Source organism: Dendropsophus ebraccatus, chromosome 2 (assembly GCF_027789765.1).
Source record: "Dendropsophus ebraccatus isolate aDenEbr1 chromosome 2, aDenEbr1.pat, whole genome shotgun sequence".
Lineage (NCBI taxonomy): Eukaryota > Metazoa > Chordata > Amphibia > Anura > Hylidae > Dendropsophus > Dendropsophus ebraccatus.
Genome location: NC_091455.1, coordinates 38,517,757 through 38,589,845, shown reverse-complemented (window position 1 = coordinate 38,589,845; position 72,089 = coordinate 38,517,757). Strand labels below are relative to the sequence as shown.

At 44.6% G+C, this 72,089-nt stretch overlaps 3 protein-coding genes across 5 annotated transcripts; all 3 read right to left on the bottom strand.

The window, feature by feature from the left end:
- Nucleotides 1-20,653: 20,653 nt before the first annotated feature.
- On the bottom strand, nucleotides 20,654-29,148 carry LOC138783113 (RNA-binding protein 12B-B-like). Of its 2 annotated transcripts, XM_069957387.1 has the most exons (3): nucleotides 28,698-28,733; nucleotides 23,941-24,061; nucleotides 20,654-23,287 (listed from the first exon to the last, which is right to left on the bottom strand). In XM_069957387.1, exon 3 carries the CDS (start codon nucleotides 23,279-23,281, stop codon nucleotides 21,290-21,292), a length of 1,992 nt encoding a protein of 663 aa, XP_069813488.1. In that variant the 5' UTR covers nucleotides 23,282-23,287; nucleotides 23,941-24,061; nucleotides 28,698-28,733; the 3' UTR covers nucleotides 20,654-21,289. The 2 variants fall into 2 exon arrangements, with proteins under 2 accessions (XP_069813488.1, XP_069813487.1); XM_069957386.1 differs by lacking the exons at nucleotides 23,941-24,061; nucleotides 28,698-28,733 and adding an exon at nucleotides 29,057-29,148.
- Nucleotides 29,149-38,637: 9,489 nt separating this feature from the next.
- On the bottom strand, nucleotides 38,638-43,474 carry LOC138784367 (RNA-binding protein 12B-like). Of its 2 annotated transcripts, none has more exons than XM_069959901.1 (2): nucleotides 43,365-43,474; nucleotides 38,638-42,162 (listed from the first exon to the last, which is right to left on the bottom strand). In XM_069959901.1, the coding sequence occupies exon 2, from the start codon at nucleotides 42,136-42,138 to the stop codon at nucleotides 40,648-40,650; it is 1,491 nt and encodes a 496-aa protein (XP_069816002.1). In that variant the 5' UTR covers nucleotides 42,139-42,162; nucleotides 43,365-43,474; the 3' UTR covers nucleotides 38,638-40,647. The 2 variants fall into 2 exon arrangements, with proteins under 2 accessions (XP_069816002.1, XP_069816001.1); XM_069959900.1 differs by having other exon boundaries at nucleotides 43,375-43,474.
- A 5,126-nt stretch (nucleotides 43,475-48,600) lies between these two features.
- Nucleotides 48,601-65,713, bottom strand: CIBAR1 (CBY1 interacting BAR domain containing 1). The gene is made up of 9 exons (XM_069957385.1): nucleotides 65,553-65,713; nucleotides 62,651-62,885; nucleotides 59,716-59,784; nucleotides 59,309-59,410; nucleotides 57,106-57,111; nucleotides 55,542-55,646; nucleotides 54,648-54,761; nucleotides 52,205-52,309; nucleotides 48,601-51,010 (listed from the first exon to the last, which is right to left on the bottom strand). The coding sequence occupies exons 1-9, from the start codon at nucleotides 65,579-65,581 to the stop codon at nucleotides 50,909-50,911; spliced, it is 867 nt and encodes a 288-aa protein (XP_069813486.1). The 5' UTR covers nucleotides 65,582-65,713; the 3' UTR covers nucleotides 48,601-50,908.
- Between the last annotated feature and the right edge of the window lie 6,376 nt (nucleotides 65,714-72,089).

The following is a 72,089-nucleotide window of genomic DNA, read 5'->3' as shown; positions in this document are numbered from 1 at the left end:
TAGCAATTGCAACACTCCAAATTTTTTTTTTTTTTTTGTGGAAACAATATGGAACTACAGTAAAATATGCAACTGCAGGTTACAGCATTTATGGCTCGGCTGCAGTTACTATTTCACTTTGTTACAAAATGTAATTAAAGGTAAATTCATGACGTAAAACGGTCAAAATAGCCTGGTTGCGCAGAAAAGGTATGCAGCACACTTTGATGTGATGATGGCAGCAACTCTGCTCCCGGCTGGGAAGATGGCCAAACGACTGTGAAGCCTCGCCTAGGTGACACTGTCCACTGACAAAATGAAGTGGTCTTACAGCAGAAAGAAGACAAGTTTTATACATGCATATATTAAAAAGGCAGTATCTAAGCTTGTGGATGGAGAACTGCACATACACTAAGGGTGTGTGACTATATCACTTTAAATATCCAAGTTTACAAAGGGGTGGAATCACACTGTCCACTGGGACACCCACAGTGACTAGTGTTGAGAGGATCTGTCAAAAGTTTTGGCGGTTCCGCACAGCTGCAGAAGTTGGATGTAGCCCCAGGGCTGCCAGGAAAACATGGATACAGCCAGGAAAACTGCTATGTTCCCATACAGTATTTTTGCTCAGTGTTTTGCAACCAAAGCCAGGAGTGTATTGAAAACACAGGCTATGTTCACACAGTGTTGAAATTGGGTGAAAACCAATAGTTAGAAGTAATAGTTAATAGTCTCCGCTCTATGTTGTGCTTCAGTGTGAAGGAGGCATTGTCAAGCCACAGGATGCATGCATTCTCTTTTTCTCCGTGACAACGGTAATACTTTGATAGTATTGTGTAACCCTCTTGTGTCAACAAAGCAGCAATGACCTGTTCAGCCATAGTCTTCTCAAGACCCTCTACCCATAACAGGTCCTAGTGCCATCTCTTCTCCAGGTAAGTGGTGCACCTACCCAGTAGTCTACAGCAGTGCTTCTCAATTTCAGTCCTTGGGCCTCACCAACAGGTCATGTTTTGAGGATATTCCATACAAAGGACACCTGTGATAATACCTAATGCACTGAGTATAATTATATCACCTGTGAAATACTAAGGAAATCCTCAAAACATGACCTGTTGATGAGGCCTGAGGACTGGAATTGAGAAGTACTGGTCTAAAGGATGTGATTAATCCAAAGAAGCTACCTACTTTCATTAATCCACTTGCCAAATCACAATACTCATCTAGTTAAAGGAGTAGTCCACTCAGGTAAAATACCTGATGAATTATTCACCTTCCTGGAGACTAATAGTTCCATACTTGACTTTACCTTATCAGTCTCCTTTCCCCAGTTCTGTTTGGTGTTTTGTACTGAAGGCACAGAAAACCATGTAAGAGCTGATCTCTCCCTCTCCCATTTCCCTTTTTAGATAGCTCATGTAAACATTGTTCCTGGCCAGCTAATTATGCAGTCTGTAATGTGGGGCGAGTTAGAGCCCTATTATGGCCGGATGATATTCGTTTGCAATAGCACCTGTTAAAAGACCCAAGATGCACAATGTTGGTTGAAAGCTGTCTTTCAACAGGTTGAAAAGTCACGATAATGACGACGACTGTTTGCTGCATGTCACTCCATGTAATAGGAGTGGCAGCAGCAGACTGCTACCGACTACAATGGGCTAATTGGACAATCTGAGGACTGCCTGGACACCTCCTCGCTAACCCCCCCGCCCCCCCCCCCCCCCCCCCCCCCACACACACACACACACACACACACTCGTGGTCTGTGGTGGGTTTACACTACGGAATCCACGCTGATAAGTTCTGGCGGATTCCATTGCTCACGCTCACCGAAAGAACGGACGTCAATTCTTTCGGCGGAATTCGCTTACCCATAAAATTGAGCCTGGGACGGGCTTGAGTGGGTATGAATGCCGGAATCTGCCCAAACTTATCCGAGCGGATTCCGTAGTGTGAACCTACCCTTAGCGAGTAATAGCACAGACAGCGGGCAACGAGGAGGGAGCAAGTCCTGAGCTGAAAGGTTGGTGCTCGCTTCCTCTACAGTGATATACTCCTTTTAGGCTATGTTCCCACACAGTATTTTTGCTCAGTATTTTCCAACCCAAACCAAACACTGAAATTAAGTGGATTGCCCCCATTCAATGGCAAATAATTGCGGTTATTTTAAAATGGCCATTGTATTGAATTAACGGCTGTTATCTGCCATTTAAATGGTGTCCATCCTCTCAATTTCAGCAGTGTGTGAAAATAGCCTTTCTGTGTTTTCAATTCACTCCTGGTTTTGGTTGCCAAATACTGAGCAAAAATATTGTGTGGGAGCATATATTTTAAGGCTAACATTTAAATGTAAAATACGGACATGGAGAGAAAGGAGCTGCTGCACCTCACACCTATGGCTGACACTAATGCCTCTCGGCTACATTTAAAAACCAACTCCAGGATGTTGATTATATAATTTATTCAAACTATATTGCCTCATGTACCACGTGCAGGTCACTGGCTCACATGAGTCTTTACACTAAACCAACACTGTGTCGGTCAGTGACCGCCAACCTCCATTTAAATGTCACTTTTCAGAAATCTAAGTATCAATAGTACAAGAGATTTTAAGAAACTCTGTAAGGGTGCCTTCACACCTACCGGATCCACAGCGGATCTCACTCCTGCGGATTCGAAGCGAGAACCGCTGCGGTTCCGGTATCAATTCACCCCTATGATGGCACATATTCGCAGCGGGATTGACATTCCGCTGTGAATATGTGCTTTAACTCCCTGGTGCCCGCAGCCCTGCCATCGCAGTTCGTTCTTTGGTTCAAATCCCCAGGAGTGGATTGAAAACACAGCCTATGTTCACACACTGTTGAAATTTAGTAGATGACCATAATTTAATGGCAAATAACCATTATTTCAAAATAGCCATTGTTTTAAAATTAACAGTATTTGGCATTAAATGGTGGCCATCCACTCTATTTCAACAGGGATTTGAGCCAAAGAACGAACTGCTGGCAGGTCTCTAGACAGGTGAGTTATCCCCTAGACCACAGCTTCAACACATTTTGGTGCAGAGATTCAGCTATATCTGAGTGTTTCTTTTAGACATAAACTGCCTACAGAGGACTGATCTGCAATTAAAGACACTGGCTGATGAGTGAGCAGGAGGCCGGGCAACAGAGATTCATGAGGAAAAGGGAGGAGGAAGTAGTGGTGAGATGTGCCAGAGTGTTGCGCGCACACACAACTCCTCTTTGACATTTCATTACAGTAGGAGACCTGAGATTGGCTGTGCAGTGGATTATGCACAAATTACCAAAAGGTACCATGCCCACAAGGGGATTGCCAACTACAGCACACTACCTGTACCTTAGTTAGGGCTCAGGAGCTGACAGATTCCCTTTAAGCAAAATAGTTTTTCTGTACTCAAAAAGCTGCTTTCCTTCACCCTTCTAGCCCTCACTGAAACCTGGCTGCAACAATCACACTGCTTTCCCTGCTGATCTATCCTATGGTGGTCTCTATCTATCTTACACCCCCAGACCTGTGGGTAGGCATGGTGGAGGAGTTGGTGTCCTTCTCTCCCTGCAGTGCACCTTCTAGATAATTTCACCCGAGTTCTCACTCTCTCTCTTCCTTTGAGGTTCACACCCTCACTCTGCCACCCACTTCCCCTCTAGACTCTGTAGCTCCCCCTACTCTTTGCCACAGATGCCAGCAGCCCTGGCACACACCGAGAACTTGCTTTCTTCGCCGCTGCTCTAGGACTGCTGAACGTCATTCACTACAAATTCACTCTCGCATCTTATTACTCTGCCCTTTACCTCGCCAAACAAGCTTATTTCACACCTCTCATCTCTTCACTGTCAAACAATCCAAAACGCTTCTTCGACGTTTTTAACTCTCTTAAGCCCAAAATTCAGACACCCATCACTGACCTCTGCACTGAAGACCTGGCCTCCTACTTCAAAACCAAAATTGATACTCTTCACTCTGACATCACCTCCCAGCCCCAAAGTCCCATTGCTCCTTTTCCTTCTCCCACTCCCTCATCGCTCTCGGCTTTTGACCCAGTGACAGGAAGAAGTTGCCAAGCTCCTCTCCTCCTCTCGTCCCACTACCTGCCCTAGTGATCCTATTCCCTCACACCTCCTTCAGTCCCTCTCTCCTGCTGTCACTACTCACCTAATAAAATATTGAACCTCTCCACTGGTATCTTTCCCCTCTTTCAAACACTCTGTAATAACCCCACTGCTGAAAAAAACTTTAGATCAATTCTGTCCTTGCTGATTCTCCTGGATCTCTCAGCAGCATTTGATACTGCTGACCACCAGCTTCTCCTCTCCATGCTTCACTCTCTTGGCCTTAAGGACTTTGTTCTCTTCTGGTTTTCTTCCTACCTCTCTGACCGCTCTTTCAGCATATCCTTCTCTGGCTCTACTTCCTCTCCCCTACCCTCTTACTGTGGAGTTTCCTAGGAATTGGTCCTGGGTCCCCTCCTCTTCTCCCTCTATACAGCCCCTATCGGACAGACCATCAGCAGGTTTGGTCCTCAATACCATCTTTATTCTGATGAGACCCAGCTATATACTTCTTTCCGTGACATTACCCCTGCCTTCCAGCAAAATACTAGTTACTGTCTATCTGCTCTCTCTAACACTATGACCGCTCTATTTCTCAAACTCAACCTTTCTAAAACTAAACTTATCATATTCTCTCCCTCTAACCAAGCCATACCCGACATCTCACTCTGTGGTACTAGAATAACTCCTGTGCATCAAGCTCGACATCTGGAGTTATTCTAGACCAGTGATGACTAACCTTGACACTCCAGCTGTTGCAAAACTACAATTCCCATCATGCCTGAACAACCAAAGATATGGCTGCCTAGGTATGATGAGAATTGTAGTTTTGCAACAGCTGGAGTGTCAAGGTTAGCCATCACTGTTCTAGACTCTGATCTATCCTTCACTTCCTATGTCAAGCCCTTGCATGCTCCTGTCACCTACATCTGAAAAATATCACTAGAATCTGCCCATTTCTCACCATTAACACTGCCCTGTCGCCCTGATCCATTCCCGTCTTAACTATTGTAACTCCCTACTAATCTGTCTCCCTTTCTCTAAGCTCTCTCCTCTCCAGTCTATCCTTAACGCAGGAGCCAGGCTCCTCTTCCTCTCCAGCCGCTACACTGAAGTCTTTCCTCTGTGCCAGTCACTGCACGGGTTACCTATTAAGTCCAGAATTCACTTCAAAGTCTTCACCCATAAAGCTCTCCACAACCCTGCCCCTCCATACATCTCCTCCCTCATCTCCACCTATCATCCTACCCGTGCTCTATGCTCTGCTAATTATCTAACCCTAACATCTTCGATTATCAGAACCTCTCATTCCTGCCTCCAAGACTTCTCTCGTGCTGCACCAGTTCTCTGGAATGCCCTACCCAAAGACTTCAGACTCATACCCAATACGCACAGTTTCAGTTTCTCATCTCTTCAGGCTTGCTTATAACATTCCCTAAACTTGTTCCTCCTTCTGTTGTTCCCTCACTCTATTATCTCTGACTGTTCCTGCACTTTATACAGCTTACATGCAATCAGATATTGGTGGTGTTACTGGCTCATCCTGTTCTTTTCAACTTTGTACAACAGCTGGACCATGGACAAATAAAGTACTTGTGCCTGGTGTTGACCGAAGTTGTAGTTTGTAAGCTTCAACGAGCAGGTCTTGTTTACACTTTTTGTATTTCTATTTTATTTATTCTAATTGACTGTGTATTATGTAACCTCTGTACTGTATGTGTAAAAAAAAAAAAAGTGCTGTGGAATCTGTTCACGCTATTCAAATAAATATTATTCCTCCCCCCCCCCCCCCTCCAGAAGAGGTAGGATTTCTGTGTCTATTATGGTCTATGGAGGGGATGAGTGAGCATGGAGAAAAGGCAGCCAATGGCAGGTAATGTATTAATCCAGCAGTGGGAAGAAGCTTTTCATACTCGAAGCGGAATGAAAAATCTGCTGCGACTGTGTAAAGCCATAGAAAATGACAGCACCGGGAATCGCAGTGTGAAACTCACTGCTATCAGATATGTATGAAGTTACCCTCACACTTTAAATCCTTCTGTGCTCATTTAATGTAGCCTGATGACATTAAGTTATATTCACTGGTCACCGTATCTGCTCAAGAGAATCTAGGAGATTGCTATTTAGAAACTGACTATAGTCCCCTTCGACATGTTTCCTCGCTTATATCGATGTTCTCAGGAAGTATTGTTCTTAGGAAGTATTGTTAAACTATCAGCAATACTTCCTGAGAACGTTGCTATTTTATACAATTAACAGAAACCTCCCGTACTATCTGTGAAGTTACAGTAATAACAAAGCGATGGGTTTCATCTCTGAAATCTGCTTATCAGCCTGGTGCCTTTCAACTCATTGTTACTCACTGGATGCTGGGAAAAGCTAGATCCAGTCCAGGAACACTGGGACAAGCAGTAGTCTATACTTACCAGCCACACTGCTTGTGATCCAGCATCTGTCTCTGTTCCCTGTGGCTGCTGTATTTTCAGGCCACTGCCACCTCCGGAATAATTGACAGCCAGAGGAGGTAGGGCCTAAGATACAGCCGACCAGAGAGACTGCCGGATCACAAGCAGCATGGCTGGTAAGCATAGGCTGTTGCTTATGCTCAGAAAACTGACAGTATTGATATGTGCATATCCCAGAACTCAATATATACTAAAAAAAAAAAAAAATTAAAGTGTCACTGTTTTTAATTTTTTCTTTATTTTTTTTTTTTTTTTTTTGCAGAAATCAATAGTACAGGCAATTTTAAGAAACTTTGTAATTGGGTTTATTAGCCGAAAAATGCATTTTTATCATGAAAAAGCAGTTTGAAGCTTTCTCCCCGTCTTCATTGTTATCTATGGAGAGGGGAGGGGTGGAGGAAGATGAGGCACCAAAACAGGACAATTAAGAGTTAATTTACAGCTACATCACTGGGCTATCTCCTCTGATAGTCAGCACTGACCTCTGAATACCGGCTTCACACAGCTCCCACTGTGTAATCCTTTGTTCTCTGCTGCCAACTAATCTCCCTCCTTCCCTCTTCATAGAACAGACAGGAGCAGACTGATGTAAAAGAGTCGAGATTTTCTGATGAGCAGTGAATGGAGGAGTGGAGGGTGGGAGGGGCTCTGGAAAGTCTTTTTGATTGCAGATAATAGTATATGTGCCTAATAAACCCAATTACAACGTTTCTTAAAATGGCCTGGACTATTGATTTCTGCAAAAAAAAAAAAAAAAAAGAAATGACAGTGAACTTTAAAAAACATAAGATAACTCCAAGTAAATCAAACTTCTGTGAAATCAAATTGTCCACTTAGGAAGCAACACTGATTGACACTCAATTTTACATGCTGCAGAGCAAATGGAAGAGGTGAAAATTATTGGTAATTAGCAAGACACACTCAATAAAGGAGTGGTTCTGCAGGTGGGGACCACAGACCACGACTCAGTACCTATGCTTTTTGACTGATGTTTTGGTCACTTTTGAATAGTGGTGCTTTCATACTTGTGATAGCGTAAGACAGATTCTACAACCCACACAAGTGGCTCAGGTAGCCACATCAATGCGAACTATTGCAAGAAGGTTTGCTGTATCTGTCAGCGTAGTGGCCAGAGGCTGGAGGTGCTACCAGGATACAGGCCAGTATACCAGGAGACGTGGAGGCCATAAGAGGGCAACAACCCAGCAACAGGGTCGCTACCTCCGCCTTTGTGCAAGGAGGAGCACTGCCAGACTCCAGCAAAATGACCTCCAGCAGGCCCCAAATGTGCATGTGTCTGCACAAACTGTTAGAAACCAACTCCATGAGGATGGTATGAGGGCCTAACGTCCACAGATGGGGGGTTGAGCTCACAGCCGAACACCATGCAGGACACTTGGCATTTGCCAGAGAACACCAGGATTGGCAAGTTTGCCAATGGTGCCTTGTCCTCTTCACAGATGAAAGCTGGTTCTCCACGGCGTCTGGAGACGTCATGTAAAGTGATCTTGCCTGCAACAGCCTTCAGCATGACCAGTTTGGCAGTGGGTCAGTAATGGTGTGGAGTGGCATTTCTTTGGAGGGCCACACAGCCCTCCATGTGCTCACCAGAGGTAGCCTGACTGCTATTAGGGATCGAGATGAGATCCTCCGACCCCTTGTGAGACCATATGCTGGTGCTCTTGGCTCTGGGTTCCTCCTAATACAGGACAATGCTAGGCCTTATGTGGCTGCAGTGTGTCAGTAGTACCTGCAAGATGAAGTCATTGAAGCTATGGAATGGCCCACCCGTTCCCTAGACCTGAATATAATTGAGCAGATCTGGGACATCATGTCTCGCTTCATCCACCAACGTCACGTTGCACCACAGACTGTCCGGGAGTTGGCAGATACTTTAGCCCAGGTCTGGGAGGAGGTCCCTCAGGAGACCATCCGCCACCTCATCAGGAGCATGCCCAGGCGTTATAGGGAAGTCATACAGGCACGTGGAGGCCATACACAATACTCAGCCTCATTTTGACTAGTTTTAGGGTGCGTTCACACGTATAGGATCTGCAGCAGATTTGAAGTTGCAGACTCAAATCAAATCTGGGCCATGAAATCTGCAGAACCTGCAAGTGTGAATGCACCCTTAAGGACATTAAATCAGAGTTGGATTAGCCTGTTTTTCCACTTTAATTTTGTGTTTGACTCCAAATCCAGGCCTCCATTTGTTAATAAGTTTGATTTCCATTGATGATATTTGTGTGATTTTGTTGTCAGCACATTTAGCTTTGTACAGAACAAAGTATTCAATGAGAATATTTCATTCATTCGAGTGTTCCCCCTTTTTTTGAGCAGTGTATACATCTGTGCTGTCGGTTTTCTTTATCTGTCTCTGCCACACAAACCCCTGTTTACACACAGGGTGATGTACAGCCGATAAAGATGTTATCAGCCGATAATCGTCCTTCAGCTGATCAATTTCCCTTTTACATGGGAAAATTATCCGCTGCAGGAGCATCTTTAGTGCCATGTAAAAGGTCCTGTACATGTGGCTTTTGTTGCATATTCACTCATATCACTACACAGAAAGTGGTCAAATTGACCATAAATCTTCAACTCTGCACGAAATCTTCAGTTTAGATCCATGTGGATTCAACCAAAGGAAATACATTAAGGGTGCCTTTACACCTACCGGATCCACAGCGGATCTCACTTCTGCGGATTCAATACGAGAACCGCTGCGGATCCAGTACCATTCACTCCCTATGATAGCACATATTCGCAGCGTGATTAACATCCGATGCGGCCGAGGATGGGCTAATGCGGCGGTGGGGCTGCGGACAGCGAGGGGTTAAAGTACATAGAATATGTGCTATCATAGGGGTGAATGGTACCGGATCCACAGCGGTTCTCGCTTCGAATCCGCAGAAGTGAGATCCGCTGTGGATACGGTAGGTGTGAAGGCACCCTAAAAGTATGTCTTTTTTTTTTTTTTTAATTATTCACTGAGGTACTACTCCGCCCTAGGAACATAACCAAGAATACCTAATGGCAAAGCCCTACCAATAGTATCACAGAGCATAACAGAGCTCAGCCAATTGCGGCTGAGCAGCTGATGACGTGCTGGAGGAGGTCCGGCCTCCTGAAGATGAGGTGATTGTCCCAAGATGGTGGCCGGGGTCAAAAGTGATTCTGTAAGTATAGTGCATCACACTTCCGGGTCCGCGGTCGGGGAAATATGAGGAAGGGGGTCATTCACTTAAATAACACACATTACAATGTTGTATAACTTTGTAATGTGTTATTTAGTGAAAAATCCTTTAGACCGCACTACCCCTTTAAGCCAGGCTGTGTGCACATGGAGGTAGATGTAAGTGCCATTTTCTTAGCACATCTGCATCTGCTAATGCAGTGTTTTCAAATAAATTGCCATAGTTGCCCCATACAGTGTAAATGAAAACACATGTGATATGTAATGTTTATATTGGAGCAGGATAGATTTCCTGCCCTGGTCCTGGACATGGTACAATATCTTACCTGACAGGGTCCAGCTCGAAATGGAGAGGCTCCCACTCTACAGCAAGACTTTGGTAAATGTTTTTGCAGTTTCCTGGAAAATCTGAAGTGTTGTTTTTTTTTAGAGGTTTGTTCTCTGAATCCCAAAAGTAGAAGTAAGAAAACTCAACCGTATATAGTTCCAAAAGAGACTGAACATGATTGATAGCTTTACAGTATACCTACTAGTCATTTGTTTATTACTAATTTGTACTGTAAAACCAATTGTTCAATAAAAGTACCACAAACAAACGTACATGTGTTGTCTGTATATTAAACTCTATAGTACAGTAAGATTATAAGCTGGAAATAACATTTTATAAATCCAACCATAAGACAAGAGATGAGTGAATATACAGCAATAACGAAGCAAATCGCTGTTAGCTTGGCAGTCGGCTTATCAGCCAGCTGCGCCTTTAAAGGGGAACTCCAGGTAGAGGTTAAAAAAAAAAAGAAACTTCTGTAAAGCATAACACATTACTTACCTATCTATTCCATTTTTGAAAATACCAAAAAATCCATTTGTTTGGGGGGGGGGGGGGGGGGGGTTGTTCTGCTTTGTGTTTCTGCACTTCCTGGTTTATCAGTTGTACACAGTACTACAGGTTCCAGAATGCAATGCTTTCCCACAGCTGTTCATCACAGTCCCCCACCCTGCCCATTCCCCGCCCAAATCTGTTGCAGAACATCTAGGCTGTGTTCACACATTGCAGTTTCATTGTGTTACTGAATTATTTGCAGTAATTCATTGTGATCCCGACCACACAGCACGCTGTATTCTCTACCTGTAACACCACACAGCATGCTATATTCTCTACCTGTAACACCACACAGCACGCTGTATTCTCTACCTGTAACACCACACAGCGTGCTGTATTCTCTACCTGTAACACCACACAGCACGCTGTATTCTCTACCTGTAACACCACACAGCACGCTGTATTCTCTACCTGTAACACCACACAGCACCCTGTATTCTCTACCTGTAACACCACACAGCACCCTGTATTCTCTACCTGTAACACCACACAGCACCCTGTATTCTCTACCTGTAACACCACACAGCACCCTGTATTCTCTACCTGTAACACCACACAGCCCGCTGTATTCTCTACCTGTAACACCACACAGCGCGCTGTATTCTCTACCTGTAACACCACACAGCGCGTTGTATTCTCTACCTGTAACACCACACAGCGCGCTGTATTCTCTACCTGTAACACCACACAGCACCCTGTATTCTCTACCTGTAACACCACACAGCACTGTATTCTCTACCTGTAACACCACACAGCACGCTGTATTCTCTACCTGTAACACCACACAGCACCCTGTATTCTCTACCTGTAACACCACACAGCACTGTATTCTCTACCTGTAACACCACACAGCACACTATTACTACCTGTAACACCACACAGCACACTATTACTACCTGTAACACCACACAGCACGCTGTATTCTCTACCTGTAACACCACAGAGCATGTTGTATTCTCTACCTGTAACACCACACAGCACACTGTATTCTCTACCTGTAACACCACACAGCACCCTGCATTCTCTACCTGTATCACCACAGCACACTGTATTCTCTACCTGTAACACCACACAGCGCGCTGTATTCTCTACCTGTAACACCACCCAGCACGCTGTATTCTCTACCTGTAACAGCACACTGTATTCTCTACCTGTAACACCACCCAGCACGCTGTATTCTCTACCTGTAACACCACCCAGCACGCTGTATTCTCTACCTGTAACACGGATATTAGAAAAAAATTCAAAAAGTTCTTTACTTTATTCCTTCATTTCCACGCACATATTATGATCAAGCATCTGTTATCTTTGAAGTTGAGCCCCACAATAAGGCTCTGATCCTCTCTGCCATTTAGCATCATTTACTTGTGTTACTGCATCATTTTTGTGAATACGCTGCAGTACTGCAATGACACTCCAACATGTGTGAACACAGCCCTGATTTCACTGCACAATTAGAGAAATAAGTGCAGCAGCTGCTTCTGGCTAGTAAGAGATGGAGAATAACTCAGGGAATTGGGGAATCCAACCAAGCCTCCTGGAAGATCATGCCCTGCCCCCTGTCCGCATCATCAGCCTGATCTCAGCAAACACACAATGTAAGACAGAGGCATGGAAGATTTGTCTCCTAAGGTGGGAGAGCACCAGTGTGGTAGAACCATACAGATACGGTAATACATTGTATAGACACATCTATATCACTTTTAATGTATTTTTTAATAGAAAACAAGTTTTTCTTATCCGGAGTTCCCCTTTAACTACGTGCCGCGAAAAGCTGGATCCGGTCTTGGAAAAAGTTTCCCAGGACTGGGATCCAGCTTTTCCTGGCACCTGGGGAGGAGCAGCACATAAGATGTAGAGATGAGCAAACCTCAAACTTTCGGCATTTGATTAGCGGTGGCTGCAGAAGTTGGATAAAGCCCTAAGGCTATGTGGAAAACATGGATATAGTCATTGGCTGTATCCATGTTTTCCAGAAAACCTTAGAGCTTTATCCAACATCAGCAGACACCGCTAATCAAATACCGAACGTTTGGGTTTGGATGAACTCGAGAATGCTCGAGGTTCGCTCATCTCTAATAAGATGATGTGTCAGGGTCTACAAGCTGCGTGTTCTGGAGGGACACCTGGAAACACCTTTCTGCTTGCTGCTTCCCACAAGGGCAGAGTAGATGGTCTTTTTCTGCAGATAAATCATGACAATAGAAGATGTGAAAGTGTGTAAAATAGAAAGTGGTCATAGCAACCAATCTCAGCTCAGCTTTCATTTTACTGAAATAGAAAGCTGAGCTGAAACACATACCTACTAGAGATGAGTGAACCAGGTTCGGGTTCGAGTCCATCCGAACCCGAACGACCGGCCTTCGATTAGCAGTGGCCGCTGAACTTGGATAAAGCTCTAAGGTTGTCTGGAAAACATGGATACAGCCAATGACTATATCCATGATTTCCACATAGCCTTAGGGCTTTATCCAACTTCAGCAGCCACTGCTAATCAAATGCCGAAAGTTCGGGTTCGGATGGACTCAAGCATGCTCCAGGTTCGCTCATCTGTAATACCTACCTATCTAGTTCTCTAGAAACTCCACCTACTTCCCACAAGTGAGCACAGGGTGGGAAGACCTTTATTTCAATATCATAAGTTGTTAGGTCCTAAATATCAGAAATTAAAAAAGCACAGAGGAGGATAGATTATTATATTACAACTTATAGCTTTTATTTGAATGTTTAGACTGACAAAAGCAAAAACAAAGCATAACATATGGATACTCAATGTCAGCAAGGTGACCCTAGTACACCCTGCTTATTGCTAGGTTTTCCACTAGGACAGTGTAGGCCTGTTTAGTCCAATGATGGGTCAGGTATATAGGCGTATATATACACACATATAGCAGAGTGGCAGCAGAGCATTTAGCATCCTGACTAATAACTACTGGTCAGGCCAGTCATCCTAACTGGCCGAGGTGCCGTCCCCCTAAATTAGTACCAATCTTCCGAATCCGAGGAACTGGTCACAACTAGAGATGAGCGAACCTGGAGCATGCTCGAGTCGATCCGAACCCGAACTTTCGGCATTTGATTAGCGGTGGCTGCTGAAGTTGGATAAAGCCCTAAGGAGATGTGGAAAACATGGATATAGTCATTGGCTGTATCCATGTTTTCCAGACAACCTTAGAGCTTTATCTAAATTCAGCAGCCCCAGCTAATCAAATGCCGAACGTTCGAGTTCGGATGGACTCGAGCATGCTCCAGGTTCACTCATCTCTAGTCACAACAGGACAAGGTACATGTGACAGAAGAAGTACGATTGAATCAGTTTACTTTTTGAAAAAATAGTCTGCATTACCAGTTTGGATGCTAAATAAACTCCCGCCACACTGCTATATCTGTATATATGCCTTACTGATTATTGGACTGGATAAATGTACGCTGTCTTAGTGATAGGGTTAATCCCTCCCAGTGTTTGTGGATGCCTTACCCAGCTGTAGACAGGGTGTTCCAGGGTCACCATGTCAACAGTGAGTACCCACCCTTCCTGTTTCACCAATAGGTGATATATTCAGTGTGCTTTCTTTTTGCTATTATCATTGTAAAAATTCAAATAAAAGCAATCTATTTTGGTCCTGTGTTTTTCTTCTCCAACCATCACTGCAGTGAGGAGTTTGTCTACAAAATATGGAGTTGCAGAGGACTGGATGACATCACAGCGGGATCCTGAGAGAACAGAGTTGTTTTTTTAAATTTCTATACCAATCATATAAATTTTGTTATTTTAGTCCGTTTAACCTCCAAGTCACAATTAGATACAAAAAAAAAGTATTAAGCCTTTTACTAGACCCAGAATTAAAGAGAATAAAGCACTTAGGGGCATATGCATCATCTGCAGTTTTTTTCTTTCACAGGGGGGTACTTTTTATGGACTGCACAAAACTTTACCGTCATTGCACCAAAATCATTAGGAACGAGTGATAAATTTTGAGCGATTTTTTTTTGGCTAAAAACAACCTGGCTGGAGTATAGCAGTGCAAATTGTTTGTGCAAAAACTGAAAAAAAAAAAAAAGTACATGATAATTCACAAAATAGCTAATCAGAAACTGCCCCTTCAAGCAAAAAAAAAAAAATGTAGCAGCCGGCTTAAAATAACAGTTTTATAAATCCAGCGCAATTTTGTACGCTGTGCACAGAAACCAAGTAGTAACCAAATATTAGCACAAACACAATCATGCAGAGGAAAAATGTAAGAGGGCTCCAGTTGCCCCAACCCGGATATTGTGTGTTTTTTATTTATTTGTTTTGTTTTTTGTGATGTTCAAATAAATTTTCTACGTTTTAACCAAGCCGTGGATGGAACCTATTCATGTGATTGGAATCTTCGGGTTGCGGCCCACAATACTGCCATCATGAGCTTCACACTAAAGAGGTCTACACACACCTGCAATTATTACGGCCAAGGAAGGGTGAGCTGACATTTCTATTTCTATTGCTGCGGATATTGTGTTACCCGATGAGGTTTCTGTCATTAGCGCATGTTATATAACCCCATAGCAGCAGGCCAGGAACTACACTAGGACAGATAGCAGCAGGACCCAATATATAGGGGAACTCCAGAAAAAAAATTCTTCTTTCAAATTAACTGGTGTCAGAAAGTTTTATAGATTTGTAAATTATAAATCTCCAGTCTTCCAGTACTTATCAGCTGCTGTATGTCCTGCAGGAAGTGGTGTATTCTTTCCAGTCTGACATTGCGCTCTGCTGCCGCCTCCAGGTCAGGAACTGTCCAAAGCAGCAGCAGTGAATCCCTACAGGAAATATATCCTGCGCTGGACAGTTCATGACATGAACCAAGGTGGCAGCAGAGAGTACTGTGTCAGACTGGAAAGAATAAACCACCTCCTGCAGGACATGCAGCAGCTAATAAAAAAAATCAAGCCATTTCAGTACTTAAGTAGAAGGGTGCCTTTGCACAGAGATTTATCTGATAGATTTTTGAAGCCAAAGCCAGGAATGGATTTTAAAAGAGGATAAATCTTTTTGACCTGTTCTCTGTTTATAGTCTGTTCCTGGCTTTGGCTTCAATGATTTATCAGATGAACCTCCCTAATTTACAAATCTGTATAACTTTGGGATACCAGTTGATCTGTAAAAAACAAAAAACCCTTTCATCAGAGATCCCCTTTAAGATTTGCTACTATAGGCTGCTAGACACTCATGAAGACTTTTAGTTATGGGCTTTTTATATAGAGCCGATTATCAGCCAGGAGTGTTGCTAAAAATGCTCCTGCGGCCAATAATCAGCTTGTGTAGAAGCTACATCGATTAGCCGAGGACAGGGAAAAGAGCAGATCTATGCTTGATTGAGTATTTGATTGTTACCATACCTAGTGAGCTGCTGCTGTCATCCAGCATTCGGTTCCCTGTGCTCTCTCTTGCCCAGCTGCCACCTCCTCCAGAAAGATCGACAGCCAAAGTAGATGCGGCCTGAAGATACAGCGGCTGGACAGGACAGCTGAAGGAACAGAATGCCTGATCACAGCAACAACTGCCCGGCTGAGTCAACTGACAACTCAGATTCATGTATATCTGTGCTGTTTCCACGGCTGCACAAACAATGCATGGATCGTTTGTGCCGCCCAAGCACTCAATTTGTCGTGTAATGGCACCGCAAACAAGCGGCGATCTCGCTAATCGGCGCTAGTTTGCGGCCACAAAACCTGTTCATGTAAAAGGACCTTTAGCTAGAGAGGAGCACAACTTGAGCATGCTAGAGTCCGATGGTTCAGCATTTGAATACCGGTGGCTGAAGTTGTTGTTGTGCTCATCTCTACTGAATAGGACTTTATTGCACCCCTGACTAAATTTATAATAAACCTGCTAGATTGAAAGTACAGTCTAATCTGCAGGCAGGAGGAGCTGAGCAGACAGATATATAGTTTTATGGAATAAGATGAAGTCTAACTTGTTATCTATGAAACAGTCAATACCAAATTGGGGTTATACAAAACTAGGGAGGACTTATATAGAATACCTGGTATTAAAGGGAAAAAAGGGCAACTTTCACACATGCAGATTTTGGCAACTAAACTACTATTATGGCTGAAATCACACGTCACCTTTTCAATCCAAAGCCAGAACTGGATCCAAAAGGAAAGGGTAAATTATGGCTAAACGAGAGATAATTGGGCAGATAATAAACTGTGAAGACAAAGTCCACAATGGGCCCATGTACAAAGGGGGATGGTTGCAGCAATTAATGCATAGTGGTATATCAGAAATCACCCAAAGAGCTTAGTAAATGTTTTAGCTAATATTAGTTTTAGATGATGTTAAAAGTACTTTGCCAGGTAAAACATATTGAAAAGCTATCCACAGGATAGCTCATTGATCACTGATCTGTGGGGTTCTGTTGCCCAACCCCCTCGCCGCCGTCCAGCTGTTTAGCATCCGCACTACACAGTGAATGGAGCTGGAAGCAATGAAAACGAGGAGACAGCACATCCAAAACGAAGTGGAGTTTTAATCACACCAGTTTGCGATGTTTCGGCATAAACAAGCCTTTTTCAAGCAGTGATTAAAAAGGCTTGTTTATGCCGAAAGGTCGCAAACTGGTGTGATTAAAACTCCACTTCACTTTGGATGTGCTGTCTCCTCGTTTTCACTGGAAAATCTACCAACTCTGGGCCGGTTTGGTAAGACATGCACCCACTCTATATTTGCATATACTTTTTTTGTGCTGTTTAGAGATGAGCGAACCGGGTTCGGGTTCGAGTCCATCCAAACCCGAACGTTCGGTATTTGATTAGCTGGAGCTGCTGAACTTGGATAAAGCTCTAAGGTTGTCTGGAAAACATGGATACAGCCAATGACTATATCCATGTTTTCCACATAGCCTTAGGGCTTTATCCAAGTTTAGCAGCCACCGCTAATCAAATGCCGAACGTTCGGGTTCGGATGGACTCGAGCATGCTCCAGGTTCGCTCATCTCTAGTGCTGTTTGTTGCATTACAACTGTGGACTGGAGCTGGAAGCAGTTTCTATCGCTTTGCTGTGTAGTGACAACCAAAAACAACTGCAGCTCAGCACCCTCACTGGTGTAGTGCGGGCACTGAACAGCTGATCAGCACCGATGCCAGGTGTTAACACCCTGTTGATCAGTGATCGGTCAGCTATCTTGTAAATAATTTATCAGTCTATTTGGCCCAGGGTACATTCACATGTACAGGATCCGCCGCAGATATCAACGTAACTAAATAACTGAACACAGCATCAAATCTGCTGTAGATTCTGTACGTGTGAACACACCTTTAAAGAGGACCTGTCAACCCCCATGTCGGGGTGACAGGCTCCCGACCCCCCGTTACAGCCCCCTATACTCACCTGACCCCGCTTCCTGATCCGGTCGGGTCAAGGAGATATGAGCGCCCGAAGCCCGGCGCGCTCACAGGAGAGTCCGATGCCCATAGAGAATGATGGAGCATTGGACTCACCATTCATTCTCTTTGAGCGTCGGACTCTCCTGTGAGCGCGGGCTTCGGGCGCTCATATCTCCGTGACCCGACCGGATCAAGAAGCGGGACCCGGCGGCATCAGGTGAGTATAGGGGGCTGTAATGGGGGGTCGGGAGCCTGTTACCCAGGTACGGGGGGTGACAGGTCTCCCTTAAAGTAGAGATGAGCAAACCTCAATGCTTGGGTTTGTCTGAACCCGAACACTCTGCTGCATTTGATTACAGGTGGCTGTAAGTTCAATGCAGCCCTAAGGAATCCTATGGCTGTATCCACGTTTTACAGTCAGCCTTAGGGCTGCATCCAACTACTTCAGCCACCGGTAATCAAATGCAAAGCGTTGGAGTTCAGATGAACCCAAGCGTGTTTGAGGTGCCCCTCATCTCTACTTTTAAGGGTATGACCACACATACCAAATACGCTGTATACATGGAACTCAAAATTTGTATGTCAGAGCCAAACTAATACCAACCTCATTTATGTTGTAAAACAAAACATTTATTGTACAATTAAAGAGACGACATTAAATCACCATAAACATCAAAAGGAAACAAAATATATTGTGTAGGAAGTGTATCATCCAAAATAAATGGGGAATCAATTAACAAACACAATGTGTGATTCAGAAAGTGAAAACATTAGCTGTCTATCTTAACAACACAACTGACTGGCCTGGGTAGAAGAAACTAACCTAGTCAATGAATGCCCAGTTTTTGGACTTGCTGCCCAATAATAGGCAGTGACATCCAGTCTCAGGACAACGGAGAGTTGAATAATATTACCTTAGCACCAGTCCTCAGAGAACCCCAACAGATCATGGTTTGGATTTCCTATAGACAAAAGCCCAGTGCTTACAACAGGGGTGTCAAACTTAGGCCCTCCAGCTGTTGCAAAACTACAATTCCTGAGTTTGACACCCCTGGCCTACAAGGACTCCATGTGCTGCTGTTGAGTGCGTTATTTGGGGCATATACAACCCCTAATCACAATAGATTCAAGAGAGCGATGCTCAGATATGGGCTGTCTTCCCATTGAAGGGAACCAATCAGCCCAATTGGGCTAATATGGTTCCCTGAACCGCTGTATACAGCACCTGCAGCAGTTTAATCCTCGGCGGGGAGGTAGTCATCTGGGCGGCTCCCCGCTTGTATCTATTTACCTCTCTCTGCCTGTCAGCGTGCTCGGAGGGGATGATTGACAGGCCCTTACTAGCCCCCCTGCCTGTCAATCATCCCTCCGAGCACGCTGACAGGCAGAGAGCAGTGACTAGATATGGGCGGGGAGCCACCAAGATCACTACTTCCCCGCCTCTGCTGGTCACGCGCCCAGGGGATTAAACTGCTTTTATTTGTGTATACAGCGATTCTCTTTAAGTTCTAAGTTGAAGAAAGCTGAGCACTGTACTTGACTTGCAGGAGGTTCAGGGGAAGTGCTTCTCACAGCTAAGAGCATAATGCACTATGCTGATCAATATACCCATATGAAATGACAATGGCCCCATCCTTGTACAGAATGGAGCTCTAACATGATTTGTACAAAAAAAAAAACATGACCTGCTGGGAGTCCTGAGGACTGGATTAAGGGAACACAGGAAATAAAGCAAAGTATTATACTGTACAGTGTTTGGGCCAGTAATCCTCTCTGAACATTTCAATGGGGCAATGGCGTGGGTGAAGATCAGCTTACTTTCTTTTGCTAGTTATTTATTGTTAGGTTTAGCGAAGCTCAGCACACAAAAGCAGAAAAGGCTAACTAGTAAAGATAACTTTGCACAATAAATTTAAAGGTAGAACTCGACTTTGAACCTGTACATATTCTGCATCAAAATCTGTGTGAATCTACTCTGGTGTTCACTGCTGTAATTCATATGGTGTGGATTATTTTACCAATGCAAAATTGTAAATCTGCAAGGAAGGGGGGGGAATAAAGTCACTTGTTCATGTGGAAACTACGTCAGGTAGGTAGGACAGGGGAAACCCCCACTTATTGGAGCGGTTCTGCATCCAAATCTACTGTAAAAAATAAATCTGCTTCACATATAGTGAAGAACCACAGAACACAGGCTTAGACTAATAGACTGTGCAGACAAAAGTGATCGAGAACAAATACAAAAGATTTACCAGGCTAAAGAATAAATCAGCTGAATAGGACCGTAGAAGACTGTTTATAGCAAAGACCAGTGTTCACCAATGTGTGCAGATTCAAAAGGGTTCAAAATACACCTTTCCACTTATATTTGGAAAGTCTGAAATATGAGGAGACTTTAATCTCCTAAACATGCTATAAAAAAAAAAAAAAAAAAAAAAAAAAAAAAAAAAAAAAAAAAAAAAAGTGCTCATTCACGGAGTGAAATTAACCTTCAGCACACATTTACATTCTGCATCGTGTCAATGTATGTTACGGATATGCTGTAGATCAAATCTGGATTTCCCTACCAACATTAATAGACGGTCAAAATCCACAAGAAATCTGTCACACAAAAAAAAAAGCATCCTTACACAACCTGTTTTTTTTTTTTTTTTTTTTTTTTTTGGGGGGGGGGGGGGGGGGGGGGCTGTAAAAGAGATTTTTTTTGTGTGTTCATTTTTTACAAGCATTTTTGAGTGGCTTTTTTTTAATTCTTACATTTTACCATGCATTTTGTTTTAGGTGAAAGCTATCGGGGGCAGTGCCACTGCAGTTTACGATGTCTTTGGAGACACAGCCAGATGTGGACCTGGCAGGAGGGAGAATTGTAAGCTCTGCTGGCTCATAAATCTACAGGATTATGCCTAACAGTAACTGCTAGCTGTATGATTCTCCCTGATACCAATACTTGCCATATTATATAATGAATTCAGAGATCTTACCTTGTTGTTGGTCGTGGACAAGTAATGTGCCAGGAGACTGATTGTATTAAAAGGAATTATCAAGGAAAAAAGGAAAAAAAAAAAAAAAAAAAAAGAATATGTTCATATCACATCTTAGGTACGTGTTCTATGTATTCATAGGCCCCCATTCACTAGATGCATGCATTGTATAATACCTATACAGTGACATGACAGAGCCTTCTGCAAGAGGAATACTTTGGGAAGTACTCTGGATGTATACCTCTGATGTAATGTGAACATAATATCCATTAAGGATCCACTTTTCACATGCATTTTTCACTATATCAACAATAGGGCTCTTACTCTAAAGATGGATTTTATGCATCAATTTTATCCAATACAAAAACATTTGCCCACAGTCCATCATCATTTATGGGCGCTCCTTCCAGGATGGCCATTTCATCATCAACTACACGTGTACTATTTTCTTCTGAGGTGCTCTCTGTACTTGGCACATCCTCCATGCTCTTGGTACTTGGCTCATCCTCCATGCTCTTGGTACTTGGCTCATCCTCCAAGCTCTTAGTAGTTGGCTCATCCTCCATGCTCTTGGTGGTTGGCTCATCCTCCATGCTCTCGTTACTTGGCGCATCCTCTAAGCTTTCATTACTTGGTGCATCCTCTAATCTCTCGCTATTTGGCGCATTGTCCACATGGACTGTAGAGTCATCCGATGGATCATCTGCCTGACTGACAAATTCGTGAGTGTTATCCGTCTGGTGGAATCCAGAATCCTCATCCTGTGTGTTGCTGTCCTGGTCTCCTTCATCAACTGTATTCCTATCCTGGTTGTTATCCTCCTCTTGTGAATCGTCCTCCTGGGTAACACAATCATATGGATCCATCGGCATAAGGATTACAGAATTTGCAGATAAGAAACTTTCCAATTTGTCCTCCGGGATTCTCCTCAGTGGAATTTCCTTGTCCTTAAACTTTTTACGGTGCAGTTTCTCAGCTCTCACCAGTTCTTCTTTAGATGAGAAGCTGACCAATACTTCCCCTAGGCCAACGCCTTTTCTGTCAGATAGCAAGGAAATGTCCTCCTCACTGAGGGAAAAGCCAGCAAAGAACTTCTGAATGTCACTTTTTGTTACATCCGTAGGAAAGTTTCTCAGATAGACACATTTCCCCTTTGTGTGATGATTTGAGAATAAGGCTTTTCTGCCCGTCAGAAAATTTCTCATGTTTGTTTTAGTGATGGGAGATATGAACAAGAGGCGTCCATTGAATGTAACTTTGTCAAGTCTGAGAACTTGGGTGTAATCCTTTTCGTTTTTCAACGTGACAAAACATTCTCTTGTCCTCAAGCCATTCTCATCATACAGAAACTTAATGTGATCGTCTCTCACAAGGTTAAAGAGCCACTTCCTTAGATCATGTTTTTTAGTGGAATAGCTCAGGTTTGTCAAATGCACATGAAAGTCTCCATCATATATTGGGTCATGCTCATCAGATACAGGTTGTGGAGACCTTGAACGTTTTCTTGGAGACCTAGAAACAACATGAGGAGACGGAGAACGCACTCTCCGTAATCTAGCATGACTGAAGGGAGTTCGTGGCGGCATATCGTAGTGATAGTGAGATCGTGAATATTTTATTGGAGATCTAGAATGCCTTTTGGGGGACCTAGAGCTCCTATAGGATGAATGGGATTGCCTATCTGGAGACCTTGATTGATGTATTATTCGATCATGCCTCGATGAATGGGTATCCCCATCATAGTAAGCTTTGCCACCATACCTTGCCCACTCTTTTTCATTAGACCATACCACATTTACATCCTTACTATCTCTGTGTCTTCTCACACCCTCACTGGCATCAGTACTATTATAAAATTTTACTATTGCACCATTTCTAAATTCACGGTCATCTTTAATGGCCACCATATCAGCAATATGGAGCCCGTCGAAGTATCTTCTGACAGATGTTGTAGTTGTCACTCCAGCAGTAACTGTAATACGCAAATACACAGATGCTCTGGAAGATAAAGAGCCTCGTCTATCCAAATCCCTATCCCCATGGACTCCATTTCTACTAAACACAGCAGATTCATACTTTATCAAGGCGCGCTCCATTTCTGTAATAGAGCTGGAAAAGACGTAAACATTGGAGTCCTTTATGGGGCAGCCAGACAACTGAATTGCTTGTCGTGCATCTTCCAACGTGCTGAAGCTAAGATACGCCTCACCACGTTCACCACCGAGGATAGTGATGCTTCCCTCGGGGATCCTCAATCCCCCAAAGTGTAGTCGGATGTCTCGTGAGTTAACAGCAACTGAAAGACCTTCTAATCTGACGGTCCGTGACATTGTTACCTATAGCGGGGGGACAGAAAAAACAAAAAGCTTTAGAATTCTTATTCATCCTTAGATATAAGCAGTTACTACTAAATGTATATAAAAATACAAAAGATTTTACATTACTGCAAACAGGAACTACAAATGCTTGACGTCGCTGGATAACCCACTTTGGCTTTCATTTCTTTGTCAGTAATGGTGCGGTTACACAGACAGATTTATCTGACAGATTTTTTTAAGCCAAAGCCAGGAAAGTATTTTTTTTTTTTAAAAAAAAGGAGAAATCTCAATCTTTCTTTTATGACCTGTTATCTGTTTGTAGTCTGTTCCTGGCTTTGGCTTCAAAAATCTGTCAAATAAATCTCTCTGTGTAAACACAACATCAATATAAAGAATAAGTATTCACTGGCACCGAGAGCAGCTAAACAGGTGTGTCAGGTCTGCCAGCGAGGAGTGGGAACTTTTAAATATGAGAAAATAATACTTTACTAAAAGAGTAGTAGATGATTGGTAAAGAAGCAAATTCAGATCAGTGACACCAAACATGACACAACGGCTCTCCGTTTACAACCTAAAACTAGTCAGTCACCCCTGTACATACAGCTGTCAGACCAATTTCCTCTATACATACAACCCACAGGCCAGTCACCAGGACTAGATATCAAACAGACCTCCTGGTTCTTGTGCGTCCTTCTGCTCCTGGGTGCCACCACAGAGATTGTCCTTACACTCCTGGGAGGGGGGGCCCCCCTGCTTCTAACTGATGAACGCAGTGGGACTCTGGACTATGACCTAGCACAATGTTAAAGGAGAAGTCCGGTGAAAATGTTTAAGTATTGTATTACCCCCCCAAAAGTTAAACAAATCACCAATATACACTTATTATGGGAAATTACTACTGCATCAAGGCTTCACTTCCTGGATAACATGGTGATGTCACTTCCTTTATAACTTGGTGATGTCACTTCCTGGATAAAATGGTGATGTCACTTACTGGATAACATTGTGATTTCACGACCCGACTCCCAGAGCTGTGCGGGCTGTGGCTGCTGGAGAGGATGATGGCAGGGGGACACTGAGGGACACAGGGCACTGGAGGGATACTGAGCATCCCTCTGCCATCATCCTCTCCAGCAGCCACAGCCCGCACAGCTCTGGGAGTCGGGTCGTGACATCACCATGTTATCCAGGAAGTGACATCACCATGTTATCCAGAAAGTGACATCACCATGTTATCCAGGAAGTGACATCACCATGTTATCCAGGAAGTGACATCACCATGTTATCCAGGAAGTGACATCACCATGTTATCCAGGAAGAGAGATCACCATGTTATCCAGGAAGTGACATCACCATGTTATCCAGGACGTGAAGCCTTGATGCAGTAGGAAGTGCAGGGAAAAAAGCACTTTATAAGCATTTCCTGTAATAAGTGTATATTGGTGATTTGTATAACTTTTGGGGGGCAATACAATACTTTGATAAAAAATTTTTTTGCTGGATTTCTCCTTTAACTTCTGATCTTTCTAAACAACATGCCAAAGTTATTAGACAAGACAGTAATACTTTAACCCTTTAAGGTCAAAGCCAATTTTCATTTTTGCACTTTTGCTTTTTCCACTTTATGTTTAAAAGTCCATAGCGCTTGCATTTTTTCACCTAGAGACCCACATGAGCCCTTATTTTTTGCGAAACCAATTGTACTTTGCAATGACAGGCATTTTTCCATAAAATATGCTGCGAAACCGAAAAAAAAAAAAAAATGTGCGCTGTCAAATTGAAAAAAAAAAGGAACTTGTTTTGATTTCGGGGAGTTTTGCATTTACGCTGTTCGCCCTATGGTAAAACTGACTTATTATATATGTTCCTCAAGTCGTTTCGATTGCAACGATATGTAACATGTATAACTTTTATATTATCTGATGGCTTGTAAAAAATTCAAACCATTGTTAACAGATATATGTTCCTTAAAATCGCTCTATTCCCAGGCTTATAGCGCTTTTCTGGTCTATGGGGCTGTGTCAGGTGTCATTATTTGCGCCATGACATGTACTTTCTATCGGTACCTTGATTGTGCATATGCGACTTTTTGATCACTTTTTATTACATTTTTTCTGGATTAGATGCGACCAAAAATGCGCAATTTTGCACTTTGGAATTTTTTTGCGCTTACGCCGTTTACCGTGCGAGATCAGGAATGTGATTAATAGTTCGGGCAATTACGCGTGCAGCGATACCAAATATGTTTGTTTGTTTATTTGTTTATTTATATTTGTAAAATGGGAAAAGGGGGGTGATTTGGACTTTTATTAGGGGAGGGAATTTTTTATTAATAAAAAAACATTTACTTTTTTTACTAGAAGTCCTCCTGGGGGACTTATATATAGACAGCACTGATCTCTCAGAGATCAATGCTGTGTATATACACAGCATAGATCGATTACATCGGTCATAGATTGCTTCGGCCTGCTGCAGGCCATAGCAATCTATTGCCGAGCCGGGATCATTGTCATTGTGACGCTGAGGCCTGGCACGGGCAGAAGAACGGAACTTCCCCCCCCGCGATCGCATCACGTCCCACTAGACACCAGGGACTTGCGGCGTAAAGCCTCTAAATGCAGCTGTCAGGTTGGACAGCTGCATTTAGAGGCTTAAAGGGAACCGATCACCTCAAAAACGCATATACAGCTTTTTAAATGTGCTGTTAGAGCCCACAGCCCACTTTCCATACATGTTTCTATATACTCCCTGCCTTCCCCGTGTAATCCATAAAGTAACTTTATAAAACTGGCGCCCGGTATGCAAATTACCTCAGGTAGTCACCTGGGCGGTGTTCGGCTAGATGGTAGTCACGGTCAGTCCGGGTCCCCTGGGCGTTTCTCGGCGGTAATCACGCCCCTCTGGGCGTGATTCAAATCATCCAGTAGATCCAACGTTACTCAGGAGCGCGCCGCGCACGACGTCGGCACGCCTACTTTCTTAGGCCGCCGCGCATGCGCAGTACACCCGCTTTCATTCTGGCTGTACTGCGCCTGTGCAGAATAGCCTCGGACTCAGTGTGCGCCGGAGTTCGAGGCTATTCTGCATAGGCGCAGTACAGCCAGAACGGGAGCAGGTGTACATGCGGCGGCTTAAGAACGTAAGCGCGCCGATGTTGTGCACGGCGCTCTCCTGAGTGACGTTGGAGCTACTTGATCTGAATCACGCCCAGAGGGGCGTGATTACCGCCGAGGAACGCCCAGGGGACCCGGACTGACCGTGACTACCATCTAGCCGAACACTGCCCAGGTGACTACCTGAGGTACTTTGCATACCGGGCGCCAGTTTTATAAAGTTACTTTATGGATTACACGGGGCAGGCAGGGAGTATATAGAAACATGTATGGAAAGTGTGCTGTGTGCTCTAACAGCACATTTAAAAAGCTATATATATGCATTTTTGAGGTGATTGGTTCCCTTTAATTAGCCGGCACGGCAACAGGCACCGCGTCGGCTAATAGAGGCACTGCCCGGCTGCACATGTCAGCCGGGATCATCGTCGTTCAGAGCGGGGTTCCGGCGGGACCCCTCTCTGAACACCCCCCGTGGCACCATGACGTATCAGATACATCATGGGTCGCTAAGGGGTTAAAGGGGTAGTGCGGCGGTAAAGAATTATTCACAGACTAACACACATTACAAAGTTATACAACTTTGTAATGTATGTTATGTCTGTGAATGGCCCCCTTCCTCGTGTCCCACCACCCCCACCCGTGTACCCGGAAATGTGGGGCGCTATACTCACCTGTCACGTGCCGACACCCGTCTCCGATCTTCAGCGAGTGACGTCTTCTTCGGGCGGACGGCAAACAGCTCCGACTGTCCCGAATGCCAGCCGCCCTCTGCAGCGTCATCCGATGCTCAGCCGCGATTGGCTGAGCATAACTGTGCTCAGCCAATCGCGGCTGAGCACAGTTGTGACGCGGCGGAGGGGGGACGGGCGGCAGCGACTCGGCTGTCCGCCCGAAGATGATGTTTGGCACAAGATGGCGGACGGCCCTCGACACGGATCAGGTAATGTATAATGCACCACACACTTCTGTGTACACGGGTGGGGGGACACGGGGAACGGAGCAATTCACAGACATAATATATTACAAAGTTGTATAACTTTGTAATGTGTGTTATTCTGTGAATAATTTCTGAGCGCCGCACTACCCCTTTAAGGAAACAACCAATTACTGTATCTCCACTAGGTTGGACTAAGGGTGCGTTTACACAGAAAGATTTATCTGACAGATTTTGGAAGCCAAAGCCAGGAATGGATTTAAAAAAAGAGGATAGATCCCAGTCTTTTCTTTATGACCTGATCCCTGTTTATAGTCTGCTCCTGGTTTTGGCTTCAAACATCTGTCAGATAAATCTGTCTGTGTAAACGCACCATTAGACTGGGCTCACACTTAGTTTTTGAATTCCGTTCAACGTGTCAGTTTTTAATTGGTTACTTTAACGGACAGAAAGACATAGTCAACACTACTTTTGTGTCCGTTAAAAAAAAATATGCATGTTTCGATCCGTTTTCTTTTTATAATGGAAGTCAATGGAAAAACGTATCCAAACGACACACATATGCATCCGTTTTTGCCATAAAATATATACGTTAAGCGGATTGCAAAAACGCAATGTGAAACCAGCCTTATACACACATTCCGTAAATGTGCGCATAATTGTAAATTTAGGGCCCATAGAATTCTATCAGGTTATTCTCACTGTCTGCAGTTTTACAGATCTGCAATCCGTTCTGCAAAAATATAGGACCCGCTTGACAGAAGTTGTAGTTTTGCAAAAGCTGGAAAGCAAAGGTTCCCTACCCTTGTAGTAATGGATTGATCCCTATGAGCAATTGGGGGGAAGAGGGGACTACAAATTATTAAAAAAAAAAAAAAAAATTTTTAAATCCCTTCCCATATCAAACATTTAATTCACCCCACTTTTTTCTATTTTACAAAGAAAAAAAATAAACAAAAATAATAACATTGGATACGGCTGCATGCGGAATTGGCCAAACTATTAAATTACCACATTCCCGATCTCAAACAGCAAACCGCATAAGCAAAAAAAAAAAAAAAAAAGCCAAGTAAAAATTCGCAGATTTTTGATCACATCAAATGCAGAAATAATTGTATGAAAAGTGATCAAAACGTGGCCTATGCGTGAGCATGATACTAGTAAAAACTACAGATCATGGCGCAAAAAATGACACCTCACACTGCCCAGCAGGCCAAAACATAGGAACATAGCTATGATGTCAGTGTTACCACAAAGCAAAGGGCTGTAAAACATCAGATATAATAATAACTATAGTGATGTACACTAAAATGAGAAGAAAAAACAAAAAATAAAAATTTATCGGGGGATTTCCTGTCTGAGAAGTGACAGAGCTGCCCACACTATAGTCCTGCGATCAGTGCTGTATTAGCAGGGAGCGGCCGGTAGTATAGCCTGGGCCTGGTCTGCCAGGGCGGATATAGGGTCCCGATAGCCTGTGGCTGCCATGGTAACTGATGAGACCTACAGATAGCACGGAATGACCGCGGGCTATGGTGTAACACCGCCAGTGATGGCGCCATCTATAGCACAATACACCGCGGTGTGCTGTGTGTAATGTAGGGCAGGTGGATCACCCCGGGCGGCCATTACAAAACCACAGCGAGCAACCCATCCTGCAGACACACATCGTGCACTAATACCGCACACAACGGCCGCTACGTGTACACAGCGGCCCTACACCGACCTCGCTCGGCTTACCTCACAATCCTGTGCTCGCCGCCCACACTTCCTCCGCCAGGACTGGTCACAGCACGGAAATGCCGAGACCTAACAGAGCTGAAGGACCTTTGATGACGTCATGACCACGTGACCAGTCACATGTGGGGGGGGGAGGCGCTCTGTACTGCTGGAGGAGTGCCAGATCGTCCCCCCCATTGGGTGTGTGACCTTGTATACCATGCTTTATAGTCTAATCACACACACACACAGCTCTGTATAACATGACTGACTGACACACACACACAGCTCTGTATACCATGCTCCATACACACACACACAGCTCTGTATAACATGCTCCATACACACACAGCTCTGTATAACATGCTCCATACACACACAGCTCTGTATAACATGCTCCATACACACACAGCTCTGTATAACATGCTCCATACACACACACAGAGCTTTGTATAACATGCTCCATACACACAGCTCTGTATAACATGCTCCATACACACACAGCTCTGTATAACATGCTCCACATACACACACACAGCTCTGTATACCATGCTCCATATACACACACACACAGCTCTGTATAACATGCTCTATACACACACACAGATCTGTATACAATGCTCCATATACACACACACACACAGCTCTGTATAACATGCTCCATACACACACAGCTCTGTATAACATGTTCCACACACACACAGCTCTGTATACCATGCTCCATACACACAGCTCTGTATACCATGCTCCATACACACACAGCTCTGCATAACATGCTCCATACACACACAGCTCTGTATAACATGCTCCATACACACACACAGCTCTGTATAACATGCTCCATACACACACACAGCTCTGTATAACATGCTCCATACACACACACAGCTCTGTATAACATGCTCCATACACACACACAGCTCTGCATAACATGCTCCATACACACACAGCTCTGTATAACATGCTCCATACACACACACAGCTCTGTATACCATGCTCCATACACACACACAGCTCTGTATAACATGCTCCATACACACACACAGCTCTGTATAACATGCTCCATACACACACACACACACACACACAGCTCTGTATAACATGCTCCATACACACACACACACAGCTCTGTATAACATGCTCCATACACACACAGCTCTGCATAACATGCTCCACACACACACAGCTCTGTATAACATGCTCCATATACACACACACAGCTCTGTATAACATGCTCCATACACACACACACAGCTCTGTATAACATGCTCCATACACACACACAGCTCTGTATACCATGCTCCATACACACACAGCTCTGTATAACATGCTCCACACACACACAGCTCTGCATAACATGCTCCATACACACAGCTCTGTATAACATGCTCCATACACACACACAGCTCTGTATAACATGCTCCATACACACAGCTCTGTATAACATGCTCCATACACACACAGCTCTGTATAACATGCTCCATACACACACACAGCTCTGTATAACATGCTCCATACACACACACAGCTCTGCATAACATGCTCCATACACACACACAGCTCTGTATACCATGCTCCATACACACAGCTCTGTATAACATGCTCCATACACACACACAGCTCTGTATAACATGCTCCATACACACACACAGCTCTGCATAACATGCTCCATATACACACACAGCTCTGTATAACATGCTCCATACACACACACAGCTCTGTATAACATGCTCCATACACACACACAGCTCTGCATAACATGCTCCATATACACACACACACAGCTCTGTATAACATGCTCCATACACACAGCTCTGTATAACATGCTCCATACACACACAGCTCTGTATAACATGCTCCATACACACACACAGCTCTGTATAACATGCTCCATACACACACACAGCTCTGCATAACATGCTCCATACACACACACAGCTCTGCATAACATGCTCCATATACACACACAGCTCTGTATACCATGCTCCATACACACACACACAGCTCTGTATAACATGCTCCATACACACACACAGCTCTGTATAACATGCTCCACACACACACAGCTCTGCATAACATGCTCCATACACACACAGCTCTGTATAACATGCTCCACACACACACACAGCTCTGTATAACATGCTCCATACACACACAGCTCTGTATAACATGCTCCATACACACACAGCTCTGTATAACATGCTCCATACACACAGCTCTGTATACCATGCTCCATACACACACACAGCTCTGCATAACATGCTCCATACACACACACAGCTCTGTATAACATGCTCCATACACACACAGCTCTGTATAACATGCTCCATACACACACAGCTCTGTATAACATGCTCCACACATACACACAGCTCTGTATAACATGCTCCATACACACACAGCTCTGTATAACATGCTCCATACACACACACAGCTCTGTATAACATGCTCCATACACACACAGCTCTGTATAACATGCTCCATACACACACAGCTCTGTATACCATGCTCCATACACACACACACACACACACACACACACACACACACACACACACACACACAGCTCTGTATAACATGCTCCATACACACACAGCTCTGTATAACATGCTCCATACACACACAGCTCTGTATACCATGCTCTATACACACACAGCTCTGTATACCATGCTCTATACACAGCTATTTATGCTGAATGTCATTATTTGTAGGGTTACGATATGTATGTTATGACATACTTTCCTGTTTCAAGTTGGAATTATCCTGGCGCTGAACTGAGTAAGGGCCCTATTACACCAAACAATTATTAGCCGTACTTGGCAGATCGCTGGCCGATAACTGTTTGGTGAAATAGCACCTATTAAAAGACTACAATCAGCCAACATGCACAAACGTCGTCTGATCATGATCTTTCAACGGGTTGCTACTCATCACCCGCGCGGCAGCAGGCTTCAATGGGCCATCCGGACAATCTAAGGATGGTCTGAGCAGCCCCTCCTGCAGCTCCCCATGTCCCCTTCCGCTTGCTGTCTGTGCTTGTTATAGATTGTGCTGTGTAATACAGCCTTAGAGGGGTTATCCAGCAATTTGTGATTTACTTCTATTTAATAATCTTAAGTCTTACCATACGTATAAGCTGCTGTATGTCCTGCAGGAAATGTTTTCTTTTCAGTTTGAGGTGTACACACTGAGGATTTCCGCCCGTTTAAATGCAAAATTGTTCCTTTCTATAGAACAAAATGGGAATTCTGTATTTTTGTGCACACCGTGGAAATTTCCATCCGGATTCCGCGTTCCACACAAAGAATCAACGGGTTCATTCTTTGGGCGGATTATGCTTGAGCATTCCTATAGAAGTCAAATTCCGCTTGCATTCTGCCTGAGCTGAATAGGGGTATATACACACTGAGCAATTCGAGGAATTGAAGCTGAAAGTTTTCAGGAAGAATTCAAGCAGAATTTAAGCCCCCCCCCCCCATTGACTTCTATAGGATTCCTCTAGAAGATCTACAGCAGAAAATTCTGCTCGGAAATTCTGCAGTGTGAACAACAGAGCAGAAAACCCATTGAACACAATGGGACTTTGCTCTGTACATTTTTTACGGGAGGAATTTCAAGCTGAAATTCCTCTTCAATTCCTCACCTAATTCCTCAGTGTGCACATAACCTGACAGTGCTCTCTGCTGACTTTTCTGTCCCAAACAGGAACTGTCCAGAGCAGGAGAGGTTTTCTATGGGGATATGGACAGTTCCTATCTGGGACAGAGATGTCAGCAAAGAGCACAGTGTTAGACTGAAAAAAAAACATTTCCTGCAGAAGTAAAGAAGTAAGTCACAAGTCTATAGAACTTTCTGAAACCAGTAGATTTGAAAGTAAAAATTCCCCTTTCAGGTTAGGGCTACATGTTGACTTTGGTCAGTCAACATGAAAATCACAATGCAATGCTGCTTTGTGGCATCACATCTTATGCTGTGACCGCACTGCAGTGTGACACAAAAAAATTATTGGTTACAAATAAATTTGTCATCACCACTGCAGCTCGCATTAAACACCGACCTGCAACTTTGCAATTTTTGTGAATAACCACATCTCAGCTGTAATAAAGTCACACAACAGCAAGGTCAGGTGACAAAGATGAGATTTGTTGCTTCAAGATAAGCCAAAATAGGCTCCACACGTTACCCTGCTAAACTAATACAACCCCCCCCCCCCCCCCCCCGCCACACACACACACACACATCAGACTGCGGATACCTCTCCCCGCTCCTTCGGTTCTATAGGGGGCATTGTATAGGGCTGCCTGGGTTATTGCTAGATCGTCCGGGCAGCCCATAGAGAATAGTGACGGTCTGCTGCCGCCGCCCCTATTCCACGGACAGACTGCAGCAGAACGCTGCTATCACAGTTGCTTGTTTTTGAATGTTTGAAACACAAACGACTGCAACAATCAGCCAACATGAACGACGTCAGCTGATCGTTGCCTTCTATTCCACGGGACGATTATCGGCGATAATCGCTCCATGGAATTGGGCCTTTTGACTAAGGATGTGTTTACACAGGGAGATTTATTTTAGATTATTGAAGCCAAAGCCAGGAATGGATTTGAAAAGGGGAACAATCTGTCTTTCCTTTATGATCTGTTCTCTGTTTATAGTCTGTTCCTGGCTTTGGCTTCAAAAATTTGACAGATAAACCTCTTAAGACACCATTATACAGTCTACACATGTGCCAAATTTTTCAGATTGTGGTTTGATAATCTGAGGAATCTTAAATTTTTTTTTTAATACCAACTACTTGGCTTGCAAACACTGGCGTAGCTACCATGGGGGCAGGGAACACTGTCACTATGGGGCCCGGCGTAGCATAGGGCCCGGGCCCCCTCGGGAAAACGAGTGTCCCAATGATGCTGAGCATGACAGTATGTGATTCAACAGCATCCGCCCCCCCCCCGGGGGGCGGGCAAGCCGCAGAGGGGTGGTGTGGGACGCACAGCACAGGCTGGAAAGGGGTGAGCGGAGGCAAGATGTTTGGTGGGCAGGCTGCAGAGGGTGCCGGCGGTGCCGCCAGCCTCCAGGCGTTTAACAGCGCCGCCACAGACCTGCCCCCACCCCTTCCACTAAGTGTCCCGCAAGCCTCCCGGCCGGACATGGTGCTCGTCGGTCTCTGCAGGCAGCCGCTGGGACCACAGGAGAAGGGGATCGCGGGGTTTAGTGCAGACCCCCGATCCCCTGTACAGCTCCAGGACCTGCAGCGGCGCAATCACCTTCTCCTGTGGTCCCTGCGGCTGCCTGCAGAGACAGAAGAGCACCATGTTCGGCCGGGAGGAGAAGGTGTGTGTGGAGGCGAGAGGAGGAGGAGGTGGTGTATTTGCCCTCCTGCTGCAATCACCTCCAGCTACCCCAGTCCCCCTCAGTGTCCCCTCCTTCAGTCACCCCAGTCCCCCTCAGCCACCCCAGTCCCCCTCAGTGTGTCCTCAGTCACCCCAGTCCCCCTCAGTGTGTCCCCAGTCACCCCATACCCCCTCAGTCCCCCCAGTCCCCTTCAGTGTGTCCCCAGTCCCCTAATTCCCCCTCAGCCACCCCAGTCCCCCTCAGTGTGTCCTCAGTCACCCCAGTGTGTCCCCAGTCACCCCATTCCCCCTCAGTCACCCCAGTCCCCTTCAGTGTGTCCCCAGTCCCCTAATTCCCCCTCAGCCACCCCAGTCCCCCTCAGTGTGTCCTCAGTCACCCCATTCCCCCTCAGTCACCCCAGTCCCCTTCAGTTTTACCCCATTCCTCTTCTGTGTCCCCCCTCAGTCACCCCAGTCCCCTTATTCCCCCTCAGCCACCCCAGTCCCCCTCAGTGTGTCCTCAGTCACCCCATTCCCCCTCAGTCACCCCAGTCCCCTTCAGTGTGTCCCCAGTCCCCTAATTCCCCCTCAGCCACCCCAGTCCCCCTCAGTGTGTCCTCAGTCACCCCATTCCCCCTCAGTCACCCCAGTCCCCTTCAGTTTTACCCCATTCCTCTTCTGTGTCCCCCCTCAGTCACCCCAGTCCCCTTATTCCCCCTCAGCCACCCCAGTCTTCCTCAGTGTGTCCCCAGTCACCTTCCGTGTCCCCCCTCAGTCACCCCAGTCCCCTTATTCCCCCTCAGTCACCCCATTCCCCCTCAGTGTGTCCCCATTCCCCCTCAGTCACCCCAGTCCCCTTCAGTTTTACCCCATTCCCATTCAGTGTTACCCCAGTCCCCTTCAGTGTCCCCCCTCAGTCACCCCAGTCCCCTTATTCCCCCTCAGTCACCCAAGTCCCCCTCAGTTTTTTCCCCATTCCCCTTCGGTGTCACCCTAGTCCCCTTCAGTGTCCCCCAGTCCCATTCAGTTTCCCCCCTCAGTCATCCACTACTACACCCCATATCCACTATATCTCCACTACTACACCCCTTATCCACTATACCTCGACTACTCCACCCCTTATCTACTATACCTCCACTACTCCACCCCTTATCCACTATACCTCGACTACTACACCCCTTATCCACTATACCTCCACTACTACACCCCTTATCCGCTATACCTCCACTACTACACCCCTTATCCACTATACCTCCACTACTACACCCCATGGCAAAGCGTAGCCTGCTTAATGATGCTATGACACACATCTCAGGACACACCCCCTTCAATCGCTATTCCCCCCCCCCCCCCTGTCCAGGCTTCCCAGAGCGGGCACCCCGCTTCGTCCGTCATGGCCGTAGGAGCGGCCCATCTCTGACAACCGCCGCCCCGCCCTCCGCGTCCCACCAATGACAGCTCCCCCACGTTGCCACAGATCCCGGTCCCTGCCGTCCCTCTCCTACCTCCCTAATACTGGAGCAGTGTCCTGGAGCCCCCCAGATGGTGTTTCTGGGCTGCCCATGACCCCCGTTCTCACCTTCCTCCTGAACGTGAGCTCTCCCTACCAGACAGGACAAGACCAGAAGAGGAGGCCAGAGCAGGAACCAGGTCAAGGTAAGATTAACCACAGAGAACTATAACCCCCACCATGTCCTGCTAATAGTTCATGGTGGGAGTTATAGTTTTGTAACCTGTTGCTCTCACTGTTGCAGAACTACAATCCCCATCAAGCCCTACTGACAGTACATAATGGGAGTTGTAGATCTGCAATGGATTAGAGGATGACTCAGTATGGAGGGGGGAGCAATGGCACAGTAATATGCAGGACTACATCTCCCAGCATGGTGTGTGGTAGTATACAGGACTTCATCTCCCAGCATGGTGTGTGGTAGTATACAGGACTATATCTCCCAGCATGGTGTGTGGTAATATACAGGACTACATCTCCCAGCATGGTGTGTGGTAATATACAGGACTTCATCTCCCTGCATGGTGTGTGGTAATATACAGGACTACATCTCCCAGCATGGTGTGTGGTAATATACAGGACTTCATCTCCCAGCATGGTGTGTGGTAATATACAGGACTACATCTCCCAGCATGGTGTGTGGTAATATACAGGACTTCATCTCCCAGCATGGTGTGTGGTAATATACAGGACTACATCTCCCAGCATGGTGTGTGGTAATATACAGGACTACATCTCCCAGCATGGTGTGTGGTAATATACAGGACTACATCTCCCAGCATGGTGTGTGTGGTAAAATACAGGACTACATCTCCCAGCATGGTGTGTGTGGTAATATACAGGACTACATCTCCCAGCATGGTGTGTGTGGTAATATACAGGACTACATCTCCCAGCATGGTGTGTGTGTGGTAATATACAGGACTACATCTCCAAGCATGGCATGTGTGTGGTAATATACAGGACTACATCTCCCAGCATGGGGTGTGTGGTAAAATACAGGACTACATCTCCCAGCATGGTGTGTGTGGTAATATACAGGACTACATCTCCCAGCATGGTGTGTGTGGTAATATACAGGACTACATCTCCCAGCATGGCGTGTGTGTGGTAATATACAGGACTACATCTCCAAGCATGGCATGTGTGTGGTAATATACAGGACTACATCTCCCAGCATGGGGTGTGTGGTAAAATACAGGACTATATCTCCCAGCATGGTGTGTGTGGTAATATACAGGACTACATCTCCCAGCATGGCGTGTGTGTGGTAATATACAGGACTACATCTCCAAGCATGGCATGTGTGTGGTAATATACAGGACTACATCTCCCAGCATGGTGTGTGTGGTAATTTGCAGGTCTACATCACATAATAGGAGTTGTAGTTCTTCAACAGATAAGATGATGAAACAGTACACAAGGGGGAGATGGTGACACAGCACACGAGGGAGAGCTAGCACCACAGTGTCTCACAACTCCGGAGCGTGCTCTGCCTTCATGGCGGCTCACAACATGTCATATGTCAGAGAGAGTTTCTTTTGTGGCCAGAGGCAGCTGTGCACCTCCAGCTGCAAGAGCTCCCCCCCCCCCCCCAATACACATACTCACTTTGCCTGACGCAGCGTTCCTTTATTCTCCCAGCTCCATGGTGCGCAAGTGGCATGCTAGGGAACTGCGCCAGGCCAGGTGAGTATGTGTCGGGGGGGGGGGGCATACAGTTTTTTGCTATGGGGCCCCATGAATCCTAGTTACGCCCCTGCTTGCAAATGATACCAGTATTTGATTCATGCTACTACTTCCTAGTACTCCTAAGGTTGGCTTCATACGGGCGTATTATAACCACGTATAGGTGTCCTTATTACAGATGCAAGTCATGTCTGATGTTGTCTAATGAACAGAGCTGACAAGCCATGGGAAGCTGGCCTAACCTCTTCTGTAAAAATAGTTTATTCCAGGCAGACAGTGTCACAGAGGTGACACTGTCAGCTCCCACCTCGCTCCCTGACTACTGCCTGAAGACACAGCTGTGGCCAGAGTCGACAGGCCAGCTGCCTTTGAACTCCATGCTATTTTCCCTGGGTGCCTGGTAAAGTTGGATCCAGTCCTGGGAAACTAATTCTAAGGTCTTTATATCATGTGGATCATTTCATACCTTATAGCTAGTGAAATCAATATGCTTCTACAACCAGAATTACAGAGAAAATTTCAGTTTTAATAAAATACAAGTTTATTGAATTACAAGAATGTTATATATACGCAGTTCACTTTAGCATAGTCCATGAGGACAACGAGGTAATGATAGGTCAGTGACTGATATAGCGACTCTACAGTAAAGGCCACCATACACCTTCCATAACTGATGTCAGAATGATCTTTCGGAACGTTCAGCAGGCGAGTGTTCAAGTGTTCTTTACAGGAAGCAGAAGGATGAGCCGCAACCAGAGAGTTCTGGCTGCATCTTATCCCTCCTAGAACAAAGGAGTTCAGGCACTGATTTTTTATTTTTTTTTTGTCACACCTGACCCATATCTCCACAACATCATCCGTTGGTGATCGGTCAGGAAAGCCCCATACAACTTTTAACTGCCAAACCTGCCGTGAGCGGCGGGTACGGCCCACAATAGTATAAGGTGTATGGGGACCTTAAAGGGGTACTCCAGTGAAAAGCTTTTTCCCAGTAATTGAAACACATTACAAAGTTATATAACTGTTAATATGCTTCAATCACCTATCTGCCCCCCTTCTCTATCTTTCCCCCCCTCAACCCCCCACCAGGAAGTGATTTAAATTCATTCTTAACTAATGACTGTTGACCCCAGGCTGCTTTGTGGAAGCCATTTTTTGACAATAACATCAAGAGGGAGGTGGGTCTAAGCCCTGTTAGGCCAGCCTCTCTTTGTCAGATGGCACAGGTTTCTCAGCTCTGATTGGGTCTGAGTCAGACATCACAGGAGACAAAGTGCATCATGGGAAAGCCCAAACCAGGAAGTAAAGAAAAAAAATGAAGACACAAACTGGAACTTCAGGGACCTGCAAACAGCGGGAAATTCAAACGGAGACAGACTCCAGAGGGATGGTAAATGTAAAAACTATGTTTGATTGATTGATTTTTTTTGTTCATCAGCGTTGGAGTACCCCTTTAAGATTCAACTAACCTGAATCAGCGTTGGAGTACCCCTTTAAGATTCAACTAACCTGAATCAAACAAAGTGCCTGTCGATACAATGATTATACTTTCCGACTCTTGATTCCCTGGACAGTCCAGTCTTATTCCAGACTTCTCCAGTAATCAAGATCAAATCAGCCGACGAGTGCGAGTTTGCTAGCTCGTCGACTGATCTGACACTTTTGCACAGGCCCATTATCGGCTAAGTGAGTGATCCTTGGAACACTTGATGATAATCTGCCTGTGTAAAAGAGCCCTTTCTGTGGATTCGCTCACTGACTCGGCCAATCCATCTCCAGGATAAGATCACACAATAGCTGGAGCCTCTTGACACTTGCTGCCAACAGCTGAAGTCAAGGGAAGAGAAGACTTTGGAACATTGGCTTTCTACTAGTGGCTATTAGTTCTTAAAGTAATAAGCTGCTGTCAGGAGTCAGATAGCAATAACCACCCACTCTCTAGTCAGAGGACACAACGCTCAGCCAAGCAATCATGTCACTGTGGGGATCAGAATAGCGGTAAATGTTCTGCTGAGAGTGGAAGCATCTGTATGGCTATAGATCTAAAACTTTATACCGGTTTGTTAGACCTCCTGCATCACCAGGTTGAAAGTGTTCTGAACCCACCAATGTGATCTACAATCTAATGTGTATGGAACCTCCCAACCGTACTGTAAGGGCAGAAGGAATAATGATGTGGATAAGACATGTAATTTCCACAAGCCCGATCCCTTGTTCTTAGAGATAAGTCCCCACCAGAGATGTCCAGCGCCCCCTTACTCTCCTCTCTACACCAATATAAACACAACCAATTGTGTAGGGTTGTGTTGGAGTTAGGAGAGGTGGACATTAGGTTTCTCTTAAGTATGGCCAACTTTAGGTGTCATTTCCAGTTAAGGATTATCGTAAGTGAAAAATTTTCAAAACCTATAATCTTTGCTTTTTCTTTTAAACCAAATATACAGATGGTATTTAATAACAGAACAATATATTAACTGTAAAGTACTTCTTTATTTCAGTATTATTTTAAAGGGGGTTTCCAATAACCAATAACCTATCCACAGGACAGGTAATGAGTGTGATCGTTGGTGATCTGACCTCTGGGGCCTCCACCAAGTATGTATACTGATGCTACATGCAAACTATGCCAAAGATATCTAAATAGAATAGAGCAGCAGTGTCCCACCCATTTATGTTGGAGGTCTCAGAGGTTAGACCGCCACCGATCAGACACCCATTACTTGCCTGTGAAGTACTTTTTTTATTTTTTTTTTTAATTCTGGAGAAAATCCCCTTAAACACACATCTTTAGTCTCACCGATGCCTTACCAAAATGCCAAATCCTCACATCTGCTCGAGTGATCTGCAATTTACCAGCTGTAAATACTTCTTATGTTCAACTTTGGATTAATACTTTGCACAGTTATTTGGCATATAACTCACTCAAAAAAACAAACAAACAAAAAAAAAACTCTGCTGTTGTAGTCCTGTGTCAAATGGAAACTAGAATCCGTCAGAAAAGCAGTCTCTGTAATTCCCATACAGTCATTTTGCACAAATGGATGTAAGTCCACAGTCCAAGTGCTAAGTGCACTTATTAGAAGTCAATAAACACCATCGTCCTCCTGGGTCACACTTGCTTCTGCTCCACATGACTCCATGTCAGTAGAGGTGTCTTCCTTAGCTGTAGATCGGTCCTGGAAACAGTCCACCCCAAATACTTTCAGCTGCTTCTCAGAGATGCACCTCAACAGGATCTCAGTGTCCTGGAACTTTTTATGGTTTAGTTCCTCAGCCCTGGATGCTTCTTCTCTCGACAACCTGACAAGAGCTTCGCCGAGACTGCCGCCATTGTCATCATATAAGAGATAGATGTCCTTTTCAGTCAAAGAAAATCCATTGAAAAAGTCAATAACGTCAAGTTTACTCACACCAGCCGCAAAGTTTCTTAAATAGAAGTATTTCACTTCAGGCTCCAACTCTTCCTCTGAAATCAGTTCACCGTGTGCTGTCGTGCTGTGGATTAAGTCAAGCATACGGGCTTTGGTGATAGGCAGCACTCTTACACGATATCCCATGAACAATACTTTGTCCAACTCAAGAGCCCGGACGTAGTCATTTTCTGTGATGAACATCACAAAACATTCAGTCGTTCTACTTCCATTTTTAAAATGAAACGATATCTGGGAGTCACCAACAAGGTTGTGGAAGAACTTCTTTATGTGCGATTTTTCGGCACGGGGACTCATATTCACTAGGTGCGCATAAAATTCCCGAGCGTATGCGGTGTTCCCATCGTTCCCAGACATTTCAGGTAACGATTGGCATACTTGTTTAGTTTTTCCTCCCCAGGAGATCCATTCCCCTAGACGTGACGGCTTCACATAATATACAGAAAATGCATTTGGCTTTTTATACCATTTACTAGAATTTTTAGATAACCGATACATCGCCAGAATGCTTCTGACATCATTCAGGTTCTCAAATTTTACAAGGGCCTGTCCGTTCCTAACTTTATTTGTAGTTTGGAAAATTACACTTTTCACAGACATGCCTTTGAAAAATTCTTTTACATGAGAAAGATTTGCACTTAAGGGACTATAGGATATACGTAAAAAGGCAGGCTTAGTCGTCTGCCTATAGCCGGAATTAGGCACGGGCTCAGTCATCTGCTTATAGCCGGAGTTAGGCACGGGCTCAGTGGTCTGCCTATAGCCGGAGTTAGGCACGGGCTCAGTGGTCTGCCTATCGCTGGAGTTAGGCACGGGCTCAGTGGTCTGCCTATAGCCAGGGCTAGACACGGGCTCAGTTGTCTGCCTATAGCCAGGGCTAGACACGGGCTCAGTCGTCTGCCTATTAGGTTTCTGCAATTGTGACAGTGAAACATATACAGGAACATCCATCAGAGGTTCGCCCGACCTCTGCAGAGCGTATTTTACACAAGTAATTTTCTTAAAACTAACAAAAGCCTCTCCATGCACCCCACCAATAATGTTAACACCAGAAGGAGCAATCTTCAATCCACGGAAAAATTTTCTAATGTGACCAGAGTCGGCATTAGGTGGAAGACCTTGCAATCGCACCGTCAGTGACATCTTTATTCTTACTCAATGTGGTCCCTGTTGACATAGAAACGTACAGATTTTTCAGTTAAAAACAATAATTATACAACACATCTGAGAATTGCAAGTGCTCTGTGCACACCTGTGCAGCGCTCCTATAATAGTTATGTCAAAGCCATATACTAAATAGGGCTCGTGCAAGGAACTCGCTGGGGCATGGGATGTATCCATGGCAACCCGATCTTCCAATGACAGCTGTGACTGCATGCTGCACCTTGGTCTATCCTGCCAATATTTATAAATATAGCTATATCAGGGTGGGTTATTTACAGGAGTTGTTTTAACTCAGCATTTTTGGGTGCTGCTATGTGTTCAATGGTCACAGTCATACCATATCCTGTTTAAAGAGGATGTACCATCAGGTACATTCTCTTTAATTTGACCCACCGATACAGCGGCGCTGTCACGGGGAAGCCGGTCGATCCTCGGCTGGGTTCCCGAGTACGGCGCTGTTCTATGCACGGGTAGTTCAAGCACTGGAGGCTGGTCGGCCCGCTCCCAGTGAGAGGGAATTCCCTCCCCTCTATGATACGGCTACTGTAGAATCAATGGAGCCGCATCATACAGGGGCAGGGAATTCCCTCCCACTGGGGGCGGGCTGGCCAGCCTCCAATGCTTGAGCATCGGCCTGGTACCAGCGCATAGAACGGCGCCGTACACGGGAACCGGGCAGCAGGGGGGGGGGGGCTCAGGGATAGAGTCCCATTCTCCAACTGTTCAGCCGCACATCTCTCCATGTAATAAAAAATGGATGGCAGACAGCTTTCTGTGTCATTACTGCAGAGCGCGCACACCTTCCTCTCTGCCTGCCCGAATTGCTGGGGAACCCCTCTCTAACACTGACAAACTATCTTCTGGGTATATGGAAGAGAGCGCCATACACTGTGTAGTGGCCGTGCTGAGTTACTGCAGTCCGACTAATGTGTGTGGATAGTGGAGCTGCAGTAACCCAGCACTGCCACTACATGGCGCTGTCTGCATACACGGGCTATAGGCCGCTCTGTACACTCTATACAATGCCGCCTCTTGCAGAACTCCTTCCCAGCACATAACACAGTGACCTTCATGTAATACCCGTACAGCCCGGGCCTGGGGACTAAACTTTACCTGCGCCTCCGCCTACTAACAACGCCCCTCCCCCCACACCGACTGCCCCGGCCTCCGTTACCACGTATAAAGCTATAGGCGCCGATACACACACATACACACCGCTCCCGAACACCGAGCAGGGCCCCGCTAAGTCGGAGATACGAGCACTCAGGAATGGCGGGCAGAACGCGCAAGCGCACCGGCGACCTTTGACCGTTCAACTGTGCGCATGAGCGGAAGTTAGAAGTTTTTTTTTTTTTTTGTAGCCGATCTCTATGGAGATGAGGCGCACGTGACGTCGTGACGTCACGCTTCCTATAAAATAGATGTTTACCGTTCTGTAACTTTACGGCTGTTGCAAAATGACAACTGTCAGGGCATGGTGGGAGTTGTAGTTTAGCAGCAGCCTCAGAGGTTCTAGTAAAGCATGGATGGGGAACCTTCGGCCCTCCAGCTGTTGTAAAACTACAATTCCCATCATGCCTGGGCAGCCGAAGCTAAAGCTTCGGCTGCCCAGGCATGATGGGAATTGTAGTTTTGCAACAGCTGAAGGGCCGAAAGTTCCCCATCCATGTAGTAAAGTAAAACTCTACTATATTATATATATATCTGTGAACTGCAATGCTTAGAATAAAGTAATACATGTAGCTGCTGCTCAAATACAGTAATTACCTGTGTGTTTTCAGGGGCCGACTGTGCTATAGTTTATAGCAGGGATGGGGAACCCCCGGCCCTTCAGCTGTTGCAGAACTACAATTCCCATCATGCCTTAACAGCCAAAGCCAGTCCAATGCTAGTCCAGGCATGATGGGAATTGTAGTTTTACAACAGCTGGAAGCCGAAGGTTCCCCATCCCTGGTTTATAGGTAGGGATGGACAAATTTACAGTAGGAATGAAGCATGTGAGGCTGATGGCGTTGGCGTGGAGCTCTGGTAGCGTGGAGAGGTAACATATATAAGTTATTATTTACTATATACATCAAGGGCTGCACGATTATCAATCCGTGTAATAGGCTCAGTAAGGGAGTGCTGATCAGCATTTTCAACCTCAAAAAAAGTTTTTTTTTTTTGTTTTTTTTCTCTTTTGTCGCTTTTGAAACATTTCTTTCTCTTCCTCCTAATATGCATTATGCAAACCAGCTATTTTGGGGAGGAAAAATAACCCGCATACAATGTACATAAAAGCTAAAAAATCAACGGAAATGTTCACAGGCAGCGTTTCAGTATTTTTTGCTTCTACTCCTTTCTTTGAGAAACTATCGGCTGAAAAGAAAGGACCAAAACACTGGTCCAGATTTACATTACATTCATTCAGACCCACTCAAATTCATACTGTGTTATGTGGCTTTGTGCTAAAATAAAAAAAAAAATGACACCCCTGTATAAATATTATCTCACAGCTGACAATGCATATCTGTGCAAAAACCAAGCCAGGAGGAGGAAAGAACTGCCTGTAGAGCTCAGACAGGATTGTATGGAGTAGCAGATCAGAAGGGGACAAAAACATTCTTCTGTTCAGCAACCACCTTCATTATTAAATGGAAAACATTTGGAACAACCAGGAGTCTTCCTAGAGCTGGCCGTCCACCAAACCAATCAACGTATAACGGCCTTTGTAAGAGATGTGACTTAGCACCCAGTGATCGCTCTGAATAGGCTCTAAAGATCCTGTGTGCAGATGGAAGAAATGTTAAGAACCACCATCACTGCAGACTCCAGTCATCTGGGCTTTATGGCACTGTGCAAATAGATACATAAAAGCCACCTGGAGTTCACACAAAGGCACCTAAAGGACTCTCAGACTGAGAAACAAGGTACTATGGTCTCATCACACCAAGACTCAACCTTTAGGCCTCAATTCTAAGCATCATGTCTGGAGGAAACCGAGTACTGCCCATCACCTGCCCAATACCATCCCTACGGTAAAGAATGCTGGGGTCAGCATCATGCTGTGCAGGAAGGGGGAGACGTATCAGGGTTAAAGTGTCACTTGTCATTTTTTTTTTTTTTTTTGCAGAAATCAATAGTCCAGGCGATTTTAAGAAACTTTGTAATTGGGTTTATTAGGCAAATATGCCATTATCTGCATTCAGAAAGCCTTTCCCCAGGTCCCCCCCTCCCTCCTCTCTCTCATTCACTGCTCATTATCAGGAAATCTCGACTCTTACATCAGTCGGGTGCTGTCTGTTCTATGGAGAGGGGAGGGGGGAGGAGGGAGATTAGTCGGCAGCAGAGATGATGTTGCGGTGATGTAGCTGTAAATTAACTCTTTGTTGTCCTGTTTTAGTGCCTCATCTCCTTTCACCCCTTCCCTCTCCATAGAGAACAATGAAGACGGGGGAGAGCTTCAAACTCTTTTTCATGCTAAAAAAGCATTTTTCGACTAATAAACCCAACTACAAAGTTTCTTAAAATCGCCTGGACTATTGATTATTGCAAAAAAATTTAAACAACAGTGACACTTTAAAGTGACTCTGTACCCACAATCGCCCCCCCCTCCCCCCCAAACCACTTGTAACTTCAGATAGCTGCTTTTAATCCAAGATCTGTCCTGGGGTCTGTTCGGCAGGTGATGCAGTTATTGCCATAAAAACAACTTTTAATCCGGCAGCGCTGTGTCTTATGGCTGGGGCTTACATTTGTGTATGCATTAGGCTGGCACAACCTCTCTGTCCTTCCTCACCACCCTCCGCATCATTAGGAATACTCCAGGCAGATTGCTTCCTATTCCCCACCTGTGGCAGCCCGGCACATGGGCTGGATCGTTAATACACCTGTGCAAAGCTCAAACAGCAGTAAATGTTCCTGGATCATTCCTAATAATGAGGAGGGTGGGGAGGAAGGACATAGAGGTGGTGCCAGCCTAATGCATATACAAATGTAAGCCCCAGCCGTTAGACACAGCGCTGCCGGATTAAAAGTTGTTTTTATGACAATAACTGCATTCCCTGCCGAACGGACCCCGGGACAGATCTTGGATTAAAAGCAGCTATCTGAAGGTACAAGTGGTTTGGGGGGGGGGGGGTCAGATTGTGGGTACAGAGTCGCTTTAAGGGAAAGCTGAATGGAGCAAAGAACAGATATATTTTTCTCGATCCAGAGTGCTCTGGATGAACCTACTAACAAGGCAATGACAAAACACAGCCAAGACAACACAGGGGCGGCTTAGGGACAACCCTGTGAATATCCTTGAGTGGCCAAAACAAAAACATCTCAGGAGAGATGAGACGATAACATCCACCTATGGCCTCCATGACAGCCTGAAAAGATTTGCAGAGAAGATTGGCAAATCCTCATACCCAGTGGTGTAAACTTTGTGGCATCATACCCAAGACAACTGGAGGCTGGAGTCACTGCCAAAGGGGCTTCAACTAAGTACTGAGCAAAGGCTCTGAATATTTCTGTCAATGTAGTATTTTAGTTTCAATAAATTAGCAAACATTTCTTTCATTCTGGTGTCTAAATAAGAGTAGCACTCAGCTAAGCTCTTCACTCCCCGGCTCATTGGGAACCCAGTTATGGATAGAGACAGGCTCCACAGTAAGCGCATGGAGCCCTTCTCCGCAGTAAGGCAGATTACAGTATGGGGAGTAAAGCGATCAGCTGACTGCTTCTCAGTGGGGGTTTGAACACCTGGACGCGACCAATGAAAAGTTTTTACATGTCCTAGGCACATGAAAAAAAAAGTTGTTTAAAGTGACACTTTATTTGTGTAGTGGTGGTGACCTGTAACTGCAGCTCCTGTACAAGTCAATAGCAGCTGAGCTGTAGATACGCATGGCTAATAGTTTATAATCGACAACATAAAAACAATCAAAATCTGTGAGATTGTATAAAATATCTTTATTTCACTGTACAATACACATTCACAAAAAACGGAATCATAGATATAGACAACAACATAAGATGCAGGATAACATGAAGAGACAACCTCAGACATAGACATACAAATCAGTGCTGCAGTCCTGCTGAGGTCCTCATAGTATAAAAAAAGCAAAGAAATATATATAGTATAGAATTATGAAACACTTTTCTTTTACAATAAATCCTCCGAGATCCATGCCATGGCTAGATTTTTTTTTTTCATGGAAACTCACAAGAAAAGTAAAGTCATTTGTGAGTAATAGTAGACGGACAGTAGCGAAGCCCCACATGGGGATTAGTATTCAGTCAGGTCAATGGAGCCCATGTGTTACTATGATCCAGTCTATGGTCAGCATATAGACACAAGCAATCAATACAGACCCTATGGCCGGGTTCATCACTTACCATTCATCGCATTAATTTTTGTTCCCTAAAGAAACCAGACAATGGCTTTCAAAGAGAAGGATCAATGGAATCTAGTTTTTTTCAGTTTTTCTTCTTCAACGTGAGAAAGTTAACACTCTTATAATATACATTGGGGGAGATTTATCAAACATGGTGTAAAGTGAAACTGGCTCAGTTGCCCCTAACAACCAATCAGATTCCATCTTTCATTTTCCAAAGTCTGTGAGGAATGAAAGGTGGAATCTGATTGGTTGCTAGGGGCAACTGAGCCAGTTCTACGTTACACCATGTTTGATAAATCTCCCCCATTGTGTCCTGCAGGCAGCTACATGTACAGGGAAGTAGGAGACTGTCAAGGCGGATAAATGGACAAGTCAGCGTCTACCCTAAAGACACCATAGCTCCTTAAAGGGGTTGTCCGGCAGTCGGCCTTTTTTTAATATATTGCTGCTGGTGCATATAAAAAAATCATGTTATCGTTCCCTAGCCTCTCTACGTCTGTGTCGCTGTTGTCCCCCACTGAGCGCAGTGCCTTCATTTCCGAGAAAACCTTGTCTTGGGAGTGACAGCCCGCTCAACCAATCACTGGCCGTAGGGCTTTCCCATCTCAGGTCAGTGATTGGCTGTCGCTTTCGAGACGAGTTTGTCACAGAAATGGATGCGCTGTGGTCAGTGGGGGACCACTGGCGACACCAGAGGAGGACACCAAGGGAGCGCGGACTGGTAAGGATAACACGTTTATTGTTTTATAGGCACCAGCTTCAATATAATCAAAAAAGGCTGACCGTCGGACGACCCATTAAATCATTTTGTATATAAGAAAAAACACTTTGTAACATATATTTACCTTACAAAAAGGAAAAGTCCAGCACCAAAATGGCAAATCCCATAAAGCTTAGTCTTTATTGTAATTCTTTACATCAGGTACAGTGAATAAAAAAGTTTACGCGTTTCAACGCTTCTCGCGCCTTGTTCACAACTTAAAACAAGGCGCGAGAAGCGTTGAAACGCGTAAACTTTTTTATGCACTGTACCTGATGTGAAGAATTACAATAAAAACTAAGCTTTATGGGATTTGCCATATTGGTGCTGGACTTTTCCTTTTTGTATGCTGTGACCCTGGCTCCGGGTCTTACCGAGCACCAAGGGCAATACCACAGCAGGTGAGCTGGCCTACAACAGACTGTATACATTTACCTTAGCACAGAAAATACTACCCCTATTTCAACCATTACATGTGGGCTTGGTAATGTATCAGTTTTGGCAAATTATTAGAAAACACACTTAACAGCATATGTCCAGCGAACATAACGGCAACATTTACCGAGGTTTTATAGTCAAGGCACCGGGTGACGTCTAAGTATCAGATATCATACAAAAGATGGAGGGTGTCCCCAATTTCTCATTTCATGGAGATATGTTGGAGGAATAAGGGAAGAAGTTAACACTGTGGCTATCTGCCCTGATGACAAAGGGGTTGAACAGCAGGGGGTGATGTAACCATAATAAGTTATACACACTGATCCACCAGTTTTCCTCTATTTCCAGGTTGCTGTGACATCATGGACTGACCGGAAGCGTCCTGCCTTAGTCACCTATTAGCTGAGCTGGAAGTTATACCAATTATATCTAATATCCAACCATGTAATACTTGTCCCACATTGGGGGAGACACTTGTTACATCATCCATACACCCCAATGTAATAACCACCGCTATGATGTGCATGTGATAACCCTTTTTATATGCAATATACTGAATATTAAGAAGACCCAGTCCTGTGTGAACTACAGTTCACTTCTTTATATCTTAATACATTTTACTGTCGCCAATGCATTGTATCAGCATAGGCGTTTCTTTAGCCAGGATACACTTGTATACATCTGACTGCAGCGAAGGAAGAGGACTGGATCTGTAAAGGTTTTAGGCCTCAGAATAAGTATTTTCATCCACTGACAGGAAAAATTAAGAAAATCTCGAAATGATAATAAAAAAATAAAAATACTATATATATATATATTAGAAGTTTGCATTCCAGCCTCTAATACTTATCCCCCTATCCAAAGGATAAGGAATGAGTGTCTGATCATGGGTCCAACTGCTGGGACAACCATCATCTTGAGAACAGGGACCGGAATCTCGTGTTGTTGCTGCAGGTTACACGTGCGCAAGGCCGCTCCATTCACTGTTTATGGGAGGACATGGAGTAAAGCATTTGGTTATCTCCAGTGTCTTCCACAGAGAATGAATGGTGTAAGCAGGCATGCGTGACCCCCTGCGACCAGACATTTATCTTCTATCCTGTGTGTAGGGGGTAAGTGTTAGAGGCTAGAATACACTTTTTAACTACATTGGCAAACTTCAAAAAACGATCTTTATGTAGTATTAAATCCTCAGAGTATACGCCATGTGTGAACTTACCCTTAATGGGGTTATCCAGAGAGCAGAAAGATCCCACCTGTTCTGCTCTCTGGAGCTGCACTTGTTCCCTCTGGCTGTCTCAGAAAAACCCTTCCAAGATGGGGGAGGTGGTGCATGTTGCAAACACGTCTAATAGCTGCCAAATGTTGTCGATACGACATTGTTAACATATGGTAGCTATTGAACATCGCCGTATAATGCAATTGACCTCCCCTTCTGAGATGGCCAGAGGGAGTAAGTGCAGTGCTGGAGAGGGGAACAGGTAGAACCCTTTTTGCTCTCTGGATAACCCCTTTAATTACTGTATAGGGTAAAGTTAAGCAAATTTCTAATATACGTTTTGTTTCAGCTTCTCTCCACTTTCATGGTCAGGGCTGTTTTTGAGCAAATGGAAAGATCATTGATTATATTATATGGTTGAAAATCTATCCTGACCTAGCCTCATACAGAAGGGATGTAACAAGGTCCCAGAGTAGGCAATCCTAGGCTGATAGCAGCTGTATACACTGTTACAACCACTGTGTGGGCAGGACTGGATTAGCAGTGTTCATCATGTTTCCATATAGTAACAGCAAGCAAAGGTCTTGAAAAACCATAAAAGTTTGAAACAGATAATGTATTAGAATGTTATATAGCATTTCATTGGAATTGAAAGTGCCATTCCTGGGTAACTCTTGTCTGACGGCCCTTACACCAGCATCTAGGTTTCTCCTGCTCTCTTCTACAGGAATCCAAACAGTTCCCAGTATTTTAATAAAGGAACCGACAATTTACGGTTAAGGCAGTATATAAAACAAACTCCATAAGTAAGACATCCAGAAAATATTAGTGCTTGCAGACTGAATAAATCCAAAAATCATAAGACTGCACATCTTGACATGTTGGACTTATATCTTTAGATGATTTGATTCTTTTTCCATGAAAAGGCTCATGTCCTCCAGGTAATCACTACTGACAAGTGACAAGCTAGTTGTAGCCCTCCGTGGACTCATCATCCTCATCATCAAGATCATTTTCCTCTTCCTCCTCCTCTTCTGTCTTCTTTTTGTGTCGGCTCACAGTACTTTGCTGAGAATACAAAGAATAATTATTGTCAGGAACAAATACAAAGATGTTTTATCTGGGAATGGGAACAGTCACAAGAACATATGAGAGATTCTCCATTATTACCAATGGCTCAAGTAAACCTTCAGATAGGGACGATCAGTCTTTCAGCTAAAAAGGGTATGTCCACATCACAGCCATTTTATTAGTGTTTTTTTAATTGTTGCTTTCCCTACCTCACATGCATTCAGTGGGTTAGCAAGAAGTAAGGGACAAATGCAAGGGAATATGATTGTAGGACCACCGAGATCTCTACAGGGGCTATAGATTATAACTGTTGGGACATATTTCATGAACACTATTCGCTAAATTTCCTAATTTTTATTTTATTTTGGATGCATAAGCAAAATAAAGAATACTACTTAGCAAAGCTGTACATAACCTTTAACCCTTTGGGTCTATTCATTATTTACGGCGCTGGTACCAAGTAGTAAATGGGGCAGTCTACAGAATTGAGTTGTTTCATACACAGCAGGTGTCAGCAATATACTATGCATGATACTTTGCGGGATTGAAGAGACCAAAGAATCAATATTGGCATTAAGCTTTTAGGGTGCGTTCACACCTACAGGATCCGCAGCAGATCTGCAGCAGATTTGATGCTGTGTTCAGTTATTTAAATGAAATCTGCTGCGGATCCGCAGCAGAAAATACGCTGCGGATCCGGTAAGTGTGAACGTACCCTAGGCTGGGTTCACACTGCATTCTTGCAGTCTGTTTAACGGCTCCATCTTTAAATGGTTAAGTGGTCACCCAAGTTTATGCTAAAACAAAAATTTCATAACAGATGTCAATGGAAAGACAGATGCAAACGGATTCACACAATTGCATTAATTTCCCCCCCCATAAAAACGGATATGTTAAATGGACTGCAAAAATGCAGTGTAAACCTCTCCTTACACAGAGGGAATGGGCTCTCTCTTTCATCCCTTCACCCCTGCTGAAACATGGTCACTGTTATGACAGTCGGGTGCCATCTTAGTACTAATTTCATATACTGCAATACTGAAGTATATAGTGTATTATACAAAAATAAAATTTGTCCCGCAAAAAACAAGCCCTCATATGACTATGTTAACAAAAAAAAAAAAAGTTATGGCTCTTTGAATGCGGCAATCAATTTCAGGCTGCTATAAATGATAAAATCTTAAATCTTACTGATAAAGAAGAGGACATCTTCTTCGATGAGCTTGTCCTTGAATTGGCACGTACTATATCAAGGCGAGACTGGAAATCTGGCGGATGAAGGGAACTTCTGAAGACCTACCAAAGCAGCATGAATAAAAGTCATGATTAGGTACAAGCGCGTGCAAGTGCAATAGGAAAGGGAACATTTTTCTTAATATATAACCATACACACAGATAGCTATGTCATGGTAAAAGGGGAACATCTATTATTCTCTTTGTGCCATTATTTTGGCAAATTTGGTGTTTTTGTGCATGACATAAAACTTTAAGCAACATTTATCAAGGCGATTTAAGCTGGCTGCGCCTTTTTCATTTTTTTTCCATTCGGTGGGGGCGTGGTTTCATATTAGCTACTTTAATAGCCAAATTTATCAAATGCGATTCTTTATTTTTTGCAGAAAAAAAAAATGTGCAGCTGTTCTCCACTCCTACCCTGGCATAGTTTTGTTAGCCAAACAATAATAATGATGATACATTTCTAGTTTTTGCGTAGCATGGAAAAGCACACAAAAATTTGTGCAGATCCTAAATGTAGGACGCCTAAAAGGACGCCTACTTAGGACCTTATTCAAAGAACCAAAATGGACACAACAGCTCCAGCTCTGGCAAACCCTGCATCTCCATGTATTATGGGCAATGCAAGAGAAACGTCTGCCCAGATATGCCGTTGCATCGGCTTCCACTACAGAATCACATAAAGGTATAAAATAAACATATATTTGACAATATTTTCTGGTGTGTGTAAATATGTATGTTATTAAATGAAAACTATCAGCAGGTTAGACACATCAAACCTGCTGATAACTCCCTATAGTGCACAGGGCGCTGAAGATGAAGGTGAGTTTCTTACCTTCATGCTCAGCAGTTTCCATTAGGTTCTAGGAGTTTAATCCCTATGCTAATGAGGTGGTTTGGGGCAACAACAGCGGGACAGCCGCACCCCTGTGCTCCGATTTCCCTTTAAGGGGGTATTCGCATCTCAGCTAACATAGCTATGCTTGTAGGACTCATCAAATAAAAAAATATTTTTGCAAATACATTCATTTAGCAAATTTGCCTCCTTTTTCTGATATGCTGCTTCTTTCCCTCCCATTGCTGACAGCTTGTTGTCTAGTTTACCATCCACCGCTCTGCTTTAAATGCAGTGGCCTGACTGCTGTTTATATAGCTATCAGAGATGAGCGAACCGGGTTCGGGTTCGAGTCCATCCGAACCCGAACGTTCGGCATTTGATTAGCTGGGGCTGCTGAACTTGGATAAAGCTCTAAGGTTGTCTGGAAAACATGGATACAGCCAATGACTATATCCATGTTTTCCACATAGCCTTAGGGCTTTATCCAACTTCAGCAGCCACCGCTAATCAAATGCTGAAAGCTTGGATTCGGATTGACTCGAGCATGCTCCAGATTCGCTCATCTCTAATAGCTATAGTATACATATTTATATATAACATACAGTATTTTCGCTACATCTATAAACATCTACCTTAGAACCTAGAACACAAGCTGTTAATCAGGAGAAGGAGGCAAGTTTGCTGAATTAAAGGGAACCATTCACCCCGTGGCCCCCGTTAGAAACAGACATACAGTGACATAAAGGTCAATATACTTACCACATCGCTCCCGGTCCCGTCCCGGATCTCGTTGTTGACACGGAGAAATCGCCGATTCTTCTTCTCGCGCCCATTATGGTAATGAGCGCCGCCGGCCCGAAGTCCAGCCTTCTCCCCGCCTCCGACACTTGATTGACGCCGGGTCTTCTTCCTCCTCGTCTTCTTTCTTCTCGCCGGATCCCGCGCAGGCGCCGTGACGGTCGTTTTCGGCGCATGCGCAGTTCACAATTGAAGCCGCTCTGCAGCTCCACTGTTTACTGCGCGTGCGCCGATTGGCTCGAACACGCATCCTGTTTACCGCGCAGGCGCAGAAGAGGTGACGAGACCATCGCGGGAATTCGGCAGAAGACTGAAGACTGAAGACGTCAATCAAGTTCCAGGAGGCGTGGATGGGCGGCGACGAGAAGAGGACCTCATGAATAAGTTGGACTCGTCCGTCGTTTCCTATGGACGTTGGACTCATCTCAGCTCATTACCATAATGGGCGGGAGAAGAAGAATCAGCGATTTCTCCGTGTCAACAACGAGATCCGGGACGGGACCGGGAGCGATATGGTAAGTATATTGACCTTTATGTCACTGTATGTCTGTTTCTAATGGGGGCCACGGGGTGAATGGTTCCCTTTAATGTAGTTCTTAAAATATTCAACTTGGTGAATCATGCAAGATGAACTATGTTAGTTGAGATGGGACCACCACTTTAAGATCTAATAGACCCCTGTACTATTCACCAGAACACTTGCTCCATGATAAGATTTGAGGAAACCAACACAACCCTGTATGCCTGATCCCAGCTCCTTACCTCTAAATCTTCCTCCTCATCAATGTCCTCGATATGTTGATAGGCAGCAGTCAACACCTCCAGTGCCTTCCCATGGAACAACATCTCAATTGTCAGAAAGTCACTAAAAATTTTCTAAACAAAAAAAAAAACAAAACAAAAATTGTTAACATTGACGATTTGTAGATTACATTAACTAGTCCCTTAATTACTCATAGTACATTCACTGCAGAGGCCAGTGATAGCAGCTGGGTGTGCTGCCATGTCTATTTTTCTCTCCGTAGAGTACTTAGAGTCTTACTATGAAGCTGTTTTGTGTTTTGGCTCCTGGTCAAAGAGTTATGATATCTTTAAGAGTGCCTTCACACATACTATATTGCAGTGGATTTCACATAGTGAGTTCCGCAGCGAAATCTGATGCAATACAGTGTATTGGTACGGCTTATGGCTCAACATCAGGGATGGGGAACCTTTCGGCCCTCCAGCTGTTGCAAAACTACAATTCCCATCATGCCTGGACAGCCGAAGCTTTAGCTTCGGCTGTTCAGGCATGATGGGAATTGTAGTTTTGCAACAGCTGGAGGGCAGAAGAGTCCCCTTCCCTGCTCTACATCCTCACAACGGATTTTCATTACGCTGCTAGAATGTATCTGCCAGGCTAACAAGATAATACATGATCTGTCTGCGCTCCCGCCTGCTTCTCTGGCTCTCGGGTCACTGACGTTCCTCTCAGCCAATCAGTGGCCGCAGTGGGACAGTGCACTGATTGGCTGAGTCAGTGAATCAGGAGCCAGAAAAGCATATAGACCTATCCTGAGGATAAACCATCAATGAAAAAGTCCTGGAAAACCACTTTCTCTCTAATAACAGCAGTGCTTCAAACATAATCCTATGCTGTGCAGACTAAACACTTACCTTTATATCTTTAATCTTTTGTTTTTCAAAATTGTCGATGGTTTCTTCCAGCTGACGACTGATTCTGGCTGCATCCATGGTAGCTCTCTGTAATTCTGTTTCAGCCTTAAAAAAAAACCAGATTTGGCGTGGGTCATAAGCATCTATGTAAAAACGCTGACATTTCCGGGCTGTTTTCATGATCACCTATGAGATAACTTGAAGCATGTGTGTAGTAGGGCTGGGCGGTATACCGCAAAAATACCGATACCGTCACTGGCGTCTGTTAACCGACTTCAACTTAGCCAGGACGGTAATTGCGGTATTTTTGTATTTTTATGTCCCCGCGCCCGTCCTGTCAGAGCCCCACGCGCGCGCGCGCACACACACACAAGCGGCCCGGCACGAGCGCTGCACGTCATGTGCAGGGACGCCGGTATCGCCCACACCGCCCCCGTCTGGTCCAAGCGACCTTCCCTATAGTCATACACCCCTGTATAGTCATACACCCCTATCTGCCCCGCCCCCTGTATAGTCATACACCCCTATCCCTATGTGCCCCCTGTATAGTCATACACCCCTGTCCACCCTCCCCTGTATAGTCATACACCCCTGTATAGTCATACACCCCTATCTGCCCCGCCCCCTGTATAGTCATACACCCCTATCCCTATGTGCCCCCTGTATAGTCATACAACCCGATCCACCCCCATATAGTCATACACTTCTATCCCTATGTACCTCCTGTATAGTAATGCACCCCAATCCATCCCCCCCATATAGTCATATACACGTATCCACCCCCCATATAGTTATACACATGTATTCCTATATGACCCCCTGTGTATACACATCCTGTAGAGGCTGTATACCTGTATATACACATCCAGGTCTCTGCTGAGACCCCTAATAATGACAAATAGTAATAATGATAATAGACTAACCATGGGTTGCTGTTCAGTTCTTTTTTACTTTTTCTAATCAAAATATCGCCAGTTTGGCATGGCAAGTGGGTGTGGTTTGCTAAAAGGGGCGTGTCATAATTATCGTTGAATTATCGTTACCGCGGCTACATGTGCGATAAACCGCGATATTGATTTAGGCCAATATCGCCCAGCCCTAGTGTGTAGTGCCCATTCCTAATCTGGAAAGCTACTCTAAGCAACTGAATATCTTGAAATTCAGTATATACTACACAACCATTACTAAAATCACTCGCTTTATACTTAATAAATAATGTGTGTGGGGTCACTCTGCGGTTGGTATAGGCTGACACTGTGTATCGCACATCTACCGGTGTCTACCAGTGACTTGCACAAGTCAGAAGAGTGTCATGGCGGATGGGAAGGTGGAGACTGAGCCTCAGAGACTCGGGCCACCCAAGTCTACATGCTATATACTTTCTAATGGTTCTAAGAGCCCGATAATTCAGCACCTTTTGTAAGCATGCTGTATTATAGGAAGTTTAATGTAATATCTTAGTGTAAGAATAAGGCTCTCCAGTCAAACAGATGGCTTTTGGCTGGTCGCTTGCGATCGGAGAAGATCAGTCCATCCTGTCCCAGTGATTTCAAGAAGTTTATACCTGTGACTTTATATCGGTTAAGGAAAAGGCAGAAGTTTTTCACACAATACATATCACTAAGTCTGTGAGGACATGTGGTAAAAAGGCTTCTGTTGGCTCTTTCACCTACAGCTCAGGTTCAGCTTTGGACTCACTGCCTTTAGCTGCAGAACAGACATATGACAGCAGGGGGCAGTGTATTTTTACCTGCTGGTGACTTTCCATGGCTCTGCACCTTAATATGGGAATGTTAATGCTCTGCTAACTGTATCAAATAATAACATTATATTAGGGGAGTGTGGAAGTAGCTATCACCTATTATATGTTCTCATAAGTTCACCAAAGGCTTCAGTGGGGTTGCCGTAGATCAGGGGTGTCAAGCTTTGGCTGTCCAGGCATGTTGGGAATTGTAGTTTTAAAACAGCTGGAGGGCCTGAGTTTGACACGTCTGCCGTAGATAGTGTCATGAGTCTTGATAAGAGTCTGCACACTGACAATACTAGTAACCTGTGTGACACAGCTACAATTTACAATGCATGCATGCACAAGGTTACCACCTTCTTTAGTAAAAGTAATTCTCCATCAGTCAGGGATAGAGAAGTCTTGTGAAGTCTCCTTGTCTCTGCCTTCATTTCAGTAGTAATTGATCCACAGAACCACATAGTAAGATGTAACACAATGCCAGATCTGGGGTATACTATCTGTCTATAGTGCACGGATGCCAGGGAGTTCCAGGAACAGAGATTTAATGTGTTTTGGCTATGAAGCTTAAAGGAGAAGCCCAGCAAAATTTTTGATGAAAGTATTGTATTGTCCGCCAAAAGTTATACAAATCCCCAATATACACTTATTACGGGAAATGCTTATAAAGTGCTTTTTCACCTGCACTTACTACTGCATCAAGGCTTCACTTCCTGGATAACATGGTGATGTCACTTCCTGGATAAAATGGTGATGTCACTTCCTGGATAAAATGGTGATGTCACGCCCCGACTCCCAGAGCTGTGCTAGCTGTGGCTGCTGGAGAGGATGATGGCAGGGGGACACTGAGGGACACAGGGCACTGGAGGGACACTGAGCATCCCTCTGCCTTCATCCTCTCCAGCAGCCACAGCCCGCACAGCTCTTGGAGTCGGGTTGTGACATCACCATTTTATCCAGGAAGTGACATCACCATGTTATCCAGGAAGTGAAGCCTTGATGCAGTAGTAAGTGCAGGGAGAAAAGCACTTTACAAGCATTTCCTGTAATAAGTGTATATTTTGGATTTGTATAACTTTTGGGGGGCAATGCAATACTTTAATACATTTTTTGCCAGACTTCTCCTTTAAGTTATAGATAGAAGGATCCATAGCTGAAATGTATCAGATTTCTGTTCCTGTGTTTTTATCCTATGGATGAAATGCAATAAAAGTGAAGTTTTAATTAGAAGGGTCGCTGCCTGTGCTGCTCACTGGGGGTCCCAGCAGATATCATATTCACATATCCAGGATCTGCAGCAGATGTGATGCTGCATTGAATTATTTAGTTACATTGATATCTGCAGTATTTGTACCAATGACAATTAGGTGAATCACCTCCATCACACATATCTTCTCATATAACCCCATAACTGGTGAGATCACACTAGTAAAGTCTGCCAGAGGATAAAACAAGTAAATGGAACATCTGTTAAAAATAAGATCATACTCTCTATGGAGCCCATTTAATTTGGAGGTGATCCAAGGCCTCATCCATAAGATCTCCTCTCTCCCTGTATCTAGGACATATCATGGTGACTGGATTTCCTCTATAAATGGGGTATTGCCACCTATCGATAGGATAAGGGATAACAAGCTGATCAGTAAGGATCCCCAGTGACTCCAAGAACAGAGAAGAAAACTCTGGAATGAACGCAGCGCAGCACATGTATGCAGCCAATGCTTAGTTTGTTCTTTATGGGGTCATTGCACATTGCTGGACCCCAACCGATCAGCTTCTTATCCCCTAGCTTGTGGGTAGGGCATAAGTTCTTCAGAAGAGACTATCCCTTTAAAGCAGGGGCTATACAGCTATTCTAAATCAAGGTTAAACTATTACATGAGGTTCTAAAATAGATGGCAATGTCTTAGTTAGTAGCTTTTTTTAATGGAATTTTAGATGGTGCAAATGTCAGCAAGGCTCGGCCTACATATTAGGCCTCTTCAGATCTGTGCAGATTATACAGGCTCCCTATTAAGGATACAATTATCTGCCGATCCGATGGGTTTCTCTGACGCGTTTTCTCCAGTTGTGCCATCTGCTTGGCTTCTCTGTTTCTTGCATTTAAGGTCACTTTAAGATCCTCCTATTAAAAAAAATATATAAATTAAAAAAATTTTTCACTTGACACAATCCTCTCTGCATGTCTCTCCTTGGTGAATGTACAACCCAGGTCCAGGTACTCGAAACAGACTCGAATTAGTTGAACCAGAACTTTCACAGGTCCACTCATCACTAGTATAATAATAATATAACTTCCAAGTCCTCCAAAGCAGGAGACTCTCTTAGCAGCAGCTTCCTAAATGATGTCTATATACCCTAATACTGTAGATCATATAGACAGCGATCACTCATCTCACCATGTACACACTGTACAAACATCATACATACCCTTTTCAGTTTGATTATAGCTCCGTAGCTCTTTAGAGGTTCAACTACTTTGGCTTCAAGTCTTTCCACCTAATAACAAAAGTAATTGATGTTTTTAGTGCATAAAGACAATTGGAAATGCAAGGACGCCAATATGTCCACATTTACTATAACAGCAGACAGTAATTCTATATATGTTTAGTGACGGGGGAAAAAAACATTTGTTATCCTGGCAAACCAGGAGAATATTACAGTATATCTGCTGGTGGATAAGAATATGGACCTGAAAAGACTGGGAATGTACCACATCTTGGCGAAGCTGCAAGGAGACACATATGTAGCACCGAGGAAAGATTTTTATCAAAATGGACATTTAGCATACTGCTGTTAAAGGGGTACTCCAGCAAAACAATTTTTTTCTCAAATCAACTGGTGCTAGAAAATGTCAGAGACTGGTTATTTATATTAAAAAAAATCTCAAGTCTTCCGGTACTTATCAGCCGCTGTATGTCCTGCAGGAAGTGTTGTATTCTTTCCAGTCTGATACAGTGCTCTCTGCTGCCACCTCTGTCCATGTCAGGAACTGTCCAGAGTAGTAGCAAATCCCCATAGAAAACCTCTACTGCTCTCCATACTGGAAAGAATACACCACTTCCTGCAGGACATACAGCGGCTGATAAGCTGATATTTTTTTTTATAGAACTAGATCAGTGATTTTCAACCTTTTTTGAGCTGTGGCACACTTTTTATACTTAAAAAATCCCGGGGCACACCACCAACCAAAATGGCACAAAATTACACTAAAACAGTACATATTATACATATAGTTAATAATATAGATTCTAAATGTATTTATACTCACTCAGTGTGAAACCTGGGCCTGTTTTCTTCTCCCCCCTGTGCTTCTCTCCACCATACTTCTCCCCCCTATTTCTCTCCTGTGCTTCTCTCCACCATACTTGCCCCCCCTGCTTCTCTCCTGTGCTTCTCTCCACCATACTTCTCCCCCCTACTTCTCTCCTGTGCTTCTCTCCACCATACTTCTCTCCACCATACTTCTCTCCCCCCCTGCTTCTCTACACCAAACTTCTCTCCCCCATCCCCATGTTTCTCTCCCCTGTTTCTCCCCCATCCCCAGGTTTCTCTCCCCCATTGTTTTCTCCTGTTTCACAGGGGCACCATAGTTTGGGGAACTTTCCCCGCGGCACACCCGACCATGTGGTACGGCACACTAGTTGAAAATCACTGAACTAGATTACAAATCTCTGTCACTTCGTGACACCAGTTGATTTGAAAGAAAAAAATTATTGCTGGAGTACCCCTTTAAGGGAAAGTGCAAAGGAGCAATCTATGCCTACATGGCAACATCAGTTAGCAGAGCCCATGATGTCAATGCTAGAAGCCCATTTCTTGGTTTAGGTTATATCAGCCACATTGTATCACAGCTGTACAGAGATGAATGTAATACCATCACGCAAGCTCTATCTCATCATGCCACAAGTGTGGTCACTAAGCTGCAGAGTCTTAGGGTCCTATTACACGGATCGATTTTTAACGATAAACGATCGTAAACGAGATTGTTCACCATATAAGGGTGCGTTTACACAGACAAATTTATCTGACAGATTTTTGAAGCCAAAGCCAGGAACGGATTGCAAAAGAGGAGAAATGTCAGTCTTTCCTTTATGACCTGTTCTGTGTTTATAGTTTGTTCCTGGTTTTGGCTTCGAAAATCTGTCAGATAAATCTGTCTGTGTAAACACACCCCTACACAGAGTGATAATTGTTATGCTGGGTTTCCACGAAACGATAATTGGCCCGATCGTACGATTAACCATGTCGGAGTAACAATTTTTTTTCATAACGATCAGCGTTTAGACGGTACGATATATCGTACGGAAAAATCGTTTTGCGATCGCGCGCCCGCAGCCCGGCCCCCCGCTCATCCGCAGCCCGGCCCCATAGTCAACCGCAGCCCCCTGCGCCGCCCTGATCGCCACCGCCGCTCCGATTGCCCCCGCCACAAGCATACGTTACCTGCTCCGCGTAGCAGGTCTTCGAAATCCACGGCTCCCCTCTTCAGTGCATTGATTGGCTGAAGAGGTGAGTCGGGAATTTCAAACGGCTCCTCTTCAGCCAATCAGTGCTCCTCTTCAGCACTGCTTGGCTGAAGAGGAGCCGTTTGAAATTCCCGGCTCACCTCTTCAGCCAATCAATGCACTGAAGAGGGGAGCCGAAGATTTTGAAGACCTGCTACGCGGAGCAGGTAACGTATGCTCGTGGCCGGGGCGGCGGGGGCGATCGGAGCGGTGGCGGCAGGGGTGGTGATCAGAGTGGCGGCGGGGGTGGCGATCGGAGCCGGGGTGGCAATCGAGCCGGCGCAGGGGGCTGCGGATGAGCGGGGGGCCAGGCTGCAAGCGGTGGGCGGCCGGGACTTTTGCGCGACGACTGTTTACACGGAACGATAGGCGAATTTTTTGCGAACGCCGATTTAAGAACAAGATAAAAGATCAAAATGAACAATTTCTCGCTCGTCGTTCCATCGTTCGCTGCCTTTACACGTACGATTATTGTTCGAATTCGATCGTTATCGTGCAAATTCGCACGATAATCGTTCCGTGTAAACTCAGCATTAGTTACGATCGTTACTCCGATCGTTATTGCAATCGTTACTTTGATCGATTACTCCTTCTGATCCCAGCAAAACAATGAACAATGTGCAACTACACTGAACAATTAGTAAAAAAATACGGAACTTGAGCGAACGAATATGGAATTACAGCGAACGATTAACGATAATTTTAGGTTCAGATCTAAATCAACGGTCAACGACATACGCATGATTTTTCGATCGTTGCCTGCAGGCATTGCCTGCTATAGGGGTTGGAATCACTGACTATATGACAGTAGGACATCCTGTATTATACAGTCACATCTCCTAAAGATACCGCCATACCTCTGCCTGTCGATAATCCTGAAGTTTGGCAAGTTCATCAGCAAAACCCTTCAGTCCATGCTTTAGATTGGGAGTTTCGGTGTCGGCATACGTATTGACTTCTCTCACTAGGAGATCGGCTTTGTCCCGGAGCCTGGCAGTCTTACGGACGTACCCGGCATAGATTTGGCACAGCTCCCCGAAGTGCTTTTCCACATTATTGACCGTCTCTTGTATCTGTCTGGTCTGGTTGTCTCTGGGGAAAGAAACATCAGGAACAGGTCAGATGGAGAAATACTGGCTTGTGATAGGTCACCAAACTAAAAGAAAAACATTATTATCGGATTATCAAAGTTTGGAGGAAACCTGGTTGCATCTCTAAAGCTATAGAACACCATGGGGGAGATTTATCAAACATGGTGTAAAGTGAAACTGGCTCAGTTGCCCCTAGCAACCAATCAGATTCCACCTTTCATTTTCCAAAGAGTCTGTGAGGAATGAAAGGTGGAATCTGATTGGTTGCTAGGGGCAACTGAGCCAGTTTCACTTTACACCATCTTTGATAACTCTCCCCCATCATATTTCTTGCATATATCAGAGTCATATGTAGGGAGTATTACCAATGTATACCAATATATACCATCAGCACATGCCACCGTATAGCCAAACATCAGCCACTAGCCAAAATAAAAAAAAAAAATCTATTGAATGGTCTAATTTATTCACTTAAACTCTGACGCCATTAAGAACCTAAGGATTTAGATAAGACTGCCATGACTCAATCCCCAATCTGGTTTTGGCCCTTACACCAGACAGCAATCCCTATATATTGGTGGTTATTGTTTGGCCCATAATGACAATGTGTAACTGATCACCACTAACCACCTCCTCCATACCATAGGGACAGCATATGGGAGCAAGAGACCTGATGAAGTCCGAAGTGCAGGGGCAAAACACGTTCTTCTTATATGTAACCCAATCCTCACAGCACAATCTACGTGCTTTTTATTTGGTCCATGTTCACAAAACTAAAGACTATGCTGTAAAATTCACATAAAAATCTGGTCTGAGATCCACCCTGCAGATTTCATTGCTGAACTCTCTAATTTAAAGGGAAACTCACAAAGACTCTAACGTGCACATGGAGCGCTGAGGATGAAGGTAAGTTTCCTATGTTCGTCCTTGCACCATTTCTGGGCAGTTAATTCCTTTCTGCACCGATCTGACCTGGCTAGTCTGCGCCATCTAATGAATATCAGCAGAGTGGGCGGGCCGACCAGATCACTGAACTGGGGGCAGTTGTCCCGCATCCTCAGCACTCTGTGTGCTATAGGGACATATTCTCAGGTTAGATACTTCTAACCTGCTCATAGTTTCCCTTTAAGCTCCCATTGATTTTAATAGTTTTTTCCCCAACATATCCCACTAAAATCACAGCACAGGATACCCTCTTCCTCATGGGAGTGATAGTCCCTAGAACTGATCTGAATATACCCTCTTCCTGATGGGAGTGACAGTCCTTATTACTGATCTGTATACAAAGCACAGGGATACCCCTCTTCCTGATGGGAGTGATAGTCCTTATTACTGATCTGTATACAAAGCACAGGGATACCCCTCTTCCTGATGGGAGTGATAGTCCTTATTACTGATCTGTATACAAAGCACAGGGATACCCTCTTCCTGATGGGAGTGATAGTCCATATAACTGATCTGTATACACAGCACAGGGATGACCTCTTCCTGATGGGAGTGATAGTCCTAATTACTTATATGATACCCTCTTCCTGATGGGAGTGATACCTCTTATTATTGATCTATATATATAGCACAGGGATAGCTTCTTCCTGATGGGAGTGATAGCCCTTATTATTAATCTGCATACACAGCACAGGGATACCCTCTTCCTGATGGGAGTGATAGTCCCTATTCCTGATCTATACACACAGCACATGGATACCCTCTTCCTGATGGGAGTGATAGTCCCTATTCCTGATCTATACACACAGCACAGGGATAGCCTCTTCCTGATAGGAGTGATAGTCCCTATTCCTGATCTGTATACTCAGCACAGGGATACCCTCCTCCTGATGGGAGTGATAGTCCCTATTCCTGATCTATACACACAGCACAGGGATACCCTCTTCCTGATGGGAGTGATAGTCCTTATTACTGATCTGTATACACAGCACAGGGATACCCTCTTCCTGATGGGAGTGATAGTCCTTATTACTGATCTGTATACACAGCACAGGGATACCCTCTTCCTGATGGGAGTGATAGTCCCTATTCCTGATCCGTATACACAACACAGGGATACCCTCTTCCTGATGGGAGTGATAGTCCCTATTCCTGATCCGTATACACAGCACAGGGATACCCTCTTCCTGATGGGAGTGATAGTCCCTATTCCTGATGCGTATACACAGCACAGGGATACCCTCTTCCTGATGGGAGTGATAGTCCCTATTCCTGATCTGTATACACAGCACAGGGATACCCTCTTCCTGATGGGAGTGATAGTCCCTATTCCTGATGCGTATACACAGCACAGGGATACCCTCTTCCTGATGGGAGTGATAGTCCCTATTCCTGATCTGTATACACAGCACAGAGATACCCTCTTCCTGATGGGAGTGATAGTCCTTATTACTGATCTGTATACACAGCACAGGGATACCCTCTTCCTGATGGGAGTGATAGTCCTTATTACTGATCTGTATACACAGCACAGGGATACCCTCTTCCTGATGGGAGTGATAGTCCCTATTCCTGATGCGTATACACAGCACACCCCCTCAGTCTTCATACACACCTTGCCTGGAGGAACATCGTAGCTGACGGTCTGGAAACGAGACGTGAAGGTGTAATGTATGAGGAGCGGAGACCCTGCACCCGGCGCCCCCCAGCCCACACTCCTCACCTAGCCCTGGCCTCTGGGGTCTGGCTCATGATGATGATGATGATGGCGCGTCCTCCAGGATCGCAGCTCTAGCTCCTCCCCGCTCTTCCCAGTCGCCAGAGGGGAAACGTTACCATGGTTACTGCCTGACGCCTCCTGAGGTGCACGATCACGTGGTAAAGGCTGGGAGGCGGAGTCTGCGACTGCTAGTCCTAGGTGTCACGTGACCCGGGATCCTCAGCTGGAGGCTGCTGCTTGTGTGCCACTATGGGCTTCCCCTTCTTGTGTGCTTGTTGTGGGGGATAAAACACATGGATCCCCCCTCACAGGGAAGCTGCCGTCATGGCCACACTTACCCTGCAGTAATGTAACGTTACACGGTGCCTTGTACAACCAATGTCTGACCATATAAAACGCATTCACTATGTTCACACAATGTAGTTTTAGGTAAAAAAAATGCTTTTATATTTACAAGTAAAATGAGTCTCAAGTTTTCAAGGGTTTTTATTGCATTTTGGATTATTTTAATAAATGTTTTGCTTTTATTTATTTTATTTTATTTTTTATAATTTGCATTTTCTGCATATTTTAAGCAAATCAGATCTTTCCTTGAAATTTCCGACACATGATTGTGTGTACCAAGCTACCATGCTCCTGTTGCACTCATCTCTTATCGCTAGCACTAGTGAGCCTCCCATGATGTCTGCTTGTTACCAATAGAATATACATTACACCTGGGGAAGCTGTCTGCGTCAGTAGCGCTGCAGCCATGGCACAACATAATGTCTGTTTCAATGCTGATGTGCATGATAGACAGCAGTAAAGGCTCATTATTACTAACGCTGGATGCAACCACTCTAGCGATTTGTACCTCTGCCTGCACCAGAGCTTGTGCAACCCTGCAGTCCCTGACACAGCCATTCTATGTTCACATTTGGTAAGAGACAGTCTGTTCCGTGACCTGGCCGGGTCGCGGAATGGCCGGTCTCAGAAAAGATTGTCTCGGCCGGTACTGCAGTACCAAGTGGATGATCTTTAGCGCCGCTGAGTTCTGATGCGAGGCATTAGTGCATGCCCGCATCAGAACTCCCCACTGCACACAATATAGCGTGCGGCCAAAGCCGCATACTCCATTGTGTGAACTGACAGGGTTTTCTGTGGCCGCGGAAAACTGACATCAGTTTCTCGTGGCGCAGCTAGGGATCCTGGCCGGACTGTATTCCTTGGGGGAGATTTATCAAACATGGTGTAAAGTGAAACTGGCTCAGTTGCCCCTAGCAACCAATCAGATTCCATCTTTCATTTTCCAAATAGTCTGTGAGGAATGAAAGGTGGAATCTGATTGGTTGCTAGGGGCAACTGAGCCAGTTTCATGTTTGATAAATCTCCCCCCATGTGTATACACTCCCGCCGAGATTCCCTCAGCCTGCAGCACACTACGTAAGTGCCGCAGAAGTCACAACCATTGTAACAACGTAGCCCAAGGCTGGGTTCACACACAGGATTTTTTCTCAGTATTTTGGTCCTCATATTACAACCAAAACCAGGAGTGGATTGAAAACACAGAAAGGCTACGTTCACACACTGTTGAAATTTAGCGGATGGCCGTCATTAAATGGCAAATAATGGCTGTTATTTTAAAACATCAACATTGTGTGTACAAAGCCTTTCTGTGTTTTCAATCCACCCCTGGTTTTGGTTGCAATATGAGGACCAAAATACTGAGCAAAAATACTGTTTGTGAACACAGCCTCAGGGTGCGTTCACATGTACAGGATCCGCAGCAGTTTTGAAGCTGTGTTCAGTTATTTAGTTGCATTGATATCTGTGCCATCAAATCTGCTGTGGAACCTGTACATGTGAATGCACCCTAACGGGGTAGTTGACCAAATATGTTTTCTTTCAAATCAACTGGTGCCATTAAAGTTTTTCCAGTTCTTATCAGCTGCTGTATGTCCTGCAGTCCTGTCCTGTCTTTCCAGTCTGGAGAGCAGGAGAGATTTTCTACTGGGATTTGTTACTGCTCTGGACAGTTTCTGACATGGACATGAGGTGGCAGTAGAGAGCACTTTGTCAAATTGGAAAGAATATACCACTTCCTGCAAGACATACAGCAGCTGATAAGTACTGGTAGACTTGAGATTCTTAATAGAGGTAAATTACAAATCTCTGGCACTAGTTGATTTAAAAGAAAAATAAAATTGGTGAACAACCCCTTTAATAAAGAGTGTCTTTGGGGTGTGCAGAATTGTCCATTGCATAGTTCTAGCTTTCGTGTTCTTTCTTCCTTCCTCCTTGGTAGATAGCAGCCCCCCTCATCGGTCTGGTCACGAGCGATACACTGTTCCCCATCGCACGTGTACTAAACACTACTATATCCAATGTCCTGGAACAAGTTGTATACTTGTTGTGACAAAGAGGAACCCTATGAGGGCTTTGTGTGCCCATCATGTAGCTGAGCTTATTTAGTAACATAGCTCATTACCATAGAATGGTTTGCCCACACAATATCAGTAATAACGCTCCGCCATACATCCCGAGGGCTTCATTTATCAATGTGAGCTATTGCAATGCCAGTGATTACAATGCGTCCAGGTAAATAAAATATATTGACGTTTCCCGAACCCTCATGGTGAGAAATAACATGTTTACCATCATTCCTTTGAGGGAAATGCTGTTAAGTGGTTTGGATGTCTGCTGAATAGCCCTCCATTATTAGAATACGGCTTCAAAATGGCCCCATTATCCCAGACTCTATAGCTTTACGCAGAAATCAGCCCTACTTTACGTCTTTGTCTTTGAAGTTGGTTGAATAGTCCTCAAAGTGGTCCAGCGATAGCCTTTAATGAAGCCGCCGGCAACCAATCTATGGTGTATTTTTACATACTCTCAAGATGGGTGCAAAAAAAAGAAAAAAACAACTCACTTATAATACATTAGGGGGAACGATTTAAAGCAATTGAGCGATGCATAGGAATTTAGGGATTAAATCCATGGAAATAAAGGGAGCCGGGCTCAATAGACAAATCGCTTTTCTTTCCGCCATTGAATTGTGTACTCTAGTAGCACTTCTTCCCCAGCGATGGCTTCTGTTATTGGTCCTTTGTACCATGTAGAATAGACTGTAAAAGGCTTCTATACACCCAATCCTAATTTCCCTTTGTTTTCATTCATCACTGGAGCCCTGTCTGGGGCAATATGTTACTATGCACTTATTCTTCTTAGATTTCTTTTTCTGTATACAAGAACTGGTTCAAGTCTGCTGAAAACACACATACACACACATATGTGTTAATTTATAACATATATAGCTAATTTCTGCTGGCAACCCCATTCCATATACCTTATTATGGGGTCCTGCGCCCCTCCCACCCTCCCTCTATATAGCATAACAGCATCTCTCGTTCCAGTTAGGGATGGTCCGAAACTGCTGAGGTTCGGGTTCGTATGAACCGGAACGCTTGGCATCAGATTCCCGGTGTCTGCCTGCTCCGTGCATCGGGTGGATACAGCGGGAGGACCGCCTGGAAAAGTGGGATACAGCCTATGGCTATGGCTGTATCCCAGTTTTCCAGGCGGTCCTCCCGCTGTATCCACCCTCTCCACGGAGAGGGCAGACAGCAGGAATCATTGCCGAGAATTCGGGTTCATATGAACCCGAACCAAACTCGGTTCGGACCATCCCTAGTTCCAGTGAACCAAGCTCATACATGTTACACGACTGGTGTGTAATACTACTTCTCCCCTAAAGGGGGCAAGGGGCCAGCGTCAGCACAGGGCTTCCTAGGGGCCCACAGCGCCTCTAGGGGCCCGGTGTTCTAATGTTCAGCCCCCTCACTGTAGTGCAGGTTGAGCACTGAACATCAGAAGACACAGGAGACGGAGCAGGACCTGCACAGAGAGAGAAAAGGGTGAAGGACCTGATCACATGACCTGAAGGTCCTCAACTTTATTGTGTGAAGAGCAGCCTGACAGAGAGAAAGAGAGAGAGGACTGAGCTGTAACTGCTGTGTGTCAGTAGTGTGTGTTTGTATAGGTTAGTGATGTCTCAAGTGATTGTGCATAGTGTGTGGATGATGGGTGCATAGTGGATGGATGAGGGGCCCGCTGAGGGGCCCCAAAAACCTGGAGCCGGCCCTGAAGGGGTGCTTCATCTTTCGTCACACTCTAAGCTCATAGTTGGGTCTTTCAGAGTTTTCTTGATATAAAAATTCTGAATGAAACAACCATTTAAAGGGGTAATCTGACTGATTAATACACTGCTGCTCCGTTCATTCTCCATGGAGCTGCCACAGACAGCCGTGTACAATGCTTGGCTACCTTTGGCATCTCATGTGCATGTGCACGGTTGTCACTCTGTTCACTTGGGCCCAGCGGTCAGACCCCCGACAATCTCAAACTTATCCTCTATTCCCTATACTGATGGTTCTTTTTATTTTTAGAAGCAATTAAGTAATAAATAGAATACGTAAAAAATAGCATAAATACACTATAAATAGTGGGAGAGATTTATCAAACTGGTGTAAAGTGAAAATGGCTCAGTTGCCCCTAGCAACCAATCAGATTCCACCTTTCATTCCTTACAGTTTCTCTTGAAAATGAAAGGTGGAATCTGATTGGTTGCTAGGGGCAGACAGTGTTGGCCAGAGAAATGAAAGGTGGATGCCAAAGTGGAACAGATAGCCATTAGCTCTGTTCTCTCACTTTCTCTTATAGACCACATGCTGCTTTAGGCCTGCAGCTGAGAGGAGATCAGAATAGCCAGGGTTGGCATGCTAGTACTTGTAGTCCCTTTATTAGTGTCTCCACGTACTCCTAAAAAAAAAAGATGCATATTTATTGGTAACAGGTTAGGGGAAACTGGTGTAAAGTGCTGATCTCCACCCTGGGACACTCCAGCTGTTGTGTTGCCTTTTAAAGCGCTACAAAAACATGGCCGCTTTCTTCCAGAGACAGCATCACTCTTGTCTCCGGTTTAAGTGGGGTTTGTAACTCAGTTCCATTAAATTGAATGGAACTTAAATTGACTGAACCACAAGGCCCAGGCAGAAGCACTGGAGGCGGGCCGACCCACCCTTAGTGGGAGGAAACCTTAGCCCCTCTATGATAGTATGATAGGGTTCCATTGATTCTAATGGAGTCACGTCATGGAGGGGCTGGGGTTTCTTCCCACCCGCCTCCAGTGCTTCTGCCTGGGCCTGGTGGTTCAGTCACTTTAATTGCAAACTCCACCTGAACTGGAGACAAGAGTGGTGCTGTGTCTGGAAGAAAGTGACCATGTTTTTGTAGCGCTGGATAACCCCTTCAATCCCTTAAGGACAGAGCCTGAAATGGCCTTAAGGACGGGGCCAATTGTCACTTTTGCGTTTTTGTTTTTTCCTCCTCGCCCTCTAAGACCCATAACTCTTTCAGGAACTTTCAGGAGCAGGTGTACTTTGTATTGCAGATTTCAATCTGCCATAAAATGAATGACAGAACCCCCAAAATATCATTTATAGGGTGAAATTGGGTCAAAAAATGCAATTCCGCAAATTATGGGGGGTTTAATGTTCTTTATTCTAGAGGTCAGTCTGAACAAGGCAATATGCAGGTTTACTAGGTTTTCTAACGTTTTACTATTTTTATTAGCAGGAAAACTTTTTTTGCCAAATAGGCATATTTAAAATGGCCGTATAGAAACTCCTATAGGGCTTTTATTTTTTCACCTACGGGGTCATATGGGGTGTCATTTTTTGCACCATGATCTCTAGTTTTTATTTGTAAAATTTTTTTCTACGTCAGACGTATTGATCACTTTTTATTCATTTTTATACATTAAATGTAATTTAAAAAAAGCAATCTCTGCAATTGCAGAGATTTGACAATTGCGCAAGCTACGGTATATTATATGCAGGAGCTGGCTGGCAAATTTTAGCCCGGGGGGCAAGTACACAGCACTGGCCCATGAGTAGCAGGCTGGCAGCCCATCCTTAAAGGACCACTCTGGCCTCTTACCTCTTACCTATAACATCTTCGGTCCTTCCAGTCATTTGTGACCAAATATCCTACTGTGCCCTGTGAAAGGGTCAGAACTCACTTTCCTGTATAAGTCTATGGGGCGGCTCAGTGATGACACAGAACGGTCCCATAGACAGATGCTAGGAAAGCTGGGTGACCTCTATCATACTGAGTACAAGATGCTGGAAAGCTGGGTGACCTCCATCATACTGAGTATAAGATGCTGGGAAAGCTGGGTGACCTCCATGATACTGAGTATAAGATGCTGTGAAAGCTGGGTGACCTCCATTATACTGAGTATAGGATGGTGGGAAAGCTGGGTGACCTCTATCATACTGAGTATAAGATGGTGGGAAAGCTGTGTGACCTCCATCATACTGATTATAAGATGCTGGGAAAGCTGGGTGACCTCCATGATACTAAGTATAAGATGCTGTGAAAGCTGGGTGACCTCCATTATACTGAGTATAGGATGGTGGGAAAGCTGGGTGACCCCCGTCATACTGAGTATAAGATGGTGGGAAAGCTGGGTAACCTCCATCATACTGACTACAAGATACT

What these genes read in the sequence shown, in the direction of transcription:
- LOC138783113 (XM_069957386.1), bottom strand. Translation starts at nt 23,281, where the DNA reads ATGTCACGGACCGTCAGATTAGAAGGTCTTTCAGTTGCTGTTAACTCA.
- LOC138784367 (XM_069959901.1), bottom strand. Translation starts at nt 42,138, where the DNA reads ATGTCACTGACGGTGCGATTGCAAGGTCTTCCACCTAATGCCGACTCT.
- CIBAR1 (XM_069957385.1), bottom strand. Translation starts at nt 65,581, where the DNA reads ATGAGCCAGACCCCAGAGGCCAGGGCTAG. An exon ending in CTATAATCAAACTGAAAAGG is followed by an intron (nt 59,411 to 59,715) that starts GTATGTATGATG and finishes TTTTTTTAATAG; the next exon opens with GAGGATCTTAAAGTGACCTT. An exon ending in AGATGTCCTCTTCTTTATCA is followed by an intron (nt 51,011 to 52,204) that starts GTAAGATTTAAG and finishes TTGTATTCTCAG; the next exon opens with CAAAGTACTGTGAGCCGACA.